This window comes from Ixodes scapularis, unplaced genomic scaffold (genome assembly GCF_016920785.2).
Source record: "Ixodes scapularis isolate PalLabHiFi unplaced genomic scaffold, ASM1692078v2 PGA_scaffold0__279_contigs__length_252992795, whole genome shotgun sequence".
Classification (NCBI taxonomy): domain Eukaryota; kingdom Metazoa; phylum Arthropoda; class Arachnida; order Ixodida; family Ixodidae; genus Ixodes; species Ixodes scapularis.
The window spans coordinates 203,086,829-203,158,917 of record NW_024609835.1 but is presented as its reverse complement, the minus strand read 5'-3'; positions in this window follow the sequence as shown (position 1 = coordinate 203,158,917).

Sequence of the window (72,089 nt, the reverse complement as noted above, 5' to 3'; positions counted from 1 at the left end):
GGCGACATCCGGATCCTACCTTGGCGCCACCCTCCCCGGCATCTGTGAAATTATCCGGGAAGTCGTCCAGGAGGAACTGAAGAAGCTCCTGCCCGCTGCCCTACGCCCGACCTCACTCTCCATCACCGAGGTTGTGCGGGACGAAGTCCAGAGAGCCATCTAACCAGAGACTCCCTTCGTCGTGGCAGCCCCCGAGGAGCCCACGTTGACTTACGCCGCAGTGGCCCGACGGCCACCACCTCCTCCACGCACTTATGCCGCACCGCCCCGACGTCAGTCTTCTGCGCCGCAATACGACCGACGCCAGGGCGACCAGGTCCAGTAGACCTGCCACGAGCCCCGCGTACCTCGGAAGAGCGACGTGTGGCGAACACCCGACCGACGCCCTCTGTGTTTCCCCTGCGGGGAAGCAGACCACACCTACCGTCGATGCCCACACCGACGACTTGGGCTGCGCGGGTTTCACCCTAACGACCCGCGGCCCAGTTATGGTGAACGACCTCGGGAGGTCGACGAGTACCTGCCATCCAAAACCATCCGACAAGAAAGCCGTCAGAAGATTTCTTGGGCTTACTACAGGCGTTTCGTTCGCGATTTTGCCAATATTTCTCCAGCGTTCACACATCTGACGAAGGACGACGTGAACTTCGAGTTGGGGGAGGAGAAAAACAAGCTTTCAACGAACTGAAGGAAAGACTCCAGTCGCCCCCTATCCTCGGACACTTAGATTCATCAGCGGAAACGGAAGTTAACACGGACGCCAGCAACGACGGACTCGGCGCGGCACTCGTCCAGGGGCAAGACGGAGCAGAGAGGGTGATCGCTTACGCCAAGTTCCACCCGTACCTGTACGGGATCGCTTACGCCAAGTTCCACCCGTACCTGTACGGGATCCCGTTCCGCGTTGTCACGGACCACCACGCTCTCTGTTGGCTCGCCAACCTCAAAAACCCGTCAGGTCGCCTCGCTCGCTGGAGCCTTCGACTGCAAGAATACGACGTAACCATTGTGCATTAGTGTGGCCGCAAGCACAACGACGCCAACTGTTTGTCTAGGGCACCAGTCGAATCTCCTACCGAAAGCACTGACGACGACGATGACACCCGTTTTCTCGGCACAGTTACAGATACCGACATGGGAGCACTTGAACGAGACGACCCGGAACTTCGCGCTGTGATCGACCACCTCGAAGATCAAGGAAGTTCAGTTCCGCGAGTCTTGGCTCGAGACTTGTCAAGCTTCATTCTGCGGCGAGGCGTGCTCTTCAAGAAGAACTTTGGAACGAGCAATCTTGCCTGGCTGCTGGTTGTTACGGCCAGCCTGCGAGAAGAAATCTTTCAAGCATGCCACGACGACCCGATGGCTGGACACCTCGGCTACAGCAGGACGCTCGCCCGGATTCGTGACAAGTACTACTGCCCGAGACTCCAGAAAGCAGTCCATCTGTACACATGATCGTGCCATGAGTGTCAACGATGTTAGAGGCCTTCGACGAAGCCAGCTGGACTCCTGCAGCCGATACGCGCCCCGACTACGCACTTCCAGCAGGTCGGAATGGACTTACTTGGGCCGTTCCCAAAATCGACGCAAGAAAATCGGTGGATTATCGTCGCTACCGATTATCTTACATGATACGCCGAGACGAAAGCCCTGCCATCGGAACAGCGCTGGAAGTCGCCAAGTTTTTCGTCGAGTCCATCCTCCTTCGACATGGCGCACCCGAAGAGTTGATCACAGATCGAGGATCATCTTTCATGGCACACCTGACTCAAGAGGTTCTTCGGCTTAGTCACACCAACCATCGACGAGCCTCCGCTTATCATCCTCAGACCAACGGACTAACAGAGCGGCTCAACAAGACGATCGCTGACATGATCTCCATGTACGTCTGCGTGGAGCACAAGGCGTGGGACGAGGTGTTGCCGTACGTTACGTTGGCATAAAACACAGCGGTTCAAGAAACAACGAGAGTGACGCCTTTCCAACTGGGACACGGCCGGGCGGTTACCACAATGCTCGACGCATGCTGCCTCACGTGCCAACGGATGATGGCAACGACGACGCTGAACTGACCTCCCAGCGCGAGGAAGAACCTCGTGAGCTGGCGAGAACCAAGAGTCAAGACCAACAGCGAGTCGGCGCACGCCGGTATAACCTTCGTCACCGGGACGTTCACTTTCAACCCGGAGACTGGGTATGGGTTTGGACACCAATGCCGCGCCGCGGTCTCAGCGAGAAGCTTCTGAAACGCTATTTGGGACCCTACAAGATCATCCGACGCCTCGGCGATCTGAACTACGAAGACATTCCCGACGGAGCGCGCCCACGTCGTCCGGCTGAAGCCGTATTACGAACGACAGAACTTTCCACTCTCGTCGACGGGTGAACTGTGAACTGTGAACTGTGAACACTAAACTGATAACTTTGAACTGTGAACTGCGAACTGCGGCTCACGATTCTGCTATCCGTTTGTTTTGATTTTGTTTTTGTTTGTTTCTTGTTTTTCGTTTTGTTCTGCATCGGGACGATTTACTTTTTTTAAAGGGGGGAATAATGCCGCGAGCGCAGCTGACCAAGCAGGCGGTGCGCTCGTGACCTCACGGTTATCGCGCTTCGCTTCTACGCGGAAGGCCGGGGTTCAATTCCTGGTCGCGACATGTCTTTTATTTACTGTTGAAATGTACTGTTCTCGGAAATTCGAGAACTCTGTTGAATGTTCGAGGTCAGAATGTTCTATGCGCGAACCTTCCACGGTCGATGCTTCGAGAAGCACACGCGTGTACAAAAAGGGCTCCGCGTGGCAAGCCGCAGTCGGTCTCGCCCAAGCGCTTGAACCTACTGCTACGCCGACTTCGACGCCCGCGACGCTTTGTTCTTATCTTCTGTTTCCTTTTATTTTCGGGCACAAGTTCGGCCCCATTAAACATTTAATTTCTTCAGTTATCACCGGCTCATCTATTGTTATTCGTGACAATATAAACAGGGATGATCTGCAGGGGACTCTCAGGAGAGAAAGATATACCAACTGCTGAACCCTCTTCTGGATTAAGCGGAAAGCACCGTGGCAGCGCAATCCGAGCTAGACCAATCAACCAGCTGCCTTATGGCTTGCCGTGCATGGGTTATTAGCAGTAGCGGAACCTTGGCGACTGGAGTCACGTGACCCTAAGCTGAAGTGCAATTGGTTCAGGAGATACATAGCGTTTATAGTTCTGTTAATTAGGATTGGCAAAAGATAAATTGGGCTTAAAATCGTGGCTAAAAATGGGCACGTGCTTCGAAGAAAACTCTCCAGCGAAAACGTATCCAAGAAACGGATACTCGGAACATCTTAAACAACCAATATTTATTATCTCTCTCTCTTTCTCACTCTCTCTCTCTCTCTATCTATGTAGATACATATGTATGTATGTATGTATATATGTATGTATGTATGTAATATATATAATTTTCAAATATTGCTTTGCTCTTGAAACGTTCACTCCAAGTGATCAATTCGTGTAATTCGAGAATACTAAAAAAGGGAACTCACAAAAAATGCTACTTTTGCTTGTTATTTTAATTTACTTTTAATAGCGTCGTTGGATGTTAGTATACTAATATTTAAAAAAGTACAGTTGAAGAATACAAGTTTTTGCTGAGGGAGAACCACCGGGGAAAACAAAATTTTCCAATGGGTCATATATATTTTACTTTCAATTTCCAAATTGAAGGAAGTAGAATCCCAGATAAGTATTGCTTCTACTGCGAAATCTATTATTAAAAAAATAATAGTAAACAAACTATCCAAGCGACTACCTCTTCCACTGAGTGACACTTTGTACGTTTAACTTCTTTGGCACCGGCATGTTTCATTTAAAACCAACTAGCACAAATCCCAAAGCGAGGTTTGCGACCTCTCCTTGCGCAGAATAAGTTTGCAGAATGGCCCTGTGTTCCCAGCAATATCAGAAAAAAAAAGTCTAAATCTGAGAAGCGGTAAAATAACGGAAAGAGCACTTACACGCTCTTCGGTCAATGCACCTCAATCTGGCGTTTCGGTTTTACGGTCTACGTCAATGGGCACCCCGAAAAACCTTTCCTTATTTTTGTCAGTCGATGTTGGCTTACTTTGATTCACGCCCTACTCCTTTCTTCAGGATACAAGCAAAAAAAGTTTATTTTTATTTTGCATGCGATATGGTAGCCCCAGCGCTGTTTCGATTTCCGGTTTGGGGAATAGAAACGAATGGCAATCATAAAGTCTGCGCGACGACCGCCGCTATTGCCTTCTGTCGACGGAAATCGTCTCGTCCGCAACACTTACGGCTCGAGTGCGAGAGGCGTATCCCCGGGCTCGGAAACAGGGCTTGGCCATATCGGGGTGGGCGATGTGCAGCCGCTCTGCCGATGAGCTTTCTTTTCTCTTTTATTCTCCATCTTTCTTTCTTCCCGGTTCACACCTGCAATAAACGCAGGGGAACCATGATCCCGGTACGTGTAGGAAAATGGGCGCCGTGATTTCTGCGAGCTAGAAAATACTTATTTATTATTCTTAGTATATATCTGATTGTGGTGCGCATTTTATTCACCTCAGATTATTTGAGGAATAAAAGAACACGTCAAAAAAAAAGCGGAAATATGAAACTGCATATATTCGCCGTGACGGTTGCGAAGCAGTTGAGCATAGAGGTCTACGCCAAGAAGTAAGTCGTGCAATCGGGTTTATGGGGGCCTTACGGTAGTGCTAAGGGAAAGCATGTTTCTTGTTCTTGTTTAAAAATAAGCTTTTTACATATTCTTATCTCAGCATATGTGACATTTGCCGCGAACATTGTTTATTTTGTCTGAGCCGATCATTCCAGGACCCTGCTTTACAGATATTTATGGAAAGTTGAATGTTTAGCCTCTGTTACATAATGCAGCGAGATGCACTAAGTTTTTATTTTCTAAAACTGATAAAATCGTCATTGATATGCATGGCCCATTTCACGTTATTATTTTGGTAAACTATTTCGTGAAAACAGCAAACGTAGGTGAAGGGGCAAATAAAGAAAACATATGCAAGTACAATTGCGTTTTAGGTGCTGAAAGCGGTACACATTAATTTAATTTATAATATATTAATAATAATAATAATAATAATAATAAATATTTATTTTCAAGTGCCCAAAAACAACCAACAGGTCTTTTCTTTGGTACACATACTAAATTAGGAATTAAACTAACAGAGACATGGCAAAAATACACAAACGTTACAAATTGGCAAGAAGCACTTTCATTTTCATCGCGAACACCCGAGAGTCGCTAAATATATCCACTTCAGCATTGTTGATGCGGTTAAAAAGCAGTTGGCAGCGTGATAAAGGCGAGAGATCACAGACAGTATCAATGTAAAAAGTACTATGATTTCTAGTGGGTCGGGAGGGAACATGTAAATTAACATCACTTAAAAGCAAGCCACAATTAGATACACCGTTTACTAACTTATGAAAAAAGACTAAGTCACGTTCTGCTCTTCTATCGGACAAGTTTTTCAACGAAACTTTTTAAGAAGAAATTCATAATTAAAATAGAAGCGACGATGAGAGTATCGATCATACACAATGCGTATTAACCTCTTCTGTACATTTTCAATGTTCAATGCCCGAGTTTTATTTAACGCATTCCAAGCTCCTGATGCAAATTCAAGTCTAGACCTGACTAGGGCACAAAATAACCAAACCAAGGAAGCCGGGTTATTAAAGTGCTTCGTAATACGAGATATAACACCAAGCATTCTTGTTGCACTGCCAACGACAAATGACACATGGGCAGTAAACGTTAGAAAATTATCAAGGTATACGCCAAGGTCTTTTATGACAGAAAGACGTTTGATAGGCATCCCCTCTAAAACATAATCGCAGTCTATTATGGTGTGACGCCTTGAGAAAGATACGACTTTTGTTTTCAATGGATTCAGAGATAAGTTATTCGCTGCACACCAAACAGCAATCTGTGAAACATCATGCTGTAGAGCGTTGCAGTCAATAGAAGAGTGAATATTCATAAAAAGCTTGATGTCAATGGCAAACAACACAATTTGAGCGTTATCAACATATGACGGCAAGTCGTTGATGAATATCAAAAACAACAACGGGCCAAGGATGGAGCCTTGAGGGACACCAGATGTGGAAAAGAAGTGGTCGGAATGACTGTTATCTACACGAACTGAGTTCCGTCGAGATGACAAATAACTACGGAACCAGTTACATAGCTCTGGGCAACAACCATATGACGATAATTTGTGTAACAGCAATTCATGGTTTACTTTATCGAAGGCTTTAGACTTGTCAAAAAAGATACAATCAACTTGTCCTCTGTTTGTAACAACAGGGGCAGAGTAATTTAAAAAAGAGCAAAGATTTGTTTCAACCGAACGTCCCTTCAGAAAACCATGCTGACACTCTACAAACGTATGCCGAAAATAAAAAAAAGAATCCGGGAATACATAACCCGTTCAAAAACTTTAGAAAATCCAGATAGCAAAGATATTGGGCGGTAGTTGCTTTTCACAGAGCTGTCACCTTTTTTCAAAACTGGTACAACAACCGCTTTTTTCCAAAGGGAGGGAAAAACACCAGAAGTAAGAGAGAGGTTGAAGATGTGCAACAAAATAGGTATAAATAATTCGCTACATCCCTTAATAATAAATGATGGAATAGAGTCAGCTCCTATAGATAGCTTCGGTTTTAATTTTTTATTGCTTCCGCAATTTCAACGGCATCTACTGTAATACCAGACAAGAAATCATGGCAGTTGGTTTTTATTTCTTGCGGCTGAGTGCTTTGCCGAAAGGTTGAATAACAACTGCTGAAGTAATCAGCAAAAATATTGGCAACTTCTGTAGGCGAAGATACATAGTTAGCGTTGTTATCTCTGCGCAGACAAAGACCTTGGTTAAAGTTGCGCGTGTGTTTCTTGGCATAGCGCCAAAAGGTTTTAGGGCACCGGTTTAGGCTACACTCCACTTGTTCAAGGTGCAAGCGTTTGTCCCTAGCGTACAGCTTTTTAACTAGAGCCCTGTAAATGCTAAACTCAGTATAAAATAGAGACAAACCAGTACGTTTGAAGAGTCTATGAAAATGGTCTTTTTTACAAAGGTAGATTTTCAACTCTTTGGAGAACCATTCAGGGTGAATTGAAGGCTTGGAAATGCGCCGTGGTACAAATGCATCATTTGCGTTTTTAACTATGGATGAAAACGTCTCGGTCACCAGCTCAACATCATTTATGACAAGAAGTTCACTCCATTCAAAGTGTTGGAAGTATTTGTACATGTTCAGGTAATCGCCTTTATGATAGCAGTACGTAGTGTAGGGATTTGAAACTGGCATCTTACGAGGAAGAAAGAGCCCAACTGTGAAAGGTGTGTGAAACAGAGCCATTTGTACCATTGGACTCAAAGAAGGGGTTACATAGTCAACAGACACGTTAGATAAAACAAGGTCAAGGGTATTTCCAGCGGTGTTCTCAGTTGTGTTCAGTTGATTCAACCCACAAAAGTTCATAAACTCCAACAAGCATGTGGCCTTTTTGCGTGTTATCAGGTTTCTCTTTACATGACACAGTGTCCAGTCTACTCCTGGAAGGTTGAAATCGCCATAAATCTGTACTCTATATTTGCTGAAATCTATATGAATCTTAAGTGCCTCCAGATTCTCAACGAAGACCATTTGATCAAAGAGTGGTGGGAAATAGTAGTTACCAACTAGATAGTTGAAACCGTCACGAGATTTTATTTCTAACCATACACACTCAGAATAGGATTCTAAGTCGATACGACGATGAGAACAAAGAGATGCCTCGGCAGCAATTAAAACACCACCACCAAGTTTTTGACCAGTGGTTTGATAATCTCGGTCCTTTGGATGCACTTTGTAATAAGGTGTAAAATAGTTTGAGGTAGGTATCCCATCGCACAGCCATGTTTCTGTAATGCAGACAATATCAAGGTTAGTTGTTATCAAGTTAGACATAAACTCGTCGGCCTTTGTACGAAGGCCCCTCACGTTTTGGTAGAAAACGCTAAGCGTTGACGCCATTATCGGGTGCTACTGTTTCCACGTTATAAACGCGCGTACTGTCAAGGGGGCCAAAAAACTGGTGGAAGATGGATGCTACCCTCCGGCCAAACTTCGGGTTTGTTTAGCGCTGCGAAAACTGCCTCGTCACAAGCCAAGTGACAGGAAGAGTATGAAGGAAATCTAGTTTTCATCTTTGAACAGACAGGTGTTCGTCCCTCCAGAAAAGGCTCTATCAGAGCTTCAATATCGTTCACAGACGTTTCTGGGTCTAGTCTAGACTCAAATAGCGCCATATGGCGTACGGGCGGTGGCGCAGCATTTACCTTATCAGGTTTAGCGGTGCCCGACGAAGGTTTCACACGTCGACGAGACTTGACAGGGACGAAACCGTCATCCACCGTAATCGCTGATTGTAGTCCATTCAAACCAAAGTTCCGCATTGAGAAATCACGTTCAACAGCACTCATAATATAGTTTAAAAAATATTTATATTTTTCCTCAGACAAATGTTTTGTAAGTTCTGCCTCAAAAAGTGCCGGACACCTGTAAATCAAAATTATCGCCACCATAGCTTTTTTTTTTTTTTTAAAGTTCATTCTAGCCATTCGAATTCGCCAAGAAAACAAAAGGAAGTATTACCCGCTACCTACAAAAATACAGTTTTCTAGGCTTTTACTGATATAAATTTTTAAGAAAAGGGCAAGAATAGTTCAAAGCATCTTTTTTTCTAAAATACCAGTGTTTTCATTTCAATTTTATTATTTATTACATGCATCACAAGATGGACGATATTTACAAATACATTCCTCATTCAAGGAATGCATTGCACTATTTGAACTCGATACAGCAGGTATGTACATGATTGCGACCATATACATTACATTACCAGAAAGCAGGTATGTTTCTTTGACTAAACTCGGAGTCATTGCGTAGTGGTATATATACATCTTTTTGTTCACCACAATCTCGTTTTCAGGTAAGTAAAGATAACAAGGGATATATTAGGTTTGACAACTTTTCGTATCTAGCCTCCCACATTTTACGGGAACTATAAAACAGACACACTGCAGTTCGTGAACACGCTTTACGATCAGGGTCCTCCTTCAGGTTATAAATTTTTTTTTTCAAAGGCTGTAACGCTAGGGTTTTAATCTTTTTTCGTCAGATCGCATTTAGAATTTGGTCCTTGTATATTTTATGCCAAGTTTTTATCGAAAACTGTCTTGCTTCCTTTGGTATCGCGCTCGTAAACGTACTTTTAGAGGCCTTTTGGGTAAACGGCTCACAGTGGAATAATAAAAAAAAATGGTTCTACAATCAGTCTATTTCGCGTACAACGGTCCCTAAACAGGATGTAAAGTTCCGGTGGGAGGAGGAGATGCTTTTTGAATTTTATAGGTTGTGAATTTTCGAGTGAAGTTAAAGGCTTTTTTTTTTCTTTTTAAAGTACTGTCGCGGAATATTTTCGTAAAAAACAATTGTACTCTCACGAGAGTAATTAATAAAAATATCATGCTCCACTGCCCAGTGGATTTAAAACTTTATTGCAAAAAAAATGTCATAGCAAGTAAAGAAGTGCTGGTTGTACTGAATGTTCAATATCATAATGCATTTACTCGCATCTGACAGACTATACCAAGTTTTCTATTGTCCTATAAACAGCCAAATACACATTATTTCGATTAAGAAAAATTGTGCAATAAAACATTAAGTTGCGAGTGTGTTTTAGTTTTTTTGCCGCAAGCCACCAGCATTCAAAACCTCTGGTAGAAACCCAATATATCTTGCCTGAATTCCTTATACATTCTCGTGATTGTGATCTACGGGGAAAGTATTTATATTATTCAGACAAGAAGCACATTTCGAGACGCGTCTACATTCTCATCGTTACTCTTAGTATCTTATATTTTGTTTATATAAAAAATAAGTTTTAGAAATTTACATTTTGTGAGCGCAAACGAGTTCCCGAGAACAGCGATTTAAAAAACAGTCTTTGTTAGTGAATGCATGAAGTGTATTTGTTTTAGTGCGAGTCATTTTACCGGCAACTTCCAGCTTTTAATTTTGTGCCCTAAATAATATATGTCGTACGCACCTACATCTTCTCATAAAATGTTGATATATGAATATACATTAAACATACGTTACTACATTTTTGCTGCACTTGACACGTGGCTTCTTAAACATACGCTTTGCATGACCTGTAGTTTACAACGTAAATGGCTGAGAGCACTTGGCAGCAAGTTTGAAAATGTAATAACTCCTTTGCTTTTAATAATTATTCTTGGGTGTTTATCTGATGCCATCTACAAAGTTCTGAAGTTTTGTTGAAAATGCAGTTATCAAGGGGCGCTCTAAACAAAGGCGAAGAATTTGTTCGAATATTAAATACACCTTAAAGGTTAACCTTATTTCTAAGAATGCCATACTAAGGTATATTCGACACATGAATATCATTAATAATTTTAAGGCGGCCATTAAGGTAAACAGTGATTATAGGAATCTCTCGTGGCAATTTTTAAGAAGGCACCTTCGTTAAACGACCTCATTTTTGCACAAAAACTAATATTCCCGAATTTTACAAATCGCCTACAAATCGCGAAAGGTAGGTCCTGACCACGATTCCGGTAAACGTGAAACACATTGGAATCTCTACTGAGCTCCTACCTTATCCCGAAATTGAGAATTCGCGCATTATTCCAAAACTTCGGCTTTGACCTAAATAGCGAAATATTGAGCACGATAAAAATGAGTCGTTAACAGTACAAAGTGCAACACACGCTCTTTTTCCCCGTACAAAATAGCAAACTAAAATTATTTCAGCAGTTACTGTTAAAAGTTACGAGAATTTTATTTTGTTCCTTTTGTAACGATAATGCCCAAACCCACCCTATGAAAAAATAAGCACTTCAGTGTGAAACGCAATAATTCTATAACCAACTACTCTATTCAATATAGACATATATTTACCAATAACTACTTAATTGTCAATATATATAAAAACTTTATGGGCTGATGTACTCTCCACACAGATTGCTTCAGCTAACTTCTTCAGACTTTAACAAACCTGGTGCGCGCTACCGATGTCCATCCAATGTAGTGCTGTCCGCTGTCCACGATCCTCTTGAGGAAGTGAAATATTTCTTATTGGTTTTATTATTAATGAACAGAAATAATTTGGCTAACCTTTTAAATATAAATGTTGAACAAAACTTCCAAAAGAAATGTCGTACAGCGTAATGAGAAACATTCCGTTTTGTCATTTCCTTCAAAAGCAACCTTCGGGTGTCTTTGAGCATGGCGAAAATCGCGCAAGCAATAAAAATTGTCCTACGTGACTCAAAGCATAACATCCAAGTACGCTAGCCGGTAGTCACGTAGCACTTTTCAAGTCCCGCATGAAATTCTTAGTTTTATTTAAGCTAAAAAGTATAAACAAAAAAGCTACTTTTATAGAAATAGCACAAAGCCATATTCCTGAACACTGTCTACAGCATTTTTAGAGGGCTTTAGTGCACAAATAAACATATAAATATTAGTCCGTTAATTTGCGTTATTTACCCAATTTGGCAAACTGCAAAATATTTTAGTTGCTCAATAGTGCTGTGAACTATACTCCATTGGGTCAACGCACGTTCCTTGGATCAACTTTCGTTCTTCTTTTGGCTTAAGTTGCCTGAGACACCCTGTATGATCAAGAATCAAGAATAATTTTTATTAGGTGTCCAGGAACGACCATGCGGTCTTGGTGCTGGCACACCGAAACTTACACACTACAAAAAAGTAGGAAAAAAACATAAAAAAACTCAAAACATTGAGTAAAAGATATGATAGATATAACGCATGCTGACACAAAGATACGATATACACAACAAGGAAAGAACGGAGCACAGGGTCCGAACGCACAGTAGGAAGACTACCACAACAACGAATATACCTTCTTAAAATAATATATAATAACATCACAATCACCGACAGGTTCAGAGGGACCCATACAAGAATCTGAGAGATCTGACAAATTCAGTCACACAAAAAATATCAAGATCCCTTCCAATGCCATTATATGCCCGACACATACGAAACATCGGGTCCAAGATATTTAACGTTCGAGGAGAGTAAAAGGACGTTGTCAAACGGGTCGCTGTCCGAGGAACTCGCAAAAATATCTGTGAGAGCAGTTCTGAACAGTCGGCCATACCATGAAGGACTTTGAAAAGGAAAACCAGATCTGACTTTTCTCGACGGTGATATAAGCTGTTCATTTGTAGGACGTCCAATACATTGTTACCCTTTGATAGAGATGTTTCATCTCGCAGATATCGATATCGATAAATAGATAAAAATTTGTTTTGCACTCGTTCCAGCCTTAGGAGGGTAGTTTTACAACTGCCATTCCATACAGGAGATGCATATTCGAGTTGAGACCTTGTCAAAGAGCGGTACAGGGTTACAAACGTTGTGGGGTTTTTAAATATTCTAGTCGTTCGACAAACGATACCGAGCGCGCGCAAGGCGCAGGTACTTATACGAGCCACATGGCTATCAAATCTCAAGGAGGAGTCAAAAAGCACTCCCAAGTCCCGCACTTCACTAGAAGGGCACAATACGTCTGAGCTAACACTGTAAGGGAAACACGTCGTTTGCGTTTTGCGACTATAGGACATGACCTTGGTTTTCGAGCTGTTTAGTAGGAGACCGTTCAGTGAACAAATGAGTTTATGTCCTCTTGTAGAAACTTGCAATCTGAGATAGTTCTAATCTCCTTAAATATTTTAATATCATCAGCATATTGCAAAAAAGACGAGTTTACAATCTGCTTACACACATCGTTCACAAAAAAAAGAAAAAAAAAGCGGGCCCAGAACTGATCCCTGAGGTACCCCAGACGTGGCCGTGTACGTAAAAGAATACGCGCCGTTCGCACGAGCAACACATGTTCTATTAGACAAATAATTCTGAAACCAGTTGTGTAGCTTTCCACAGACACCAATACCACAAAGTTTTGATAAACGAATGTCATGGTCAACCACATCAAACGCCTTACTCAGATCAAAGTAGACGACGTCGAGCTGGCCTATTTGGCACACAACTTTGGATGCAATGGACATAAATGAAATCAAATTTGTTGTTGTCGAGCGTCCTGCTACAATGCTAATAATAATAATAATAATAATAATAATAATAATAACACTGGTTTAATTTCCAGTGCCCACAAACAACCTAGAGTTCTACTGTGCGGTGCACAAACATGGGTGAAGTATTATACATTTAAGACAAAATAAAAATTATTAAAGAACTAACAACAAACACAAGCAAAACAAAATTTAAAAAAAAAAACTAGGGCTAGGCATGATTTGGCGTGCTTAAGGCAATTGCATCCAGTGTTTGGGAATGGGCACCCCCATTCCATTCCAATTCCATTCCGGGGAATTAGAGTTTGCGATAATTCAATTCCTTTCAACTCCTACGAAGGGGAAACCCCGGGCCCATTCCCACTCCTGGAACGGCTGAGTCGTTCCATTCCATTCCTCTAAGTTCTAAACGTAAAAATTGGCACTTGACAGCTGCATTGCGTTGCAGGGTTGAGCAGAAATAGTCAAAAATGTATTTGAAAATGCAAATACTGTGATAGGTGAATATAGTAGCTAAAATATTGATGCTCAAATATATCTGTAAAAATTATCGCGATACGTATGAGGAATATATTTTAAAAGGAGTCGAAAAGTCTTTGGAAAGTCAAATACAGGAATACATTTTAGGGAGGGCAGAGATATAAATACTGATAATGCAATACATTTTCAAATTTTTGTTTTTGAGCCGCCAACTGAGATGAGGCTTTATGTTTAAAGTGGGAGCTTTTTGTGTTTTTTTTTTTATTCGGAAATTACTTTCCCGCAGGCTTGGCGCTTCACCTTAAAGGTAGTGGTTCCGGACGAAGACGAGTCTTCAATAGGTTAAAAAAAACGTTCCATCAAGGATTGACCGCGGTCCCTTCCCTTGCGTCCTGTCTGTCTGACCAGTGATGCGAAAAGACGTCAACCTCTAAATAAATTCCATCAAAGCATCATCACTTTCCTGTCCAATAAGGGCGCCCTGTCAACACTGATCGCATGACGACACGGCCGAATGAACTAGTATTCTTGTATCTGTAGCAGTGTTGCGGAGTTGCCACTCCGGAGTTGGAATGATACCGGAATCATTCCGTATTTTCGCGACCCCGCAATGAAATGGGAATGGAATAGCGACAACATTGAGGGGTATGAAATGGGAATGGAATAGAGACATAATTAGAATGCAATTAATTGCAAAGGTGCAAGCGAGCTTTTGTCTGGAATGGAATGGGAAGAAAATGGGCCTTATATATATATATATTATACATATTATTTTTTTAGGGGGAAAGGGGGTTAAAGTTTAGCTAAACCGAGCAAGTCAGCGAGTCAGTTACTCAGAAATAAAATGAACAGCGGGAAACTGCTAGCCCGTGTGGAGCCCTAACAGACTGTACGCAAAACACGCAATACTAAAAACGAGTGTCAAGGCAAAGGGCAGAGGGGGGAGGGGGTGGGAAGGTGGCGGTGGCGCCTTTCGCGGACGCGCAGACGACGGGCTTCACTTCTGTTACACGAGAGTGAAACAAGAAACGAAGCACCAAGTAAAAGAGGCGAAGGGAGCGACAAAGGATGAAACCGCCTTGCACTGCTCCTCATCGTCCTTCTTGTCTTGTTTGCGACGGCATGGAGAGTGCATGTGCGTGCACAGTCTGAAAGCTGGGAATGGGGGCGGGTCATAACTCGCAGAGCTCTTATAACTAGTTGACTCGCGTGCCGCCGAAAGATAATCAGTTATTGTTTTCTTGTAGTTCCAGGAGCGTTGTTTAGCAGCAGGCCAACCCTGCTGCCTTCCACGTTCATTCGCGAGCACTCCCTCTCTTCTCCTCTTGCCCTTTGCTCCGACGCTTTTTTTTTTTCTATACAGCATTTTTACGTGTAAGTCCGCCTTTTACTTGGTCTTAGTTCCGATGCTTGTTTCCTGTGTTAAATGTTTTACATTCAAGTGGGTTAGAGTTAGAAGCAAGCTAGATGATGCCCGCTCACTTCCTTTCACTTCAGTCTCTGCATACCTTGCTTGTTCCATCTTGCGATGGGCCAGGCAATCCAGCACCGCCATCTTAGTAAAATCAGTGTTTTTTGAGGCATTTAGCATTTCTTTTTGCAATTGTCCATGCGTTTTACAATGTCAGCTTTAAGCTGCATATTCCGGCAAACACAATGTATAACTGTCAAGTGCAAATTTTTAAGTTTAGGAATTAAAGGAATGGAATGGAGCGATTCAACCCTTCCAGGTTGGGAATGGTCCCAGTGTCCCTATTCCTTGGAGTTGATTGAATTATTGAAAACTTTCATTCCCGGAATGGAATTGGAATGGAATGGGTGGTGCCCATTCCGCAACACTGATCTGTAGGTGTTGCCTTGAACATGAAACTACCCACCCTGTTGTATTAAAGGACAATACGCGCTTTCGTTGTAGGTGACCTCGTTGAAGACCATGCAGGCAGTGTCATTTGGAATTTTCGAGAATAGGGTGGACCGCCTGAAGAATCCTGGAGCACATGTCTTATTTTCGGTTACGGTTGAAAAATAGATACAAAGACATCCCTTCTGTGACGGAACTGCCTGCCGACCTTCCGCCTCCAACGCATGAATGGCAGTCCTCAAGCTTCGGTTAGCATTATCCAAACAGAGGCCTGTGGATTGCGACCTGAGATGGCCGGCACAGGTGTGAGCTCTCCGAGAAACAGCGCGCTCGAGACGAGTCGCAGGAATACGAAGTCTGGGTCGGCACAGCGAGGCCACGTCTGGCCTCCTTCCTGGGTATCGGATCACCAGAACAGCGGGTCAGGTTCACGTCGACTGATGACGTACCCTTGAGCCGTGCAACAGACGCATACGCATTTGGATTTGTGCTGAACTTCACTGGTGAAAGGCGCCACACCCGCCCCCTTTCCCTGCCCCCTTTCTTCTTTGCTTTAACGCTTGTTTCTTGTATTGCATTTTTTGCGTATTAGTCTCTGGGGCTCCACGCGGGTTTGCAGTTTCCCGGTCATTTTATTTCTGAAGAACTGTCTCGCTGACTAAGTCGGTATAGCTAAACACAAAAAAAAATATTAAAAAAAAAATGAATAAAAAAAATCTACAGAACCGGGCCCATTCCATTCCCATTCCATTCTGGGCTAAAGGCATCTTATTCCATTCCCATTCCATTCCCCTCAACGTTGCTCCCATTACATTCCCATTCCATTCCGGGGTAGCGAAAATGTGGAATGGTTCCGGAATCATTCCAACTCCGGAGTGACAACTTCTTAACACTGATTTAATCGATTTTCGTAATTGCTGAATTCTGATTTATAAGCCGATATTTTATGACGATCTTGAAACTAAGAAACGAGCGAAAACTAATTCCGTTTACAATAAAAGGAGAAATATTTATACTAAACGTTATATTGATTTCTGGCATATCTAATAAAAACAGCAGATAAGGCCATCTTAACTAGAATAAAGATACTCACAAATCAAAAATCATAGAGACCACTGGATTAACAATATAGTTGTATTTATCTTCCTCTCCTACCACGAACCCTACATGAGGGAAGCATACTTCTCTTCCTACTTTACGGAATATTTAACCCCGCGAAAGCATTTTTTTCTGCTCGTGCAACACGAGAGGTGCACTAATACAATCATCGCCCTTTTCCTCAATGGCAAGGGCCTCCAGGATTTCACGTGCCAGGTTTGTCCTACTCTTAGCGACGCTTTTCATGTCGTATAACCGCGCTGAACATTGACACGCGCAAGATTGGTTTGCAAACGTACTCCTGCTGACAGGTTTTTTACAGATGCAGCGTCCTCCCTCCTTCGATGGTTGATTCATGGCCTTGTTCGTCCAATGTAACTTCAGCCGCATGTCAGTGGAACGTCGTATCGCATGGAAACTGTTCGTATGTTCAAAGAATTGGAGTGTGCGTTGGGTCACGCGCGGCCCCGTAACTCAGCGATGTTTTCCTCGCGGCTTGCGGAAGTGCAATTCAAGCAAATTTGAAAGATCCAGGAATAAAAACATCTTCAGGTGCGTCGATGATTCTTTTTTTTTTCATTTTATGCAACAAAATGATGGATGACGAAATGGACGGGTGCCGAGATATAGTCATGCGATGCTTCGAACAGATTTGCTTGAGGCTCACGTTCACCTATAAACATCCCGGGATTATTTCATCAGAATCCTTGACCTGGTTTGGAATTCAAAGGTTACCACGCGTCCTAAAAATACCAAGACAGGTCATGCGAATGCTTTCTACCTTTTAAATCAGGGCACTCTCAGAATTTAAAAAAGAGGGCTGACCACCACTGTCCTTTTAAACGCCATAGAGAAGACTCCCAAGCAGCACAGATTTGGCTAATCATTGGCCGATGGCTTGAAATGGTCCTTTGGCCAGTGGCCAGAGAGTGGCCAGTTTTTGATTGGTGACTCGCATATCTCTAGCCGTTGGCCGTTGGCCACTGGCCACCAGCCATTGGCCAAGCATTGGCCATTAAATGGACATCTTTTGCCATTAGCCAAACGACCATCGCCGTCCATTGACCAATGTTTGGCCAAATTGTTTTGCTGCTTGAGCTTGTCCCCATCAGGTCGAGCGAATGTTTTAAAGCTTAGGTCTCGAGACTTCCGTGTGGTGTCGCAGGGTTAACCACGAGCAAAGTAACAACGAGAGGGTGTGTGACATAGATCAGAAGTCTCAATACGCACTGTGTGAAAAGCAATTGGTGTACCACATTCCGGTAACATGCGGCCTAATTTACATTGGACAAACCGGGCGATGCATCAACAAACGGTCGAGGTGATAAGCTGCATCTGTGAAAAACCTCTCAGCAGGAGGACATTTGCCAACCCATTGTCGTGCGTGTGAGAGTTCAGCACGGTTCTACGACGTGAACATTTTGGCAAGGAACAGGACAAAGCTGGCACGTAAAATCCCGGAGATCCTTGGAGGAAAAGGTCGATGACTTCGTTAGTGCACCTTCTTTCGCACAACACAAAAAGGAAAAAAAATTCTACCGGTGTTAAATAATCAGCAAATTAGAAAAAAAAGAAGAAGAAAAGAGAATATTTCCCTCATGTGGGATTCGTAGTAGAAGAGCAGGGAAAATAAAACTTAGTTTTTAGTCCACCGGTTTGTATGGTCATTTAATCTCTTTGTATGTTTATTCTATTTCGGTGGACGTTATCTGAAGTATGAACCAAGTAGCTCAGATGAAAACTGTATTAAATTGATTAGAGACACATATAGAAGCCCAGATATATAATTTCGTACAAAGAACGATACAACCACAGTAACTAACGCTTTCTAAAATATACATCTGAAGAGCAGGCAATTGTGCTGGTCATGAATAACATAATAGTCAACATTGAATGTTCGGTTTTATAGTTTTATGTATTTGTGGTTTATTCTTAGCTGCAGAAATATATTGAAAGCTATAGAAATAGACACATTCACTATAAAGTCTTAAAGGTATGGCAGCCTGCGGTTGCCGCGGTGACTAAATAAAATACACTGGAAGTTGCTTGAAGAATGTTATCACTATCAGCAGCCATTCAGCACACTAGAAATAGAATACGTTGTCTCACAAAGGTTTAATTGAGGCCCGTTATAGCATGACTTCTTTTACAATCTGATAGTTTGTAATGTACAAAATCAAGACTAACTCATTTTTACCTTCTGACCATAAAACATATATACAATGGCTTGCAGTAAGTCCTCATTAAGTAACAGTCCGGTTGTAAACCAGCTTTTTACTTCACTGCATTAAACAAATTAATTTTTTACAGATTATAACCAACACAGCAGAACTGCCATAACAATATGTTTCACAAATAAACTGAAATAGGTTGTTGCCGGAATAAAAAGCAATCTTGGTGTAATGGTTTTTATTCCTGCAACAATATGTGTGTTGGATAAAAAAAACTATATTCATGAGTTGAAATATGAAACAGAAAAGACTTTTACACATATGGCTAAAAAATATAATGTTTATTTTTCCAATTTCAACGCAGTGTTTGTATTTTAGTGTGTGGCACGTCGTCAAACACTTGTGATAGACTGCTCAGTTTTCAGTACAGTATTCTTATTCGAGAATGACAAAGGGAGGTGTTGATATTTACTCACATTTTGTACAAATAATGCCTGCGAAAGGCTAGTGAAATTTATATTTCAATAATTGTAGATAAAAACAGCAGACGTTTATTTCGAATAGCTGATGACACACGCTGTTACAATTTTATGAGTAAGACCGTAACAAGCTATATACACAGAAACTAGAGAGAGCACAAAACATGTCTGAATTTGCTCGACTTTTTAAAAGTATTTAAGGCAAGACTTTCGACCACGTCTATACTGGCAGAGGGACCGGGCAATGTGAGCCGGCCGGCGGTACTACACGCAGGGGGAGCGTAAGAGGCTCGTGCTGTCACCGGCGTCTCCGAGCAAGCGCGCCCGTGACCCAACGGTATTAAAAAGAAAAAAGAAACAGAAAAAGCATCCTGGCCGAACGGTTATATTGGGCTTGACTCCCACGCATAGGACGGATGCTCTATGCCTCGGAGCCGACGCACCTTTTTGCTATTTCTTCGAGTGTTTCGATTCGGTGAATTCGAGAGCCCTGTTGCTTGATCAAGGAAAGAATGTTCTGCGAGCCGAGCCTTCTCCACCGATTGATCCAGTCGCCCACACGTCTACATAAGGGGCTCCGTGTGGCAAGTTGGAGTCAGTCTCGCTCTTGAGCTCAATCATGCTACTCCGCCGACCTATGACACTACCTCTGTGTATTTTGTTTTCGGCACAAGCCTGCCATATTAAAGGTTAGGTTTCTCTTCATTTCGGGCCTCTTTATCTGTCATTTGTGACATTTTGGTGGACGTGCGGGGTATTGCATTTTATGGCCGTTAAGCCTGCAACTCCGACGAAACCCAGGCCAACTGACGTAATCAGCTCCCGAAGGCTACCCTTCGCAGAATACGCCAAAGCACGAACACGCCGGGGTTTTAAAGGGCAACCCCAGAATTTAATCCGACACAGAAGCTAAAGAAGAAGACCCGAACGATGAGCACTCCAGCCTTCGTTGCTCTACCCGTCGCTGAACGCACGGCCACGTCCTTCCAGGGTGAGCCTTATAAAGACGTCAAGGACTGGCAACAGCAGACGAGCGAGTGGCCCAGCACAAGAGCATCTGAGGGTTCTTTAATCTGGGCTCGAAAGAATGACCAGGCACTAGTTTGAGAATCGTGAGACTTCCTTGAGCTTGTGGACCGCCTGGAAGGATGCGTGGAGACGGACATTCAACATCCAACATCGACGGGAGGGGACCGAGGACCTTCTAGGAATGAGGACCCAGGGCGCAAACGATACAATCAACACATTCGTTGAGCATGTGCTGCACTTGATCGCTCGCGCCCACCCTCAAGCCACCGACGAGATGAAGCTGCGTTTCCTCATTGGAAGTATAACGGATAACATCTTCCGTGGTCGTGTCCGCAACCCCCTATTCACCGTCGAAGATTTGCTCACTGAGGCAACAAGCATAGAACGTGCGGTCCTCGCAAGAGCTAGTCACTACCGTCGGCACTCGAGCGTCGCTGCTTCTACAACATCGGGCTACGATATCGACCATAGCACCCCTGGCATCCGCGAAATAATTTGTGAAGCCGTCCGGATAGAGCTAATGAAGCTGCTGCCCGCTACCGCACGACCAGAGACACTCTCCGTCGCCGAGACTGTGCGCGAGGAAGCGCAACGGGCTGTCCAACCTGAAGTTCCCGTCAACACAAAGAAGCCGGTTGAACCTACGTTGAGCTACGTCGCCATGGCCCGACGATCCCCGCAAACTGATCGCAAAGCCACGGCGCCACTCCGAGGAGACACTCCGAAGCCGCAGTACCCTCGACGCAGGAAGGAGAAGTCCTCTACGTCCGCCCATAATGAAATTCCCCGATTAAGACCGACGTCTGGAGGACGGCCGACCGACGGCCGTTTTGCAGCCACTACAGGGTTGCCGACCATATCTACCGTAGTGTGCCCCTAACGGCAAGTAGGGCTGCGCTGTTTACGCCCGAACGACCCAAGTCCGCATTACGGTGACACACCGCTGGAGATCGAAGAGTACCTCTGACAACTTCAGTCTCCCGCGCCTTCACTTGTACGCGGGTACCGGACGCCGTTATCACTACGTCCAGCTTGGCCGATCCACCGTTCCCATTATGAGAGCCTTTCGCCCTTGCCGCACCGGGAAACCTAACCGCGGCAAGCCTTGGAGGTAGTGTTGCCGTTGTCTGACGACGTAAAGAGCCTCCAAAAGCACTGGACATCTCCCACTCTACCGGCGCCATGCATCGGGGCGACGATTCTTCAACGGCGCCCAGCAGCATCAACGTGAACATCTACGATTATGACGCGTCGGCACTCGTGGACATTAGAGCAGACTACTCCGTCTTTAGTGTGCGGCGTTTACGCTGTCGTCAAAAAGTCTCGACGCCATGGGATGGCCCGGAAATCCGAACCGCCGGGGCCTACCTAATAACCCCGACTGGAATGTGTACTACACGAGTTGAGACCCTTTATGAGACCTGCCACGTGAAGCTCGTTATTCTTCAAGACTGTGAGAGAAACTTTATACTCGGCTTTGAAATTCTATGCAAGTACGCCGCCGTAATCGCCATCGGAACAAACCGGTTGACGCTAAGAAAACTTGCCCCACCACCGGAGGAACCCAACGGGACGTCATCCGCGGTCCGAGTCCTCACAAACAACCTCAAGTTATGCCGGGGTCGAGCCTTTCCTTACCTGTCGGGACAGATGAACCTACTTGCGGCGAAGTTATGCGCGAGGGAAGAGTCCAGTTGCTCCCAGAATGAGGAATTGGTTTATAACTGGGAATAAAAGAAGTTTAAGTCGGTGTGTGCCATGGTCCTGGTTAGCATCCAGTTGCTCCTAGAGAGAGGAATCGGTGACGTACCACTAGTAAAATAATTTCAAGACGGCGTGCCATGGTCATGGTTACACATTTCCGGCAAGCGCCGCAACACCTCACGAAAGATACTGCTGCGGGTCATATCAACAAACTCCGAAACTGAGCCGTAGACGCTGAGCTTTTGGAGGAGCCGATTTTATCACAGCACAAGACAACGTGGCCCTCGTAACTTGACATCGAACCGAAGCTTCCTGCTACTCAACAACACCGCTGCTTGAGTTAATCGGCGAATTCAGCGAGTGATTCGCCACGTCCTTAAGGTTTCGTCAAACGGCGGAAGCGAAGCACCATATTGTCACCGACGACGACACCCCCACTGTTCATTAGCTGCCTCTTTGAAAAAGCTATAAAAAGATATATGTTGCTCAACAGCAAGTTCCGGAAAAGCTCGACGACGGGATCATCCAATCTTCAAGCCTTTCGTGGGCGTCTCCAGTTGGGTTTGTAAAGAAGTACGGGACACAAAGGTTCTGCATGGAATACTGTTGACTGCACGCCCTGATCAAAAATATGTTCATACGCTTCCCCGCAACGACGACACATTCGACAGGCTGAGCCATACCCAATACTTTTCGTCGATGGGCGGAAGTGTGGCTACTGACACATTAAAGTAGACAAACCAGACCGCAAGAAAACTGCCTTCGTCACGCCCGACGGATTGTACGAGTTCAAAGTGATGTCTTCTTAACTTCGTAAAGCACCAGCCACCTTCCAGTGTGTCATGTACACTACGCTAGCAGGTCTGAAATGACAGGGCTGCCTCGTCTACCTTGATGACATCCTCGTAATTTCACAGAATTTCGACGTACACCCGACTCGCCTTCGGGTCGTGCTTCACGCAATCAAACTGCGGGATTGACGCTCGAGTGCCACGCGAAAAAAAATCTTGGACTTTGTGCATATTATAGGCGATTTGTTAACGATTTTGCACAACTTTTCGCACCGCTGACACATCTCACGAAAGACGCCTTTAAGTTCGAATGGGCAAAACAAGATAACGGTTCCACGACCAGCTGAAGCGAAGGCTCCCGACGCCCCCGATACTCCAACATTTCGACCGATTCCCGGAGATCGACATTCACATGGACGCAAGTAATACGGGACTCGAAGCGGTGCTGGCCCACTGCAGCAGGGCACAAAGCAAGTAATCACCTACGCTATTCTGACACTTGTAAAGAACGAGAGCAATTACTCGACCACCGTGAAGGAATGCCTTGTCGCCGTCGGGGCGATAGCCAACTTCACTCCGTACCTCTATGCGAGCCTGATACAACATTAAAGACGTGTCTGGGCGCCTGGCTCGCTGGAGTTCCCGATTGCAAGAATTCGACATGATTGTCGTGTATAAGTCCGGCCGCAAGCACAGTGACGCCGACTGTCTCTCGAGAGACCCAGTCTAGTGAACAACCGCTAGCACTCGACGACGACGACGATGTTTTCATCAGTGCCGTCAATATCAGCAATATGGCAGCACCCGACCGGTGGGAACCTGAACTCCGTGGGCTTATCGAGTACTTGGAGGGCCGAGGAGGCGCAGTACCCCAGAATCTTTTCCAGAATTCTGCTAACATTTTGTTGGTATTTCCTTGCCTGTCATGCCGATGCTACAACTGGACACCTTGGATACAGCAAGACACTAGCCAGAATCAACGAGAAGGACTAGTGGCCCAAGGTCACTAAGACTCTTCGTTTCTACGTCCGATCGTGCCATGAGTGTCAGCGGAGCGAGAAAACGCAGACGAAACCGGCAAGAGATTTGCAGCCACTTCCGCTTCTGACCATTATTCAAGATCAGAATGGATTTTCTTGGACCATTCTCTCCGTCGACAACAAGTGGTTAATCGTGGCAACCCATTACCTCACGATGCTCCGACACAAAAGCCCCTTCGGCGGGAATTGTCGTGCAGGTCGCCAAGACTTTCGTCCAGTGCATACTCCTTCTGTACCGTGCCCCAAATGTCCTGATCACTGACCGGGGATAATCTGTCATGGCACAGCTGACCCAAAAAAAATCCTTCGGCTCAGTCATACCAGCTACCGTCGTACAACTGCGTATCAAACGCCAAACAACGGGTTGGCTGAGCGACTCAACAGGACAATCGCCGACATGATCTCCACGAACGTGAATTTAAAGCACAAGACATGGGATGAGGTGTTGCCCTACATCACGTTCGCTTACAACACGGCGGTTCAATTGACCATTTGAGTTACACCTTGCCAGCTGGTTCATGGTCACCACGTAACTGCCGTGCTCAACGCGATGCTGCCTCACGAGCCAGCTGACGATGGTAGGGACTACGCCCAGGTGGTTTTTGAACGGGCCGAAGAACTCGGCCAGCTCTCCCGACTCTGAATTCAAGACCAGGAAACGGCCGACGCTGGCGGCTGCAACTTTCTTCGCCAAGACGTCCACTTCAAACCGTGACACAGGGTGTGGATGTGGTCACCCATTCGTCGCCACGGGCTCAGTAAAAAACTTTTGAAACGATACTTCGGAACCTACAGGTAGTTCGTCAACTCGGTAAACTAATTTTCGCTGTAATTTCCGACGGAACAAGAACATCATCACGCCACCCACCACAACAGAAAGTCGTTCACGTCGTGGAGCTCAAACAGTACTACGTTCGATAAGACTGTAAACTGTGGTCCCGAGCTACGCTTGATAAGGCTATACTTTACCAGCCTCCGCATTTTTTCATTATTTTGTTATTTTGTCTTTTTTGTGTTTCACCGTACGTTGCAGTGAGACGATGCTATTTTTAAAGGGAGAGGGAAGTAATTCCACGTGCGTCCCCGAGCAAGCGCGCCGATGGCCGAACGGAATAAAAAAAGAATAATGAACAATCAAGAAAACAAAAGCGCGCCTGGCGTAACAATTATCAATTATCCTGCTTCACTCCCCCCCCCCCCCCCCCCCCCCGCCTCCCCGCAAAGTGGCTTAGATTCGATGCCTGGGAGCCGGCGATCTCTTTGTTTCTGTGGATGAAACGTTCCGGTGAATTCAAGAGCCCTGTTGCTTGTTCAAGGACCGAATGTTCTACGCGGCATACATTCTGTGCCGATTGGTCCAGAAACTCACGCGTGTACATAAGGGGCTCAGCTTCGCGAGCAGGAGTCAGTCTCGCTCTTGTGCTCGATGGTGCTACTGTGCCGAGCTTCCATGCCCGAGACGGCACCTCTTTGTATTTGTGTTTTCAACAGAAGTTCGTGAACTTAAACGTTTAGTTTCTTTTCTATCTTCGCCTCACCATCTGTCATTCCTGAGAGTACCAGCGGGAGCTAGAGCGGGGCACTTTTGCTACAAAGAAGGCTAAGCCCCAACGGCCACTTCGCCAGGTGGAACTCTCTCTGCCTCAAGAACCGGAGCAAGACACCAACGGGCTAGAATAAACATGATCTCCACATGATCTCCATAAACGTGGATTTAAAGCACAAGACGTGGGACGATGTATAGCCTTTTTTATAGGCAGTGGCGTTTCAGTTTTTTTGTATATATTTTGGACAAAATTTATTGGCGATCAATATATTTTTTTGTTCGTGTGCTAAAGGGATTTAACATCCTTTGACTACATAATCACGGTTGAACAACTCTTGCTATTTTGCTTTATTGGCTAACTACGTGTAGAACAGACTTTTTCTAATATGTGCGAAATTTTAGCTATATAATGTGCACCATTAAACTGTTATACCTTTTTACTTGCTTAAGCTTTTTATGTACCAGTATAAAGAATAAAGTTAACCAATTATAATTTTGAAGAAGAGAAACATTTTTTTTATTAATCACGCCATTGGTCTCTACCCTTCACAAGTCAAACATAATCCACTTACAGGAAATAACAAGATAATGATACGGTAGGTAACAGCCGCAACCTTTTTATGTATTCCTGTATACTGCACTTTCTGGAAATAACGAAAGGTCCGAGATATTTATCCTTGTTTAGTGATAGTGCGGATAGTCGGCCTAGGTATTAAACCGAATGACGGGAGAGATCATAAAATTATTTCGATTTTCTCCTTCGTCCTTTTGTGCCAAACTTCCATGCCCGATGAAAAAAATACAAAAAAAAACATTATTGTGTAAATCTTACACCCAACAGTGACCCAGCAGTTCAAGATAAATCGCGTGGCCCCGTTGTGAAAGGTCAGGACTAGAGTTAACTGCGGCGCACAAATACCTTAGTGTTTGTTTGAAGGATTTTTTAAGTAGGACTTGCGATGTAGAAAACGGTACCCTTAGCCAAAAAAAAAAAAAAAAACAGCCCAACATCAACATACTCCCTCTACTTCTAGTGTTCTATTAAGCAGGCACAGTAACTGTATTATAATAATACTAAACTAATAGTGCATAGCCCTCGAACGCCCCTTTGTAATTGAAGTATACCAATCAAGTAGAATTATAGTATTCACAACATTTGTACATAGAAAGTACATTTTATTCGCATAATCCGCTTCAATAATAATTTAAGTATGTAGTTAGTATAAATAAGGATTATATCCACAGCGCAGTCCAAGTATAGGGTGGCGAAAGTCACCAGGCTCGATCTAAAATAGACTGTAAAAATCGAGGCCTGCACGTAGCCATCTTAACTTTTCGTGAAAGGTGTATTTCACAGGTCGGTTTTTTCTTGTAAAATTACAATGCGTCGCTCTGTTTCTGTAAAAAACAAGGCCAAGAAACTTGCCAGGGTCTACGGCGGGCAGCAACGCAGACGACGGGGGTCCAGTAGCGAGGTGTGTTTGGCGTTCGTATTGATAGATGGCGCTACCTCCAAATCGCGACGGCTCGCGACCACCGTGGTTTATTAATATGAATATAATCTTTTTGAAATGTACCTTCGGTTAAAAACGAATGCGAACGATGAAAAGCAAAACTTAAAATGAAAAAAAAAAAAAATAAAAAACGCGTCTGCATAACGGCGGCGCTTTTGCTGCCAACGGATTTCGTCTGCGTGTCGTCTTTCGCTGGTCGGCTGCACCTTCAGTCGCTGCTCCCGACGCCATCTATCAATACGAACGCCAAACACAGCCCGCCACTAGATTTGGTCGTCTGGGTCACCGCCCGGCGTAGACCGTGGCAAGTTTCTTGGCCCCATTTTTTATTAAAAGAGAACTACGCTCTGTAATTTTACAAGAAAAAAACGACCTGTGAAATACACCTTTGACGAAAAGTTGAGATGACTACGTGCAGGCGTCGATTTTTACGGTCCATTTTAGATCGAATCTGGTGACTTGAACCACCCTATATATCATATCGAAACGTTTCCAGGTAGCTTCAAAGCGTAAGGAGTGTATACTGAACGTGTATTTTCTAATGTGAAAAAAAGGCTGACTCCACTTGAGGCAGACTTGAGGTGGGAAAACAGCTTTATTTGTAGCTGCGAGCAAACCTCGCGTGCAAAAACAAGTTTTTACGAGCTACGCGTTGTGTCGCTTTTATATTGTTTCGGCAGCCAGCTCATTGTGAAAGTGCTTGGCTTTTTGTATGTAGGAGTCTTACCCTGGGGCACCGGTGACACGTTTGAACCCGTGGGCGACGATCATAGTAGGACAATCATGTTAATATAATTCATGGTGGCACTATTTGGCGCTATACAAAACACGCGTCATTCTGCGTTTGGCGAACGGTCGACTGCGTCATCGTGATGTTCGACGGAACAGGGCACCTGAAAGACTAACAATATGAGGATACAAACGAACAACCAAAAGCAACACTCACTCAGCGATAACTAAGAGCTCTTGGGTTTTTTGTCGTTTTTTAGACTTCGTCTGCTTCTACTCCTCTGTATTACAAAAAAAAACTCGTCGTTGTCGGTCGTTCCTGGCCAACGTCCCCTCAGCGGCTTATGTCAGCTTCCCTTGGTTTTTTTTATTGGGACTCTCAGACGAGTACGCCGAATCATTGCCAGCCAACACACAGTATTGCGCCGATTTACGCGTAAAATCGGGAAGATCATGACGATACCATTGTAGCAGCCGTGCCAGCGGTACCACTGGAGCGAAAGAAAAGGAGCCGAGGGGCACGAGAGGAGAGCACGCGACACGAGCTTTGCGATTCAGCGACCGAGAGGACCGGCGGCTGGATCAGACGATGTTTTCTGCTGTTTCGGTTTTCTTGTAAATATTGTATATAAAAATATGTTGAGTGCCACCTGATTGGTACCCACATAACTGGTGACCGAAAGTGATATTGTGTCTGCGGCGGTGTTTTCTTTTCCTTTCACGTGGCGGACGTCGGAACTAAATTCCGCTATGAATGAAAGATGAAGCTGCTCACGTGGGGAATAAAAAAAAAAACAAAAAAAAAACACCGTCGCAGTCACATTATCACGTCCGGGCCACCAGTTATGTGGGTACCAGTCAGGTGGAACTCAACACATTTTTATATACAATATTTACAAAAAAAAAAAAAAACTAAACAGTAGGAAACATCGTCCTATCTTGCCGCCCGTCCGCTCGGTCGCCGAATCGCAAAGCTCGTGTCTCGTGCTCTCCTCTCGTGCCCCTCGGCTTCTTTTTTCACGTCCTCAAACGCAAGCATTGCCTCTGGGGACCATAGCAATTTCGACTTCTCGCATTTGGAGGTGGAAAGCAGTGCCCCTAACGGCTGTAGAAGGTTGGCGCAGTCTTGAACGTTTGGGACTAGATACCGGACTGAAATCCTAGCTGTGTTAAGAGCCCTATGATCGCCGAATGGTCGCGAATCACCGCTTTTCTTGGGCACCATGTGCAGAGCGGACGACCAGGGACTGGAAGACGGGCGTAGGATTCCGAGCTGGAGCATATGCTCAAATTGCTGTTGTCCGACCCGGAGCTTTTAAGGTCCTACTCAACGTGGTCCGCAATGAACAGGAATTTAAGCATATGCTCTAGCTCGGAACCGTACGTCCGTCTTCTAGTGCCTGGTCGTCCGCTCTGCACATGGTGCCCAAGAAAAGCGGTGATTGGCGACCATGCGGCGATTATAGGGCTCTTAACACAGCTACGATTCCTGACCGGTATCCAGTCCCAAACGTTCAAGACTGCGCCAAACTTCTACAGCCGTTAAAGGCACTGCTTTCTGCTTTTTTCTCTAAATATTGTATATAAAAATATGTTGAGTGCCACCTGACTGGAACCCACACCATATTCATACAAACGATATCTTTGTAGTACCTTATGGGTCGTGTCCACGCCATCCTAAAGTACCGTACCCGCCGCCGTCTTTCGTAGAGTATCGAGAGTGACGTTTGTAACTCGGCTGTGCTGGCAAGGTATTCGGATTTTTTAAAAAAACTCAAAATCTACGTTGAAAAAAAAAAAAGAGAAAAAAAGAAACACGAATTGTGCTTACTTTTAGCCCGAGAAAGACAGCAAAGCAGGGTGAGAGATTTGGCGTTTGTGTCCATCCCCATGAACCTCGCGTTTTGTTAAACCTCTCCACATTTTTGTTTTATGTTTTTGTGCGGTGGAGGACAATAACGCCTGGAAGAAAACTTTTCACCTGATTCGCTCTGACGCGCTGATGGGATCACTGCTTCCGTTGTCTCGCCGCTTGCCAAGTTATGGTGATGGCTGGGGGAGGTCCGGTTTCAAAACTGCGCTCTTCAGTCTGCTGCTTTCGCCCATTGCAGCCGCGGCCGGAGTTGTTTGTTTGGAACGGCCGGAATAGGACACTGTCAACTTTCGGTAATGTCCGTTTTTTTCGTTAAAGTCAAGGGAATTATTGCGCTCTGGTGTGCAGGCGCTTCGACAAAAAACTGCTCATCAGTGACCGTGAGCCTACGGTCTAATGTGGGCGACCTTTTTTTTTCTCGACTTCATGTTTGCTATGCTCTGTGCTGCCAAAGTTGGTATAGGCATCTATTAGTGGGCTAGCGGAAACCAGCTCGGAATACGTGGAGCGAAAGCTTGCTCTGCAGAACCCAGGGATCCTGGGTTCAATCCCCACCCCTGGCCGTTAGATCTGGGTGAGCGTCGTACAAACGTGCGGTCGTGTATACTACTGCAAGGTTTACGTTAAAGACCCCAGGCTAGCAGCCGTACTGCACTGACTAAATCGCTTATCTACAGTGGGTAACAACTTCGCCTTCATCTGGAAAACTAAACTCATGCCGCATAAACAACTCAATTTTTTTATTAATGTTTCTATGAAGTAGCCGCACGCGTACGTTTGCGGGCGGCGCAAGGCAACGCCCAATTTGTTGCGAACAGCGCATTCGTACTCTGATCCATCCCGTCGGCAGGTCGAGCCAGGGTCGAGCCAACGGGTCGAGCTTTGCGGCTCGGCGAAAAGGGCTTGTCGCATCTTTTTTTTCGATTTGTGGATTGACGCGGGATTTTGGGTGAGTCCTAGTCCGATTTTATGTGTTTCTCATTCTGATCGTGTGCTTGTGATGACAATTTCAGCAGGAGTCAGGTGCGTTCGAGTAATTGAGCAGATGTAGATTCGGCGAGAAGAGGAGGTCTCATCCGGTGGGCCACCGGCAGGAAGGCCTATTTCTGCCTAGCTAGAAAATGCTCGCTCGAGCAACGCTAGCAGGGTCAGATTGTCAAAGTCCAAGTCCAGGGGTGAACCTTCTCTGCTGGCGCCGTTTTCTCTGTCTTAGCAGGCGGGTTTCCACACGTAGACCAGCTTTGCCAATCAATCTGCGTTATTGCTTACAGGGATCCTACAGTGTGCGGGGACCCTAGGAAATTGACGCCCGACTACGAGGGACGTCGCTGTCCGGGCGAGCGGTGGTGTTTTGTCGAGCTTTGGAGGTCGTGAAAAGCCGTTCGGCAGCCTGAGAGTAGAAATGATGACTACCGACGCCAGCGAAGTTGCCGCCAGTTCACGGAGACTAATCTCTCCCGCCACCACATTGGTCTCGATCGGACTCGATAATGCTCCACCTGGTTGGCTCCGTCCACCCCGGTCGTACCATCCGCATGGCCGGCGAACTTCACCGAATGCGTCGACTTTCGGGCGTGAATCTCCCTTCACGTGAGGGAGATCCAGGCTGACATCAAGTTCGTGGATTGCTATCACCGGGACGGTTGATTTGTGCCACCTACCGCTGTTTGTTTCAAGCGCTATCGAGTTCGGTTGTGCGGTTCCAAGTGTTTGATTTGTGATTGTGTTGTGTGACACCTAAACTTGAAGTTACCTGTCACTTCATCGTAAGTACGGAGCCAAGTTTTATAGGCCTGTCATGATCATCTTCGCAAAGCGTGATCAAAACTGATGCGGTGTAATGTTTTTCATGGTTTGTATCCTCGTTGCAACTTTTGTTACAAATATTTTTCTTTCAATTGTTGTTTCTTTATTTTTTTCCGGCGTGCCTGCATTTACAGAAATGTGTCAACGTGTTATTTCGTGTGTGAGAACAAATTTGGGAATTCGCGAGGCTCTCGGGAGTGTAGAATTTTAAAACAGGCACAAGAGTCTCACGAAGTGAAATTTTAAAATCATAATTTCTTTTAAAACAAATTACGAGGACACAAAAATTTCTTATCGCTATTTATTTGTTGTACACGCGCTTCTAGACTGTCGCCGCTTGAGGTTATTATATGGGCGCCGGTGAAAGGTGCTTTTCCTGGGTTTGTTTTAGCATCACCACCTTGTTGACGCCCCGCGCTGACTACAACACCGTTGGTGATGGTTACGGCTGGTTGTCGGAGCTCTAGCCGCAACTGTGCGTCGTGTCTGAATGGTGGCTTACAAGACTGCACTTGTTCATTTTTTCACTCCACATTTTCGCGTAACTAGTTGACTAATCATCGTCACAACAACGTTCTAATGCTTTACTCTATATCTTTTATTAAATATCAAGACAGGTTTGTGATACCCAATTTTGACTCTTTGATTTGTAATATTTGAAATATCGGCTCTTAATTGTGAGACAGCTCTTGTAAATCCTATCCACCACTAATTGCTTGCAATGTTTTCTGTGTAAGCATTCGCCATTTTTTTGCCAGGATTTGTCCTCCCACACGGTTTCTCCTACTAGCAGCTATGCTGAAGTATTTCATTCGGGCTCTCAAATAAAACAATCCATGAAGGTTCTGCCATAACAAATGCCGCAGAGTTCATAACTGTTTTGCCGTTGATCCCAACTTTAATTTTTGCCTGTGCCGATGATGGAAAGCATGAGCACCTTACCTAGAGGTTTTTATATAAGCACGACATTGCATGATTCAAGCTAAATAATAGATGTTAGACGCGCTGTTATATACTCAGCTAAAACATTGTTTTCCAGGAGCATGTTTCTCTTGCGTGAGTGTGTTCTCAATTAGCCGATAATCCCCACGCGATAAAACGGACCCCGAAAGAACGATTTTATGGGATAATGTTTTAGGGGGCTTTATTGGAAGAGCTTTAGACAGAATGTGCATGTCTACCAATGATTTTCCATTTTACAGTAAAACAATGTTCGCCGCGTGAATTGACTGATTGATTGATTCACGGGGTTTTAGTGGCTCAAAAGCATACAAGGCTATAATGCGCCCGGTACGTACACGATTGCTGGAAGAGAGTTAAGTTGAATAAAGAGCTATGTAGAAGGTAAGAGGTTAAAACACCGGACATTATCTTTGTATGAATGTAAAATGCATGGACGTGAGTTCAAAACAAAGTATAACGACACTCGGTGTAGAAGACAGATTCTTTTGAGGAAGTAAAAAACACAAGAGTGTGGAATGAGGGGTTCATCGCCAAGTAAAATCATCAACTGTAGAGGCGTATGCCCTTTATAAAGCTGTGTGAACTGGTCACGGCGTTCACTGCCATTCACATTACATCCAACTAGAATATGATGTACAATCAAAGGACTATGATAGTGTTCACATTCGGCGTAATATTCACTACGCAATAGGTGCCCATGTGTGAGCTGGTATGGCCAATCCTTAGACGGCAGAGTACCACCTCGTAGTATCGTTTAAAGGTTCCGGGCAGTTTTCTATTCCTTCGAGAGATGTTCACCATATACACCTTATTGTTTATCCCAATATCCCACTAATGTTGCCAGCTCTGCATTATGCAGCGTTAAACCTCCTTGTGATAATTCATATAAGGAATTGCTTTGGGGCCCACTTTGTGTGAGGGAGCAGAGTGTGCAGAGATATTTGCCTCCTCAGCATATAGGATACCAACGTGACATGGTACCTAACAAAACATGAAATTACATATGTTTTTTTTTTTTTATTGCAAAGATTATTTTACCCTGCAGGTAGGAAACCATGGTGCTTCTAAGGATATTCAATGCGACAAGAGCTTTTAATGTGCTTAAATGCTCTGTGTATACTACAGAGCGACGAAGCCTCTTCCTAATGATATGTTTAGCAGCAAAAAGTAGGCCATCAAACTTTGCCGATAAAAATGTGGCAGAAGCGTTGAGTTTTTTTGTTTTTTTTTTGTCTTGTTTTTGTTTTTTTACATTGCGAACGGATGGTTTCATTATTGCGCAGCCTAAAAACTATTCAGTTTCATTTCCATTTGTATAAAGGCTCGCGTGGTGCGGAAAGTGGCTCTGTAGTTAAGAAAAAAGAAAAAAAAAAGAGGACTCTTGCCTCACTACTTTGTCCGGAGCGTTTTTCTTGCTGTGTTTTATTAGTGTGATGTCGCAATGATTGAGGAAGCAATGTTAACATATGCGCTACGTCACGCGGGTTGGCCTCAATACCAAATTAAGCAACAAAGCATGGCGAGGAATGGATCATACTTGAAGTGAATACATAAAACCTAAAGAAAAATTATTTTTTTCAAGAGAAAGCTTAATGGCCTCTGCATAAAGGCTGGAAACCGGAAAAGTGCGGAATGCACCGATATACAGCCGCCACTCATGATTTTCAATAGAATCTAACAACATCAATACTGATGCTCTAGGTGAGACATGGAGACGGCTATAATAATAATTATTAATAATATTATTTTTATTTTTATTTTTTTATTACTAGACGAAGAAAGGTGTAAAAGAGGGCAAAACGCTGCTACTGCAGTTTGACGAGGCACTAGTTCCCATACACACCTTGGCGGAAACACAGCGTAAAATAAAAATACACTAGACCTAAAAAATCAAATATACACCAGCACACCACTCGAATCATTATACATGTTTATGAAGAACACTACCTAAAAGGACATATGCCACTCACATAGAAACAATTTCAGAACAGATGCGTGACACTACACGGTATCATATAGAAGATGGGATTGTAGTAGTATGATCGCTAAAATTTGCTTTGACTTTCTGAATATACACACATCATTTTATTCAAGTTCATTTAATAAAGATGGCAACAAATACTTTAATAATGTAAAGCCATAATTAGTATGGGGTGTTGAAACATTCCACGTATCGCCATGGCGTGTAACGTATATATGATTTAACTTAGTTAAACATGACAGTGCAAAAAAAATGTATTGTTGTGTTTGGGGCAACATTATAAGTCACCAACCACCAAATTGTGCAGCTGTTCATAGGAATTACACGATTCTTGAAAAAGAGTTCCGTAGAAGGTTGCCAAAAAGAAACATTTGAAACAATTTGAAAAGCGCTTTTTTGGGTTAGTAGTAGACTTGTTAAGGTTTGTTGTTTAGCCCCAAACTAAATGACAGTATGCGTAGTGATTATAAAAAATATATAAAAATAATTTTACACTTGTTGGAAAGACATGACGGTTTCTACAAAGGAGACCAATACAGAAATTACAGAGAAGATGCAAGCGAGCTGGTGAACTTTCAACATAGAATAATTCTAAGCCTTTGAGTGTGTTTTGTTTGTGTGAGCCAGGGTTCTCTAGTTTTGTTTTCGTTTTGGAAGTATGTGTTTGTACGCATCTCTTTTAAGGTTCCTCAAAAATGTTTTTGTCGTAAAACTTTATTTTTTTTTAGGAAGAGATAGGGGATTAGGAACGGGGGGGAGGGGGGAGGTATAATGTACCGCCGCTGGAGGTCACACGCTTTTTCACGTTTCACCGACGTCCTCAAGGTTAGAATTATCGGCTTAATTTGGTCCAGAGATCTGCGGAGCGGTTGTTGCTTCCCGCCTGGTGTCGGCGTCAAGTTTGAAGTTTGGGGAAAGTGATTCCATCTGTGTCTGAATTGGCTTGTTGATCGTGTTTACGAACTGCGGAGAGGGGAGTCGAAGGGGTGGGTGAGAGAGTAGAGTGTTTGACAGTGAGACGTCATGCGCCGAGGGATGGTGGTTTATTATCCTTATAAGCGAGGCTGGGGGAATAAATGTTCAGCCGAGTTTGAGACCTGTGTCCGTGTTGTCCCCTTTTTTCTTCTCCTTTTGTCTCACGTCTCGGGTTTTACAATGTTGAGCCCAATATGTTTACTAGCTTTTGTATGGACATATTTAAAGGGACACTGACACCCCCCAAAAAAATTTTTTTTATTTTTTGCCAGGCGCTTTATTATGGTGTCGGAGGACTACCCAATTAATATTTTGCAACAGAGTAGAGTATTTTTTTAATAAAGCCAAAAGACGCAACTGCTCAAAACCGAAACCGAAACCCGACGGAGGTCGGAGAAGTGGAGAGAAGAGAGTGAGTGGCGGAAGTCACGTGGCTACACCCGACCGTGCGTTTTTTTTTTTCTCCTCTCCAGTAGCAGACGACACGACATGCGGCGTGCGATGCGGCGTGCGGGAACTGCTCGCCGTGCGATTATTTTGCAGTTATGTTTGTTCCGCTCGTTGTTCTGTACTCCAAGATGAGTTGTTTTGTACATTGAGGAGTTGGAGTTGAGTAGTGAGTGCCCGTGGTGAATTTCCATGATCGGCTCCGAAAAGAATACACCCAACATGTTGCGTGAAGAGCTGGCTCACATGTCCTGCATCCGAAAAAAAGTGGCATTGTGCGACAGAGTTTCCGAAAGATCAACGGGATCGGGACCAATGGCTGGCCGCAATTCCTGTAGAACATTTACGGGCACCTCGGAAAGCGGACGCTACCTGATTTATATGCTCCTTGCATTTTGTGGAAAGTGATTACATTGAGTTCGCAGGTGTCAAAACGGAAATCCCATACCATTTAATTCAGCGAAGTATCGTCCACAACATTTGTTTGTTATTTTTTTTTTGTTTTTCTTCAATGATGATTGTAAAAAAAAGAAAAAAAATATGTAAATATCGGAAAATGTTTGAAAAAAAAAAAAGATTCACGGGGGATCGAACCCGGTCCTACCGCGTGTGCAGCGGACGTCCTTCCAACTGAGCTACTGAAGCATCTCTTTTCTGGTGGATCTCTTTCCTTAGTAATAATTCAGCCGGTAAACTGTAAGTTGGAAAGTTTGCTGTCGATTTCTCTCTAGCAAAAGCACTCCCCGGTCGAAGTCGGGAAGCACCCCGCTTTGGGGACATTCGCACTTAGTAAAGAAATCGTACGCGTGCATATTCAACTCGAAGTAGACACGTCGTGCTTGACGTTTGCGCGAGCGTTGTCTTCAGCCGCGAGAAGGGAGCGACGGCTCGGCGACGTCTTCGTGCAAATCGGCTTGGTGGCCGGGCGTGTCGTACGGGATGAATACCAATTCTTTTGATCAGTCCCAAATTTCTCTTTTAACGGTAAACAGAATTCGCCGGTACCGCGAACGACAGTTCTGAAATAGAGGTCCCACGCCCGCCGTCCGCTGCCATTGCCGTCCCCGCGAGTCCCACGATACGCGAAACGACGAACGCACAGAATGCTTCCGGTTGTCTGTGGAACTTTTTTTTTCAATCAACGTATTTACAGCTTTTTAGAAGCCACAAAAAATAGGTTTCATATTTTTTTTCTATTTTTAATATTGAGTGTGTGCCTTCAGTGACCCACGACTTTGATTAAATTTGGTGGTCGCATCTATATCTTAGAAAACGGCCCGTGACCGCGGAAAAGAGAGTGAGCGAGACTCGAACCGGCCAGTTCTTGATCGGCGGTTTTCGGGCGGAAAGAAACCGAATTTCGAGCCGCAAATTCTGTTCTGGGTAGTTGAGCTCTCATATGTCACGTACAACTAAAAACCTCGGCGAGCATAAATACCCTGTCAGTGTCCCTTTAACGTGCTCATTCCCTGATAATTATTCAGTTTTAAGTACAGTGTTTTCACCGACTTTACCACCTCTAGTGGTGATGAGCCTAAAGTTATTTGAAACAAATAAGATATTTGTCTACTTCAAGGTCGAAAAGCAAACATTTAGTCTTTTCAGAATTTATTTTTAGTCTACTTACTTTGGTCCACAAGTCAATGTTTCAGGGAGCTCCTATTGACTTCCTTTCTTTATCATTTGCTGAGCCGCCTTTAATAAAAATATTCGTATCATCGGCATAAGACACAAGGTTTGCAAGCGCTACGCAATTTCTAATGTCATTTATGAATATTATAAACAGGAGTGGACCGAGCACACTACCCTGAGGTGCACCAGTTCTATTTTTCTTTGAATGGTTGAAACATAGTTATTATTATTAACGAACTGTGTACGGTACGGTAGGTATGACTTAAATAGGTTTAGAGCAGTTTTACATACACCGTAATTTTCTAGCTTCGCGAACAAAATTTTGTGATTACTTAAATCGAACATTTGGAGAAGTCAATATATACATCCATGATGAGTTTTTTTTTTTTTGTTTACTTTCAAAACTTTTTATAATTGGCTGCTTTTGTACTAACAATGCTGATTCAGTTAAGTGATGTTTTCGGAAACTGTGTCGACTATTAGAAATTATTGAAAAAGTTTCTAGGTAAATATAGTCTTTTACTAATAATTTTTTCAATACTTTTAGAAAGAAATGCGCAAAAGAAAAATGGGTCTGTAGTTTTTAAACGCATTCTTGTCCCCACCTCCAGACGGGAGCGAATCGCGGAACTATAAATGCATAAGAGGCAGGATTTATTAGAACCCCAATATTAATGATGCAATACCTTTAGATTGTTAAGTGATTTCGCGCAATTTAACTTCAATTGCTTGATGTGAGAAACAAAAGATAAGTTTGAATGCAGCAAAAAACCTAGGAACTTGTGTTTAATCTTCACAGCTATGGTTAGTCCTTAAATGTTTTTTTTTAAGTTTCTTGAAAAGCTCTTCGCCGGTGAGAAAAGCAGACACACGCTATTTTGTAGGCAAATCCTGAAACCGTTGGTATCAACCCAGTTCTTCAAAATATTGAGTGTCATTTCAACCTTCCTTTCGAAATAGGATCGGTTAGATAATGATACTGAAACGTGTAGGTCATCACCATAAATAAACTATTGAACTGAATGAGGTATTATTCGGGAAATTAAGTTTTCTTTTTTTTATTGCAAGCAGAGTGATACTAAGTACAACACGCCGGGGAACAACAATTTCCTCTTAAAAAGCTCGAGAGAATGTTGTTCCCAGCTTCACACGAAATAAGCGGCCCTCTAGATAGCGTGTAATGACGCCGAGCATGCGCCCTAAAATACCGTTGTCGATCAGACCCTGCAAAATTCATAATTGCCAGGCGGTAATATAGACCTTCGCCAGATCAATAAACGCAGAAAGACACTGATGTTTGCTCACAAATGCCGCTCTCATGGCTGTCTTAAAGCAAACGAGGCGGTACATTGTGGATCGTGCAGACTGTAAGCCGCACTGATACGTGTTTAGAGTTTTGTGAGTTTCAAGATAAGGCATAAGCCTTCTATTAATTCTTCGTTCCGGAGTGCTTGATAGACAGCTGGTTATGCAATAGGCATAGAACTAGAGGCAATTTAAGGGCTCTTTCCCCGGATTAGGCAATAGACCTTAAAGGCCACCTTCCGTGAAGTGTAAAATGGCTTTCTAAGCATATTTTATTGAAAATGCACAAAATTTGTTCAGCAGTGGAGGGTTGAAGATGTTGAAGCAAAGTGTAATTAATTCTTTATGGGCCGGGTGCAGTTTGCTTAGGATAATGAAGAACCATTTCAAGTTCATGTAATGTAAGCTAGGCCTTAAATGGGTCTTGATAGCCACTCGAACTATTCACATACTTTTTTTTCTACCTGTGCTCTTGGTTGAAGGAATGTGGCCGTGCAATTACTTGAGCGGGAAACAAACTTGAAATATTCTCCAAGATTGTTTGCCTGTTCTTCAAGTTGTTCAGGGCATATTCCATTTATTATGAAATGTGGAATGGAAAGAACAGAGTGAGAGCAGCTTATTTTATGAACTCGATCATATACTTCCTTTGGTGTTGCCTGTCTATTTATGGAAGACGAATACGTCTCCGAGGCGTATTCGTCATAGAGACGTCGTAGAGACGTCACTATGACGTCTCTATTCGTCATAGAGAAAATAGAGATGGATACGTCTCTATTTTAGAGAGCCTGTGAAAAAATCGTCAGGAAGCCTTCATATTCTTGAATGCAATAAGGTTGCATGGTGCAGGGTACGTACCGCCTAAATTTTCTTCATGCTTTATTTTGTTCTTTTTGGGCGTCTTTAAAGCACTCATTCCACCACTGCCCAGGCCGTTTGGGGAGGTCAGTGGTTGTCATGGGTATCGCGAGCATAGCAGCTTCTAATAAGTGCTCTGTCATATGATCTACTGCCTCTTCAACAAAAAATTGATGAACAGATGTAATAGCTAAAACAGGTGATTGCTTAAAAAGAGCCAAATTGGCTTTGTCACAATTTCACCGAGGTGTACGAGTTGGAAGTGTGACAGGGTGATTGTCAAAGTCTGAAATAATGCGGAAATGATCACTGCCACATAGGTTAAGAATGTCTTTTTATGCCAAAGAACAAAATAATGTGGGATACACAAGTGAAAGATCGATTGATATGAACTTACGTGTTTCAGAGGAAAAATCTGTAGGCTCTTTCGGGCTGAGCAAACGTCATCCGGATGACAGTAAAACACGCGCAACGAGTGCTCCTCGTGTATCATTTTGTTGACATCCTAGAGAGGGTTATAAGCATTAAAATCACCCAGAAGCACAAAAAGAAGAAGCTGGTCATAAAGGTCTTCAAGTTCCTCATGCTTAAGCTGGGAGCTTGGAAGTATATATATTAAACACATAGTTATCAGTCGGTTAGTGAGTGCACGTATAGCAACAACCTCTATTTCTGTGTTTAAGAATGCTTCCAAGAATGACACCGAGCGTTACAAAACAACAGCAGAACCTCCAGATGAATGGATTAAATGCTGATAATCCTTCTGAACCACCTCGAAGTGTTTGAGGTTGTTTGTGTCACTCTCATTTAGTTGAGCCTCCTGGAAGTAGAGGAGAATGGGACTGTGTTCCTCTTGTAAATCGGTAATGTGATCATAGTTTTCAAGAAGACCTCGAAAGTACAATTGTAAAAGAAGTAAAAGGATTATTATCAAAAGGAAATGCAAGTATAAGAAACACATTCAATTACTCTGATCCAGGAACGAGGTTCTCAGAAAAAACACTTTGAAGAAATATATTTTGTTCGTTTCTTTTAATTTCGCTCATCTCCCACTTCATGTCGACTTGATCGGAAGAAATAGCCGAAGGCTCAGTGGTCTCGTCCCTCACCTTTACGTCCTGCGACGAAGTTTTTCGTGTAGGTCTGGTCAGAGTCGAATCACATGGCAGAGCTTCGAACACGACCCCCCCGCCCCCCATCAAAGGGAGAGCAGTGGAGCTACTAGGCTGAGCGACGCCCAACTCTGTCGTCCTTGCCCCACAACTGATGAAGGGGCAGCACGATGCCGCTACCTGGATGAGGCACTTCCCCATGAGTTAGTGTCTCTTACTCCTTCTCCTTGACGGGAGACCTCGGAGTGGGGACAAACAGAGGGCTGCGTGCCTGTCCCGTTGTCGAGGGGCAGCTGGTGCACTCCCTCCACGAGTAAGAGAAGCTGCTGCCGCGGCTAGGGGTTGGGGACGGAAGAGAAACTGCCAGGACCTCAGGCGAGACCTCGGTGACCTTCGATGCTGGTCGCGGTACTTGTCCCCTCGGCACCACCTAAACAAACGTAGCTTTTGCTTCCCTAAAAAAACAAAAAAAAACAACAGTTGTTTCCCCTCCGGGTAAGTAATGTTGTTTTGTGCGTCAAGGGTTCAGATACTTTTTTTCATATTTCGGATATTTTGTAGCATAATCAGCATTTTTGTTCTAGCAGTTAACACATTTTACAGTATTCTCACAAATGTCAGCCGCATTTATTGTATTGCCTATATCTGCGCAAGTTTTATGGCCCCAAGAGTTCCGCGAGTCAGGCCTGAAGCATTGACATGTGAAACATTATTGTGGATTAGTAAGAAAGTGGCGGACTTTTCATAATGACTAAAAAGCGCGACAGCACAATGGACACAGAAAGGAGACACAGACACAGCGCTACTTACAACTGAACTTTATTTCCGCTGTAGCTCGGTATATATTACCGGCAACAACACAAACAAATTAGGAAGATATAAAATACGCATCGTAAAAATCTTTAAAAACAACATAAAAAGGCTAAACTTCCTGCATCACTCATCGGCACCCACCCAAAACTAGTCATGCTTGGTCACGAAACTGTAATTATTTTTCGGATAACGATAAAGAAGGTGCGCTGACACATTGCAGCCCTAATATAGCAATTTCTCGAGCCTCGAGTATTTCCCTTGTGGTTTTTTTTCTGTACAATCTGTGAAAATCGGAGTACAACCACCATCCCGGCAATGCACACCGAGGTGTCCTGATATGACGGCATCAACATTGTAACGGTGTTTCCTCAATCTTTCATTTAGGCAGCGACCACTCTTCCCCACATAATGACGCCCACACGATAATGGCACGGAGTAGACAACCTCTTCTTTACACTCAACAAAGTTAGTTTTGTGCTTTTTCGTGCAGCCGGGTCTGCTTATGATGCTCGAGGTGGAATTTAGCTTTTTACATAAACTAGCCAACTTGACATGTGCTGAAAAAACAACGTTAACCCCTACGTGCAAGCCCACTTTTTTCAGGTTATGGGACACTCTATGAAGGTATGGCATGACCATACCTACATAAAGTAGGTATGGTAATACCATACCATTCGCCATTCGCACTGCCACTGCCATTCGCGTCCATTCGCCACTGCCATTCCTGTCGGCGCACTCAAAGCTCGTGAAAATGGGGGTAATCAATCTCTGCTTCGGTAACGCTCTAATGAAGTCGCGCACTCACAAGATCAACGAAAGTTTCAAAAATCGAATGTCAAAACTCAAGTCTGCGGGGTATCCAGTCTCCCTTCTATCAGCCGCAGCAGAGAACGCTCTCAAGACGTTAAAGAATAAAAATAAGGTGGGAACGGAAGTACAGAGAAAGAAAAAAAGAGAAACCAGTGGTCATACCATAGCTAGATAAAGTGTCCCATAACCTGAAAAGAGTGGGCTTGCACGTACGGGTTAACGTTGTTTTTCAGCACCTGTCAAGTCGGCTAGTTTATGTAAAAAAGTAAATTCCACCTCGAACATCATAAGCAGACCCGGTTGCACGAAAAAGCAAAAAACTTGCTTTGTTGAGTGTACAGAAGAGGTTATCTACTCCGTGCCATTATCGTGCGGGCGTCATTTTGTGGGGCAGGCTGGTCGCTGCCTAAATGAAAGATTGAGGGAACACCGTTACAACGTTGATGCCGTCATATCAGGACACCTCGTTGTGCATTGCCGGGATGGTGGTTGTTCTCAGATTTTCACAGATTGTACAGAAACAAAACCACAAGGGAAATACTCGAGGCTAAACAAATTGCTAGATTAGGGCTGCAATGTGTCAGCGCACCCTCTTTATCATTATCCGAAAAAGAATTGCAGTTTCTTGAACAAGCATGACTAGTTTTGGGTGGGTGCCGATGAGTGATGCAGGAATTTTAGTCTTGTTATGTTGTTTTTAAAGATTTTTACGATGTGTATTTTATATCTTTCTAACTTGTTTGTGTTGTTGAAGGTAATATATACCAAGCTGCAGCGGAAATAAAGTTCAGTTGTAAGTAGCGCTGTGTCTGTGTCTCCTTTCTGTGCCCGTTGTCCTGTCGCGCTTTTTAATCATTATGAATCACCAAGTCGCTCAACTTTCTACCCTCGGAGTTTTCAGTGTAGGTAACGAGCTTGAGCAGTCTTATGAAGCGTGTGCTCCTCAAAGGTTCAAGGTCACATGCTTTTTTGGCTGTCCTGCCTGTCTCCGGTGATGGTAATCTGCTTAATGGCAATCAGTGCCTGTTTCTGAAATACAGCCAGAATTTCATCATCAGTGCACTCTATGAGGTCAGCCTCGGAGATAACACGTCGGACATTGTTCAGTGTCCGAGGTTGGCTGACCTTAATCTGGTGCTCGCTAGTCATGTGTGTTTAGACGTGTTGGGCTTTAAACTTCGGTTTTCACTTTTTCGAGAAGGTTACTAGGAGGCTTTTTTGCCTTGAAAGCTTTGCTATTGATGGCGTTAAGGTACCCAAGCAAAAGTGAGAGCTTTTCCAGTGGCCTTTCTTTTTCTAGGGCTTGAAGGACAAACAATTAAAAAAAAAATCTTTGGTGGTTTAGATGTTTTTTTTAAGTAAGGATGAATCGACCCCTTTAGGGCGCTTCATCCTTCAAGCCCTAGAAAACGAAATGCCACCGTGTTGGGTTTAGAAGAACAGGCGGCCTATAAAAGGCAAGAGTGTTCAGAGTCTGTGGCGCACCGCCCACAACCGAGCCCCACAAGGGGATGTGTAATGTGTCATAACCAGAGTGACTTCGCTGACACTTGAACTACCAGTGCTACCAAGAAGCTATAACTAAGTGCAGGTCTGGAAAGGGATCTGTCCCCACCCAGGGTTAGCCCTTGACGTCAAAGAGGGTGAAATAAGAAGAAAGAGGAGGAGAAGAAGAAAGTTAAAGAAAGGAGAGGTGGTGAAACCGGACTAACTGAATCATTCTGGCCGGGCCGAGCGAGGAAACCCGTCTACCGGAAGCAGGGGCCGAAGTGGTATTTTGCCTCGCCGGGGGCCCTCGAAGGCTCCCAACATACCGCAGGTATAGCTGAACCGCCAGGATCTTCTTTTCCGCGTACGCGGGTTAAGCCACGCACAACCAGTCTTGGTGGGTGTACTCACATGGCTCGGGGTTTGTGGTTACGCCACTCAAACAAGCACCTATTAAAGCAGGTGCCCCCTGCCTATGAATATGGTAACTCACGTGTTTGGGATCCGTGGTGACGGCACTCACCAAGCACTTAGCACCTAAGGTGTAGGCGCCTCCTGCAGGGTTCGAACTACGGAAGCCAATCAACAACCTGACATAAAAAACCGCACTTTTCAAAAAGACATTTTTCATATGTTTGAACATCCTTCAAGGATGCAGTCATTTAGTGCCGTACGCGTGAAGCACTTTGAAGTCGTCAGCTTAGTAGCAATAGTCTTCTGCTTAACATTTTCCCGTGCGCCACAAACGAAACTACAGGGCACACCTACACTCGTTGTGGAAATACAAGTATTCCTAACGCCCAACATGATTTGCTGTACTCTGCTAAGGAAAATCAAAGTTTACTGGCAACTTATATTCCCACATACTACTGCTTCGGGTTGGGAAACAATTCGCCTGTAAATGTCGCATTAACTATTTTTCACAACATAGCGGTTCCCAAAAGACTATTTTAGCGGATCAAACTTATGCAAAACTTATGTAAGCATTACGTGCAAGATGCATAATTATGACATCAGATTAGCAGTTGTACTTCTGTGAGAAAATGGTTTATCTGGAGCGGAGCCGAAATAGCCTTGAAGGCTGAAGAGACAAACATATCACACATTTTACTGATTTATACGTTGTAATGCCCCTATCGCTGCAACCCTTGATGAAAAAAAAACTTTTCCTGAGTTACAAGAAAGAATGTTACTGGTTTATTTAGCCAATGGATGATTAGATGAGGTAATATTCGTTTCATTTTGTGAGTGATTGTTGCTCTCTGTCGCTTTCAGAATGATATACTCATTTTGAATGCCCGACTGGTGAATGGGTTCCAATCTTCTAATACAAAATATAGCCGGATTAATCGCCTCAAGTAGGATAGACGTACTAAATGTGTACAACAAAAACCTACACAAATTTTAAGTAAAACTGCTTTATTTTCTAAGGGCTGAAGTTATTTTTAGGTTATATATAAACCAGAAATAAAGATAACATGTTTATTTTACTGAAGAGTTATTTTTTCAGCAATTGCAAGATAACGTAAGTCTCGAGGATATCTACATACCTACCCAATGCAAGTGAAAGTTTGTCTATAACACACTCTAGCTTCGACAAAGCACGCGACCCCAACTCCGGTCTCGACATTTTGTTTAATATTGACAATTTCTCTTTTTGCAGATATTACTCACGAGCCGCAACCCGGATGTTTTTCAAGCAATAGATTGTGAGCGAGTCTACGTCCAGATCTCCGAGAGTACCCGTGTCCAGTCCATATGTGACGGCTTGAAGCTAAGCTTTAACAATCGAGTTCATAATTTGTATTTTCCTAACACCAACCTGAGAGAGTCGCTTTTGTTTCCTATCTTTGTAAATAATTTAGCGTCATATGTTGAAAATGCCGAGTTGTTGTCTGCAGATGATATTAAGCTTTTTATGAATGTTCATACTCCTGTAGACTGCGAAACTTTACAGGACGTGTCACGCATAGTTCACTTGTGTAAAGGGAATAGCCTATCGCTGGACCCTCCCAAAACAGTGCCTTTTCTCTTTGGAGACGTCGTAATATATTACATAGCAATTATATATTAAAAGCAACCTTAACCAAACGCATCTCTGTTGTAACAGACCTTGGTGTGAGCATAAATATTGATCTTACGCTTATTTCTCATGTGCATTATATTGTGGGCAGTGCGACAAAGATGTTAGGACTGATATTTCGCACCACAAAGCAATTAAAAACCCTGCCTGTGTTATTTCTTTATTTAGCTCTCTTGCTAGGTCAGGGCTTGATTTCGGTTCTACAGCTTGAAATTCTTTATCATAAACGCAGTCAACAAATATTGATAATATGCAAAAACACTTAATGCGCACCATTTACGATCGCTACCTTCACCGCCGCTGAAGAACAGCACGTGACTTGATCTTTGTGCACTAGATAATAAATGTAAATTTAGATAGTGATTCGCTTTTATTCAATGTCACTATCCAAGTCCCCTCACTTTTGACTAGGAATCACTCTACTTTTTATCTCAATGCTACATGCAGATCTTTACCCTTGTCACGCATGCAATCACTGTTCAATCGCTTTGACAATGCAGGTATTGAAATATTCAGTAATGTGTCTGTTTACCGCAAGCAATTGCAACTGATCGCGACATATCTGTGGTGTGTTATATTTGTTTTTTTTTCTTCATTTTGGAGTTTACTCGCTCTTCGTGTACCAAAGTGAAGACTTTCGGCTTGGTTTTGAGCACTCGAAAATAAAGATTACTATAATCATTATTATCATTATTAATTATATGTCATGGAATTCGCCCCTCATTAAAATCTGTGTCAAACTTAGGAGAGTCTCCTGTTTGCACTATGAACATCAAAACATTCATGCCTTTCGGGTTGCGCGAGCGCATAGCTTATTCATTAGCCTACACACATTTGAACTATGTCCTAACTGTATTTGTCCAATTCTCGAGACGATGCCACAAAAAAGTGAACGGTATTTTAAAAGGAATTTTGAGAAATGTGTGCTATGGCATGTGTTGTTTTTTTTAATTTAGATTTGTTTCAAACTTCATCAATGCCGAACTTTCGATCTTTTTCCCAGAGACGGTAGTGCTCATTTAAAACTGGAAGGACGAATTTAAATGTCCTCAACCCGTCACGCGGCAATTGCGAAAAGTTCCACTCTACGCCGTTCCAACATGTTATTCACGGTATGGGAAAATATGCGTTCATTTAATGTCCCTCACTTTTTCAACGGGGTACCACCAAGTCTCTCGAACCTTAGTTTAATATAAAAAAAACTTAAAAAAGAACTACGCAATATATTTATCAACAAAGAAACCAAGTGATAATTTTTGTTCGTAATTTGTTTATGTATTCGTGCAGAAACTATATTCTCGTCTAACAATTATTGTTCTCATTTATTTGTATGTGAGTGGCGCACTCTAACGTCTTGCTATACGAGTAAGTACTTTAGCTTCTGTGCAATACACGTTCGTGTTCATTTTCTAATACTGTCTATTAATCTGCTGGACAAGAACTTGATCCTTTGAAATTTGATTTTTGATAAAGCGTGACTCCGAACTGGTTCTTTTTTATTGCTTTGTGTTTTGTGTCTTTTTTCCTATTACTTTCTTGAACTTTCCTGTGAATCACTAAGTTTTAGGTACAGTCTTACAAGCCCTTGTTGGCTTAGACGAACCTGCCTTCTGCTCTTTTGAACTAACCCAGCGAAAATAAATTTATCATTATTATTATTATTAGTATTACTATTATTATTATTATTATTATTATTATTATTATTATTATTGAAACGACGACGACGACGATCGGGAGTGCACATTCCATCGGTGAGCTTTGCTATTTTTTCTTGTAAATATTGCTATATGGGTTTATTCTGCCTACGCCCAGCCCTACGACAGCTCTAAAGGATCCCTCGTCCGTAATAGATAGCATCTTGCGTTGACCAACGTACCGCTGAGCCTGAGTGCGATTGCTGACCCGACCGACCTGACTAGGCCTAACACTGTCTCTCACCAAGTACAATGCTCCCGTCATGTCCCTAACCTGCGACGCTTGCTTAAAAGCCATTCTGCCCGACGGACGTCACATGACGTGTTCATCTTGTGGGAATAACCTGCACCTAGGAAAATCCTGCTCCCGTATCGCGGAGTCCACGTTTGCTGCCATGAACGCCGAGAAGAAGATAAAGTGGACATGCAAAATCTGCCGCACTAAGGGTGCTCGCTCCGGTGAGGAAGCAGTCGACGTGAACTCCGAAGGGAGGTCATTAGACGATCCCGGCCTGCTCGGAGCACAAATACAACTGATGAATCGGAAGCTAGACTCCCTCCCTTCCCTCAAGGTCAGCGTTGATTCACTCCTTGAGCTGCCCGCTAAAGTGAGCGAACTTCTGCTTCTCAAGCCAGCCATAGAACTGCTGAAAACCACCGTTGAAGAAGTGCAGATTTCGATCACGGCATTAGGCAAAAAGTACGAGGACCTTTTAAGCATGACAACTTCCCATGCAGAAGAAATGAAGGATCTGAGGATGGAGATGGGAACGCTGAAAGCTACGGTTTCTGAACAGGAGCAAGTTATTCAGCGCTTAAAAAGTGAAATCAACGAGAGTGAACAACACACTCGCCTTCAAAACATGAAGGTACATGGCCTGAAAGTTGCTCCTAACGAAAGTCTTGCCTCAGCCTTGACTGGGCTGGCACTCAAGCTTGAGTTGGCGGGGCATCAACCATCGGACGTCGTAACAGCATACAAGATACCAAACAAACGTGCCGAAACTCCAGTCATTTTGGTCAGGTTCGCTTCCGTTGACATCAAGGAACGCTGGATGCAATCACGCAGCAGGTTGAGGCAATCGTTTGGCTCCAGAACATCTGAACGAGTGTACTTTAACGACAACTTGACCGAGCCCAACAGAGAACTTTTTTGGATGGCTCGTTCTCGTGGCAAGGAATATGGTTTTAAATTTGTTTGGGTCAAAATGCGCGAATATTTGCTAGAAAGGAAGAAGGCGCTCCACTGATAAAGATCTTGCACCGTAACGACATAGACCTCATCGTGTAATGGCTACGTTTTCTTTTTCCAAGTATGCCAATTTTAATTTGTTTAATGACTCGTTAGCAACCTCTCCTGATTCATTTACTGTTTTGCATGTAAACATTCGTAGTATTCGAAAATACTGGGACGAACTTACGGTTATCCTTGAAGATGTGAGTGGCCGAATTGATGCGATAGTTTTAACAGAGATAAATGCTACTGCTGAATCTCTGTCACCGTATAAATTATCGGGCTTCCATGATTATTTTTGCACTCGACAAACCACTCGTGGAGGCGGCATTGGCGTTTTCATAAAAGATTCCTGGTCCACCTCCAAAGTCGATGTGTCGTTTATGTATTCTGAGAGCTTGATCCTTAAGATCTCGAATGCCATTCACACTGTTTGTCTTCTGGCATTGTACAGACCTCCCTCATTCAGCTGCACCAACTTTATAGCAGAGTTGAAAAGAAACTTGGAGCGATTATCTAATGAAACACAGTTATGCCTGGTAGGGGACATTAACATCGACACTCTATCCCCTTCTAAGTCAATCGTTTGTGATTATTTGTCAGTACTTTGTGAGACGGGGATAACTTCTACTATTCAAGGCCCCACGAGGGAAGAAGTGCTTAATAAGAATCTGGTTTCAGCCTGCCTCGACCATATTAACATTCGAACGTCAGATAGTACTGTCCATTCCGCTGTCATTTCGCAAAAGCTTGCAGACCATTATTTTGTGGCCTGTCAATTTGCTTTCCTTTCTAGAAAATCAACTGATGTTAACAGAATGTGTCGTCTGGAGAGACTTGATCTGAAAATGTTTGATCGGTTCATCAAAGATTACGACTGGGAAAGTTTTTTATTTTCTGTAGACCGTGGGAATTTATATAGAAAGTTTATCGATGTTGTTGTACACTTCCGGAACAACGCCAGAAAAACTGTCTACGTCAAAAAACGCAACCCTAAGCTCCCTTGGCTGAACTCTAACATTCTTAACGCCATTGATCTCAAAGAGAAATTTTGGAAGAAGAGTCGCCGCTACCCTAATAATGCTGCTCTCAAACTTGAAAGCAAGATTCATAGAAATTTTGTCACTGCACTTATTCGATCAGCGAAGCGAACATACTTCGCAAAAAAGATCTCGGATGCCAGATTCGACTCAAGAAAAACCTGGACTGTAATAAATGAGGCTCGAGGTCATTTGAAGAATAACATTTATGAGACAGTAAGGAAACATTTTGGAGCTGATATGTTAGCAACTGTGAACGCTTTCAATCGTTTTTTCTCAGACTCTGCCACGGTACCGTCTAGCAGCGATAGGATTCCCACACCGCGAATGCCGTTCAACAAAGAATCTGCCTTTCTTCCTCCTCTGACAGATTTCGAATTACGGTCGTATCTGTTCGGATTCAAGCGATTTAGATCTGTTGGTGTCGACGACATTACTGTACACGACTTATGCCGAAATTTCGAGTCTCTGAAAAATGTACTTCTCACTTTGATTAATGACTTTTTGGAAACGGGCTATATTCCTGATGAATTAAAAAGCGCTTTAGTAGTGCCTCTGTTTAAAGGTGGTGCGCCAAACCAAGTCTCCTCGTACCGACCAATATCAATATTGTCATCCATTTCCCAGATATTAGAGAAGCATATTTTTGTTGCAATGTCCAGTTTCCTTGAAAAACACGCAATATTCACACCAAATCAATACGGATTTATATCTGGTCGAGGTACTACTAACCTACTTGAACAATTTTCGGACATACTACACTCAACTTTTGACAAAAATATGTACGCATGTGTTCTTTTCATCGATGTTGCTAAGGCTTTTGACACTGTGAATCACAAGCTTCTGTTGGACAGTTGTATAGGATCGGCTTTCGTGGTCCCTTTTATGCCATTTTGGAGAATTACTTGTCTAATCGCTCTCAGATTGTGTCAATAGATAATTTCCACAGCTCTCAAGTTTCTTTAACATCTGGTGTCCCGCAGGGTTCAATTCTTTCTCCTTTACTTTTTAACATCTACGTGAATGATATGTCATCCGTTACGACGAACTGTGTGATACTACAATATGCAGATGACACAGTTTTATTGTCTCAACATATTTCATATCACCATGCGGTTAACATGCTGCAAGTAGATGCCAATAAGGTAATGGACTGGTTCCAGGCAAACAAACTTCGAGTAAATACTACCAAAACAAAGCTTATTTGTTTCCGCAACCCTTTAAAAAGCGTGAGTTTAACCGCCCCACTCTTTCTTCATAACTCATGCTGCTCATGTTCTACCTGTGAGCCTGTTCATTATGTTAACACGATTAAGTACCTGGGCATTCACTTCGATTGCGACCTATCTTGGAACACCCACATGTCATACCTATGTCAACGGGTGAGAACAGTCGCTTGTATGATGTACCAAATTAAGGCATATATGCCGCTAACTATAAGAAAATGTATAATGCATGCTCTTACCTACAGTGTCCTGAGGTATGGCATCACTATTTTTTTAATTGCCCCCTTCTATGACAGTCAAGAATTGACAGAATTCTACGAAATACTCTAAAGAGCATTGCATACAACACAGAATGTTCAAAAAATGTCAACCTTTTCTCGTTCTTGGAATTGCCTACGTTTCACTCCCTGTTCCTTCAGACTGTGATACGAAGACATTTTTGGGACAGTGAGTTTATTATACCATCCTTACCATCTCGTGACCTAAGAAATTATCTTCGTTTCCAAATTCCTCATGTAAGGACCCATTATGGTGAAAGTTTGCGTATATTCTATGTGCCTAATGTCTTCAATAGCATCCCTGAGTCGGTTTTGGCAATTACTTCCAACAAAACATTGACGAAAAGCTTGAGAAAGATGTATTCTGCCGTATCGATGCAATGATATAAAGCACGCGGAATTGGTATCAAATTTTGACCCCATACTTCTTGGCCAGCGCGCATCCAATACAACCCTAATTTCAGATATGCACCGGCACCTTGTACTATGTTGTCTTTTATGATGGCTATCAATACCAAAAATAGACGTCTGACACAGGCCTGCACCCATCAAGGACATAGACAATAGTCTCCATGTGCTCATGGTTGTTTTTCTTTCACTTTACTTTGGTACTTTGGTGTGTGTGTGCGATGCCACCTTAACAGCGACACAGTTACAATCTACGGTATGTGCAAGCTTTCGTGTCCATGAGTGTCAGTGATCCCTCGTCGTTCGATCACTTCGAGCTACAATCCTTCAGACAACGGGGTCAACGCATCGTGTGCATAGTGCTCAGCCTACAACATGTGATGGTTTGGATTCATGAAACTATGCCTTTTATCTCGTGCCTCTGTTTTGTCTTGTGCCACTGTCACTGTCTCGTGCAACTGTCTTTTTTCTTTTCTCTTCCTCGTGACAATGTGCACTTCCGAATTCTTTTACTGCAGGGCCTGGTCGCACAAGCCCATGCTGGCTTTGACCGGACCCGTAATTCCATTGTTGATTCTACATGTGTGAATAAATGTATTATTATTATTATTATTATTATTATTGCTACTGTAAAAGAAAAACTTGTTTCATAAAAAAATTAAGAAAAGCGGTCTTCCTGGGTGGGAAGCAGAATTCAAGACTTATAGAAAACACTGTAAGAAGCTTTTAAAGCGCGATTGTAAAACCCACCATGCTGAGGTAGAAACGGATTTGGTTAAAAATCCGAAGAAATTCTGGAGATACGCTAGATCGCGATCTGGTAAGAATATCAGGTCCTTTGGACATCGGGCGAGATGGGACGTGAGCGGCCGAGTTTGCAGAGTATTTTTGGGTCGGTTTACAAGGATAGTACGGGCTCCACATGCACCGCGTCGCTCAACCCGTCTGAGTTTAGCAAGATGGTGAAATTCATCCAGGTTGACGAAGAATGTGTTGAGCCTTGCATTAGAAAAATCAAAGGCACATTATCTTCTGGCCACGACGGAATACCCACTGAAATTGTGAAAGTTTTTCATTAACTTTTCACACCCATACTATCCACAATATTTAATAACTTTCTAAAGTCTGGAATATTCCCTTTAATGTAGAAAACCACCGTTTTGGTTCCGGTCTTGAAGTCGGGAAATAATGGTGATGTTCTTAACTACGGGTCTATTTCCCTTCTTTCTTCATTTTCTAAGCTTTTCGAAATGGTAGTTCATCAATTCCTGTCTTTTACGCTTCGCAACGTAAGAATTCCTAATCAACACGGCTTCATCTCGGGCAGATCAACAACCACTAATCTTGTAACTTTTATGTCGACCGCAGCTCGGGTGGTTTGTGACAGGGTTCAGCTCGATGTTACTTACTTTGACCTGAGTAAGGCTTTTGATGTTGCTAATCACATGATACTGATGTCAAAGCTTTCCGCCTACGGTGTGTGCGGCTCAATATTTGAGTGGCTAAAGAGCTATTTGTGCAACAGAAACGCATACGTGCGTGTCAGCACTTCATCATCTTTGTTGTATAAGACATGCTCTGGAGTTCCTCGGGGATCGGTCTTAGGTCCCCTTTTGTTTTCAATTTTTGTAAATGATGTTTCCCGTGTTATTTTAAATTCCATGTTTCTTCAATACGCGGATGATATAAAAATCTACAAGAAAATAGTGATGCCAGAGGATTGCACTAAGCTTCAGGTAGACGCATGTTCCTTTTTCCAGTGGTGCTTGGATAATGATCTTTGTTTAAACCAGTGGTTCTCAAACATCGATGTTTCGCAGACTCCTTGTGGATCGGCGGAGATGGTGGAGGACCCCGTTCGTGGTAAAGAAAGGGGGAAATTAAAGGTTAAATATATTAATGATTTAATAAACGGATATAACTAAGGGCTAGTGTGAAGTAGACTTTTCTTATTGAGATACATACGAGAAAACTCCCCAGAAAACTGAAACATTTCTTCTCGATCTGAAAAAAAGACAGCCTTTATTGCCGGGCTTGACTGATGATGCAGAGCTTCGCGAACCCCTAGAATGGCTTCACGGATCCAAAAATCTCCGTGGACCCTCATTTGGGAACCACTGGTTTAAACCATTCTAAAACTGAGGTCATGATTTTTTCTCGTAAGACGCATAATGGCTCTTGTTTCTATACATCCACGGCGAAATCCTGTCTCGTGTCGATAAAATGAAAGATCAAGGTGTCATCTTTGACTCAAGACTGAGGTTCGATTGCCAGGTTACCAAGGTGGTGAACCCGTCCCTCTGCACTTTGAGTGCCGCATGTCGTGTAACAAAAGAGTTTAAAAACCCGCCTGCGTTTCTCACATTGTACTGCTCTCTTGCAAGGTCACAGCTGGAGTACGCCTCGGTTGTGTGGAATAGAATTTCCCAAACCAATTCTGTGGGGATTGAGCGAGTTCAAAAGAAGTTTATTTCTATCATGAAGCATCGCTATCTTAAGGATGATGTACGTCGTAAGAATTATGAAGATGCGCTAAAACTTTTTTTTTTTCAAATTTCTTAGCCTGCACCGGCGTCGGGAGGAAGCAGATTTGTTGTTTTTGTTTATGGCCACGCGTGGCCTAATTGATGCACGATACCTCTTTTCTCACGTACGGCTTAGAGTTCCACAGGTACGTACATGTCTTTAATCATCTTCTTAAATCTCTCGAGCTTTTTATCAGCTAGTCCCAATCCTCAGGCTGGCTGAATGTTATAATCGTCATTCCGAAGTAATTGATATATTTGACTCGGGCTATTGGGCTTTCAATCAATTTATTGTTAACCTGTTCATGCTTGAGCAGGACGGAGAAGTGCTGAATGTTCGACTGTGTGAAATTTTTTTTTTAGAATATGTGTGCGTTGCAGGTGTCTCAATGCTTCACATTTACTTTGCCCGCTATAAATTTCCTTCGAACAGATGATTCTTACCAGTAGACTTCCTATCTTTGTTGCCCTTCTGCATTTGTTGAGTTTTATTTAAAATTGTGTTTTTGTATTTTTAATAATTTCTAGTTTCAAGTGTGCCAGCAACTAAACCGTGAGGTTGTTCCTGGACGCTGTTATAAACATTGATTGATAGGTTGATTTGGTTATTATTATTATTATTATTATTATTATTATTATTATTATTTTACCACCTTGAGAGCAAGAACAATTTGCTGCATTTTCCTACCCGAACTACATATTCAAAGCGCGAGAGGACAAACTGGAAACGAGTGTTGCCTAAGAGTTCCAATGGCGATGCACCAGGCACTATACCAACACTGTTATTTCCGTTAGAACGACAAGATCCATTCAGGACGACAAAGTAAACAGTTCTTATATTTCATGGCCGCACTTACAGTCCTAAACGTCGACTCTGACTTAGATGTGTTTTCTAAATATATTTTGGTACTAACGTGTTAGTATGGGCGTTTAAAGAATGAAACTTCGAAAGTGGATATGTTTGATTACCAATAAACGTCACCATGTAACGGAACTGGTGCATGCTTTATGAAGAGGTATAATGGATGCATAAGAGCAACGACAGGGCGCATCTGATTGATTGATTGATTGATCGGGGGTTTATGGCGCATCAGCAACGAAGACTATATTGCGCCAAGCTTAGACTATTGCAATTCGGGTTTAAGAAGAGGAAAGAGCTATAGTAGCGAAATATATGATAAAACCATGAACATGAATCTGTATAAGTGTAAATAATATGACAATGAATTTAGGATAGAAAGTAAAATCACAGTCGGTGTAGAAGGCCGATATCTGTGAGGAAATTAAAAACACAACTGTATGGAATAAGCGGTTCGTCACCTAGTAGTAGGGCGAGGTGTAGTGGAATGTGTTCTTTATAAAGCAGGGAGAAGCGTTTATACCGGCATTGGTCATACATAGGGCATTTAATGAGCATGTGCATAATACTTAGAGGTAGTTTATAGTGCACACATTCAGGGGCCTCCTCCCCGCTCAACAAATGTCCATGCGTGAGACGATTATGACCGCTTCGTAACCTACAGAGTATGACTTCATAAAAGCGCTCTCGATGTCGGGCACCCTCTCACTTGCCTAGAAAAGGTTTCATTGCGTGTAGTTTGTTGCTGGTTTCGCTGTTCCACTGCAGCTGCCACTTTGCTTTGATAGAACGTTTCAGAGAGTTGTTGTAATCTTTATAGGGTATATGGTGTGGGTCGATTTCTCGATGATTAGCAGAGCTAGCTGCACAATCAGCTGCTTTATTTCCAGGAATGCCAACATGGCTAGGAACCTAGCATAAGACTATGTCAAGATTTTTCTTAGCAGCCACGATAATCGTCTGCTTTAACTCAGAATCCAGTGGGTTTTTACACGGTTCATTGATGTGACTTTCTTCAGAGTGCTTAAAGAGTCGGTGTAGATTACAGCGTGAGAAAGTCGTTTTTTGAGTATGTAATCAACAGCCAGCAGCAAACCATTAAGCTCTGCTGTTGGTATAGAGGCTTTTAAATTTATTCTCTTCACCTGATTTACCGATGGTCCCACCATAGCACAGCCTACTACCGAGTCTTTTTTTGTCCCGTCTGTATAAAAACTGGCATACTCGTGATATTTTGTCTGAAGCTCAAAGAACATGACTTCCTGTGGAACATTCTTTTTGTTATACTTGGTCAGTGTAAGGTCGCAATGTATGTGGCAGTTGTTCCATGGAGCTATATCTGGTGGGTACTGGACTAGCTGAGGCTTTGCATCAATCCCAACAGATTGTGCTGCATTATTATTCCTTATAGAAAAAGGCGGGACTATGGAAGGTTTGTTTTCAAATGTACGTTGGAACTTGATAGTCTCAATATTATCTCGAACGGGGTGCACCGCGACAGAGCGCACCCTGACAAAGTACATAAAACCCAGGAAAACCTCCTAAACCCAAGGGGCAGTTCGTTTGCTTCCGCGTAAAGGCTAAGCACTGGGGAGGTGCAAAATGCACCTGTAGCCAATCGCAGTCCCTGATGATGAATAAGATCTAACATCTTTAGAACTGATGCCCGAGCAGAGTTATAGACAATACAACCATAATCAAGCTGAGAGCGAATGACTGAGAAATAGATACGCAACAGACACAGTCGGTCGGAGCCCAATGATACATGTGACAAGACCTTAAGGAAGTTCAGAGATTTAAGACGCTTGAGGTTTAAGCTCTTAATGTGTGAAACGGAAGTCAGCTTGGAATCGAACACAAGGCCCAAAAACTTTTGTTCATTTTTTACAACAATAGGGGAACCATACATGTTCAAAGACGGTTCCTGAAGAGCAACACGTCGACGAGAAAAGCTGACACAAGCTGTTTTTTCAGGAGAAAATTTAAAACCATTCGTTTCGGCCCATCTGACCAAATTATTGACCGCAAGTTGGACGCGACGTTCACAAATTGAGGAATTACAGGGTGAAACGGAGGTCTGGAGATCATCAACATATAAAGAATACTGCACCGAAGGAGGAATTGCACGGCCAGTGTAATTAAGTTAGACAATAAAAAGAGTGACACTTAGCACACCCGCCTGAGGGACACCATTCTCCTGTGAAAATTCCTTAGAGAGGGTTTTTCCCAGCCTCACGCGGAAAGTACGCTATACAGGTAACTCTGTATAGCACTCAACATGCGGCCACGAAAACCAAGTTCGAACAAATCCTGCAGTATTCCGTAACGCCAGGCCGCGTGGTATGCCTTCTCCATATCAAAGAAGATGGAGAGACACTGTTGCCTGTTGAAAAACGCCTCACGTACGAAGGTTTTAAACCGGACGAGATGATCAACAGGGGACCGTGCTGAACGAAAGCCACACTGGAATTTATCAAGGCAGTTGTTTCGTTCTAGAAAAACATCAGTCTCTTGTTAATCATCCTTTCTAGTGTCTTGGAAAGACAGCTAGTTAGAGCTATTGGTCTGAAGGTAGATGCACAATAGGGATCTTTTCCGGGCTTCAGCACTGGTACAACGATAGCAGTCTTTCAAGAGGATGGAAAGTGGCCCTCGAGCCAAACACTAATAAAAAGGTACAAAATTAGCTCCATAGTGGATGAATGAAGATGTTCAAGCATTTTATAATGAATACCATCTGGTCCAGGGGCAGTTTTTTGGGGATAAACAAGTGCCATTTGAAGTTCATATAATGCAAATAGAGTATTATAGGGTTCGTGCGTGCCACCTGCAGTGTTAACAGCTTTTTTTCTGTATTTATCTTGTGTCGCTGAAACGTCTGAGTATAATGTTGGGAACTGGAGACATACTCGAAATGCTCGCCAAAGATGTTGGCCTGTTCCTAAAGACTTGCAGGACACACTCCATTTCGACTCAGGAGTGGGACAGTGAATGCCCGGTAAGAGCCGTCAATTTTATGTACGCGATCCCAGACTTCCTTCGCAGGTATAGTGCTGTTAATTGAGGAAGCGTACCCTCTAAAATTTTTTTCTTCGCTTGCCTTCGAATTCACCTCGCCTGGGCCCTTTTTTTTTAATTCAAAAAGGTTGTGTGTTGTAGGGTAGCGCCTAAGAATACCCCAAGCTCGATTTTGTTCCTTTTGGGCCAAAGGGCAATCTTTGTTCCACCAGGGCTTAGGTCTCCTGGGTAGATGCGAGGACGTCATGGGGATGGAAAGAATGGCAGCCTGTAAAATGTGGTGAGTGATATGTTCAGTGGCTCTGTCGATATCGAGATCGTCAAATGATGTGCATGCCAAAAGAGACGATTCTTTGAAAGTTGACCAGTCGGCGTTTTCGAATTTCCAACGAGGAGAGCGCGTGGGGACTGTCATGGGAAGATGGTTGAATTCTAAAATTATGGGAAAGGGGTCACTTCCGTGAGGATTCGGGATGGCCTTCCATCAAAGCAATGGTGATATTAAAGGGTGACAAATGGATACGTCTATAGAAGTAAAAGTATGAGTGGTAGAACTAAAGTAGGTAGCTTCATTTGTGTTAAGAACGCACAAACCCGAGGAAAGAAGAAAGCGTTCAATGAGAGCCCCTCTGGGATCTCGTCTGCCGATCCCCCACAAAGGATTGTGTGCATTAAAATCTCCCAAAAGCAGAAAAGGTGGTGGGAGCTGACTAGCAAGGTCTTCAAGCTCCTCAATCTTTAGCTGATAACTGGGGGGTATATATAGGGAACAAACTGTAATTAAACGATCTAACAAAATGCGGGCTGCCACAGCCTCCAGCGATGTCTGCAGAGTCACTTCGCTACATGTGGTTGAGCGTTGCACTACAACTTCAACCTCTCCAGATGAATGAACGGCGTGTAAACCGTCCTTGCGAAACACCTCGAAGTACTTTAATATATTAGTGCTGCTCGCTTTTAGATGTGTTTCCTGTAAAGAAAATGCAATGGGACCGTGATCATCTAGTAGCTGGCTCACATCGTAATAGTTAGGAAGGAGGCCTCTACAGTTCCACTGAAGAAAAAGAGACATTGATATTCCAAAAGGAAGTCAGATCAATATATATATATATATATATATATCTATATATATATATATATATATATAAGGGGCATGGTTGGCGGGAGGCCGAAAGCGTGGGAAAGCGTATAACTGAGAAGAAAAAACCCTTAATGAAAACAGCAACAACGGACGATTTAATCTTCGACGTTTCGGCCGGAGTCCGGCCGGAGTCAGGAAGAACTTTTACAGATGAACGCGGGTGGTATTTATACAGTGCTACGCACGAGTCCAAATTTCGGCGGGGTGACGGTTGTAGCTTTCGTGAGAGAGAAGCATAGGGCAGTTCTTATCCGGGTGAGGAAGCTTGACGGTCGGGGCCAAGTTTCAAGGACGGCGGGGTGACGGTTGTAGCTTCTTGAGAGGGGGCGGCAGGGTAACTTTGCGTCCGGGCGGACAGGGGTGACCTGGACGATAGCGTACAATAGATGAAAGTTACTCGCGCAGACTAAAGTACTGTCTCAAAAAAAAAGGGCGGCACGGTCACTTGTGTTGTTTTCTGGGGCATGCATGAGTCAGACCTGGAAGGGAACAATGTTAAACCTTGAAATAAAAAAGAAATACAATGAATAATCAAGACCTGGAAATAAAAGAGAAAAGTTGATGGTCCAGTTCCGGCCACAAGCACAGTATCACTGTTAACAATAAAACCTAGAAGCTTAAAAAAAAAAAGTTTTTTTTAACGTTGTTGCTATTCGTCTGTTGGCATTTTAATCGACGCCAGAGTACCGGAGCTTTCATTTATTCCTGGTTTAATAGTGTCGAATCGGTAAATTAGGTAGGAATCACGCTGTTGACTTCGCGATTTGATTTAAATCCAGATTCTAGGAGCGTCACTGATAATTTATCAAACGAGTGTTGCGGGAGAGCGAGATGTTTGGATATGGGCAGTGTCGGAAGATTTAGGGCGTGAGATTTGTGGTTATTAAAGCGAGTCTAAATGCCGTTCTAGTCTGCCCTATGTATTGCATTTTGCATACCGTACACTCGAATAAATACACGACATTCGACGAGGCACATGTTAAGTTCCCTTTAATTTTGATCGAGAACTGCGAGTGCGTGCTGCTGGCCGTGCTTGTGTGCTGCATCTGTCTACAGATCAGACATCCTGGGCGCATGCAAGGCCTACATTCGTTCGGTGGTGGCGATGAATTTATCCGAGAGTTTACTAGCGCGTCTTGGAGGTTACGCGATCGTCTGTGGACTACCCCAGGGGCGGATGGAAACACGCGTTTAAGGCGCTCGCTTTGTTCGAGAATGTTCTAACGTCGTCTTAAGATGTTATTTACATTAGGATGGTTCATGCTATAAGTTGGACATAGATTTGTGCGTCTTGTGTCGGTTTGCGGGGGGCGCGGGCTGATAAGGTCTGCTCGGTTCAGTTGCTTGGCATTTCTGATTGCATCGTCGATTATACGGGGTGGATACTTTTGTTTCTCTAGCACTGACTTTAAACTTTGACTGGTTGCATCAAAATCTGTCTCTTTTGAACGAATTCGTTTGAAGCGATGAGCTTGGCTATAGGGAATGCTGTTCTTGTAATGGTGTGGGTGGTCGCTTTGATAATGCAGGTATTGCTGTCGATCTGTTGGGTTACGGTACAGGCTCGTGGCGATTTTACCTTCGTCTATTTTATCCTTGACGTCTAGGAAGTTTATTTCGGTTTGAGAGTATGAATGTGTAAAGCGGATGCTCGGATGAGCAGCGTTGTATCGACCTATGAAGTCCACCAGCTCCTCCTCAGTGTGCGGCCAGACAATAAATATATCATCTATAAACCTTTTGTATATTAGCGGCTTGACGGGACATTCAGAAAGAAACTGAGATTCGAATTTTCCCATGAATACGTTGGCATAGTTCGGGGCCATTTTGGTGCCTATCGCGGTTCCGCTAACCTGCCTAAAGTATTTATTGTTAAATTCGAACGTGTTGAGTTCTAAGACAAGCCTCGCTAGAGTAGCGACGACGTGTCCATCTGGGTTATCCGGTTGTTTGTGGAGTTCATACATGTCAATTAAATAAATTATTCCATCATCGTGTGGGATATTCGTATACAGCGATGACACATCGAGTGTAACCAGATATGATCCTTTTGGTATGGATAAATTTGATATTTCCCTTAAGAAGTAAGTTGTGTCTTTAATGTATGAATCGAGACTTGTAGGTATATGTTTAATTAAACTGTCTACATATCCTGATATGGGTTCGGTTACTGTACCTATTCCGGATATGATTGGGCGCCCTGTGTTACCAGATTTGTGAATTTTTGGGAGCATGTAGAAGCGGCCCGGGGAAGGCTGTACCGGTTTCATTAATTTATGTTCGTTAGCGGTTATTTTGCCATCGTCTAGGAGATTCTTAAAAACCGAGGTCACAATCTGAGTGTGGTGCGCCGTAGGGTCATCCGCATGAGGTTCATAAAACCTTGAGTCATATAGTTGGCGATTTCCTTCTCGGATGTATTCCGAAGTGCTAAGAATCACAATTGCTCCTCCTTTATCGGCTGGTTTTATTGTTATGTCTGTCCTATTGCTCAGGGTTTTCAAGCTAGCCCTTTCGGATTTAGTGAGGTTATCCCGTCTTTCCGCCTCCCTGCGATCTTCCCGCATTATGTCTTTTTGCGCAGCGGCAATGTATAAATCAAGACAATCATCACGGTTAGCCTTTGCCTTCCAGTCGCTAGTTCCACGCTGCTGAGAGGTTTTGGAGCTATAAGTATTGTCCAAGAAGTATTCCCGCAATCTTAAATTTCGAGCAAAGTTGTCGAGGTCGCGTAGTAATTGAAATTCGTCAACAAAACATGTGGCGGGACAGAAGTTTAAACCTCTCGAAAGGAGTTTTTCCTCTTCTGTTGATATAGTCACGGCAGATAGGTTAACAATTGTAGTGCCACAAGGGGCACTAGTGCTTGACCTATCGTCTGTTATGCCATTGGCCGGTTGAGTATGTTCGCCATAGTTAAATGACGTCATCAGCTGAGGTAAAACAGGGTTAGGAACCTTATCGCGCTGTAGCTTTCGTAGCTTGATTATTGCGAGGTCATGGCGTTTCTTTTTATCGAATTCAGATAGGGCGCTAATTTCGGATGTCGATAAGGGGCCATTTCAACGGAGAAGTGTAGCGGTCGCGGTCGTTAACTGTTTTACTTGTTTGTCACTATGATGAATCGCTATTTGGACCAGTTTAAGGGAAGCCCCAAGGAGAACCTGTTGCCATTCCGATCGGTCATGTTGGTCGAGGTTTGTGCAGGCAGGAGGAAGGGAAAGCGATATGCCCTTCGGGGTAATGCCTGCGTTAAGGTATACTAGCAAGATTGATTTATGGAGTTCGTGCCGAATGCGTTTATCTGAGAGCTTTCGTACATTATGAAAAGTGGTACTGTAGTTTGGAGTGGAGGAACTGGACTCACCGAACTCTCGTCAATCTTCTTTCGGGCGCGGGGAGCTCTCCACGGTGGGCTTTCGCAGGTTGTAGCGCATTATTCATTGTATTTCTTTTTTATTTCTAGGTTTAACATTGTTCCCTCCCAGGTCTGACTCATGCATGCCGCAGAAAACAACACAAATAAACGTGCCGCCGTTTTTTTTTCTTTTTTTTTTTTGAGACAGCACTTTAGTTTGCGCGTGTAACTTTCATCTATTGTACGCTATCGTCAGGGTCACCCCTGTCCGGACGCAAAGTGACCCTGCCGCCCCCTCTCAAAAAGCTACAACCGTCACCCCGCCGTCCTTGAAACTTGGCCCCGGCCGTCAAGCTTCTTCACCCGGATAAGAACTGCAATACGCTTCTCTCTCACGAAAGAAACAACCGTCACCCCGCCGAAATTTGGACTCGAGCGTAGCACTGTATAAATACCACCCGCGTTCATCTGTAAAAGTTCTTCCTGACGAAGGCCGGACTCCGGCCGAAACGTCGAAGATTAAATCGTCTGTTGTTGCTGTTTTCACTAAGGGTTTTTTTCTTCGCAGATATATATATATATATATATATATATATATATATATATATATATATATATATATATATGTATATATATATACCAAAGAAAGCTAGAACATAAATTTACGGGGCTTTTGTTGCCTCAACACGTGGGATTGTTTTTTTCTGAGGAGTGTCCTTTCGTCATCGTACAACCTCAGAGGAGACCAGAGGAAGAGACTCTGTTTCAGGGAGAGACTGCTCGTCTTCAGAGAGCGGCAGGCTCTCGTACATTTCTTCATCCGGCGAGAGCGTTGGGCCCTTGAGCGGAGGAGGAGGTTGCTCTGTCCGCCTGGGCTTCAGGTGGCTGCAGGAAGCACGAGGAGAGAGCCCTCAACTCCTGCCAGAAGGGCCAGCTAGGGCCGCTGATGGCACCACTTGTACCTTGGAGAGAGTGGTACCCCCCTTGGAGGGCACAGTACCCTTAGAACATGCAGGTGACTGGGTGTGTGTCACATTCAGAGGTTCGGAAGGGGACCCCTGTGGAGACGAGAGGTCTTCCAGGGAAGTCTGTCTCCACAAATGCCGTAGACAGTGGGGGTCCCCTCAACACTGCCTGGGCATAAGAACCCCTTGCCTGAAAGGCAAGCTGTTCTTTGGCTGCTTCGTAGCTAAGGTTATGCTTTACTTTAAAAGTCAGGACATCTTTTTCCTCTTTCCATTTTGGACAGGAGCGAGAAAAAGTAGGGTGAGCTCCGCTACAGTTCACACATTTGACTTCATTTTCGCAGATGTCTACTACATGGTCAGTACCACCGCATTTTCCACACGTTTCTCGGCCGCGGCAGTTTCGGGAACCATGCCCGAAACGTTGGCACCGGAAACACCGCTGAGGATTTGGGATGAAGGGCGGACTCTACAGTTCAAGTACCCTGGCTTCACGGTGGATGGAGGAGCATGGAGCTCAAATGTGAGTATCAGATGGCGGGTTGGTTTTTCTTGTCCGTCACGTTTTAAGGTGATTCGTCGAACAGCTACTACAGCACTCATGCGCAGACCTTCGGTGATCTTGTTTTCACTGCATTCGAGAAGGTCATTTTCTGAGATGACACCGCGAACAGTATTCAGGATACGGTTGGAGGTGACAGTAACCGGGTAGTCTCCCAGGCTTGTCATCTTCAAGAGTGCTGTGCTTTGTGGCTTATTTTCTACCTCAACAAGGAGGTCTCCAGCAAGCTTCTTTGCCTTATAACATTTTTCAACCACTTGTTCTAGATGCTTTGCATTAACAAAAGGAGAAACTTTTGACAACTGCACAGTGTCACTTGTAGAGTGAACTACAAGGAACCGAGGGCATTTTTCTGGTTCATTAGCTTTTTCGAAAATAGGGGGAGCGGGGCGAACCCTTTTTGGGGGTCGCTCTGCTCGCGGTTGAGAAGAGAGGGGCGCCCTAAAAAGGCAAAGGGTTTTCGGAATCTGTGGCGCGCCGCCCACCACGGAGCCCAACGAGGGAATAGGTAACACTCCATAAAAAATATTGCTTTGCTGGAAGCATTACTCTATTAGCGCTACCCAGAAACTATAACCAAGTGTGCATCTGGACGAGAGTATCTGTCACCACCCAATGTTAGCACTTGCCACCAAAGGAGTTGAAAAGGAAAGAAGAGAAATTAGAAGAATGAAAAGAAGGAGAAGACAAAGGTTAAAGAAGGGAGGGGACAGTAGAAGTGGCGACTAGGCTGAATCATCCTGGCCGGGCCTTACCTGGGGCCCTAATCTGGACACTTGGCGGAAAAGTCGGCGAGAAATCTGTTGGCTATGATTGGCCGGCGCCAAGGTCAAGTGCGGCGTTGGCCAATCACGGCCGCCAGATTTCTCGCCAACTTTCTCGCCAAATGTCCAGATTAGGGCTCCAGGACTCCCGTCTGGCGGAAGCGGGGGCCGAAGTGGTGTATTGCCTCGCCCGGGGGGCCCCGAAGGGTCCAAACCTACCCCGGGCTGGGCTCAACCACCAGGATGCCTTTTTCCCTGGACACAGGAAAGCCACGCACAGCCAGACGTGGGCGTGCGACCCCGCATGGCTCGGGGTCCGTGGAGACGTTACTCTCCAAACACCTGCTTTCACAGGTGCCCCCTGCGGGGAGGGCACATGTGGATACTATGTTTCCAGAGATGGTTCGTACGTTTGTAATGCTGGAAAGGTGTACATTTCTCTTCTTTGTCTACTAAAGATTTTTTTTGTTTAGTTTACATTGCGTTCTGCTGTAACGTATTTCGGAAGCTTAACAAAATTTTTGTTTGTTTTGATGCTGGAATGTATTAGGCATCACATAACAAATAAGCAAGCTACTCTAACGCGAGAGAAAAAACAAAGGTAACAGGTGGTTGAGAAACTGCGCGGTAATTGAACTTTTTAAAATTCCATATAAAAAAATGCTTGAAGAAAAAACAGTTTTGCCAGGCGCTTGAAATAGCGGATTGGATATTATTATATTAAAATAAAAAAGAAACGGTACCCCATGAGTGTTAAAAGTTGGAGTGTCCAAGCTTTCAAAAGTTTCTTTACGGGCAAAGAAGTTTCTTGAATGTTTTGTGATCTTTGACTTGAACATTTATTGAATATTTTCCACCCACTATAATAATTTTGTCACACATTGAGGCCATACGACGATCAATAATAAACTAAAAATAAAATTTTGATCAGCGAAATCCTGACGGAAACAAAAGGAAGAACGAACGTCGAGAAAGCAACATGGAGCGTCGACCGCGGCAGGAGCGAGCGACGGTGCGTCGCCGTGACAACTGGCTATCGTCAGAGTGAAGAACTCGGCAAAACCGCGCTCTACTCCTTATCGACTACACCCGCGCTCTCGAATGTTTGATCTAGATTGTTCGGGAGTGAGCAATGACGAGGACGAGACGGATAAGGGAGTGATTTTGGCCCACTTACCTTTTACACTTGGGGCAAGAGTAAACTCGAATATTCTAGGAAAACGGGGAAGCGTTCTTTCTTGGTAATGCACGTCGCAGTATACGTAGATATAATTTAATTAACGCCATATAATCACAAAGAAATCATCCATGAGTGTTGTAGTAAAATGACGATGACTTCAGCAATGACTTCACCAAGCCGCTTCAACTCTGTAGGAGGAAACTTTTAATAGAAAAAGCTCGAAGACTGGCACTTATTTCCTGTCGTTTTCGAAGGACAAGAAATGATCTTAAAGCTAAAAAGTATTTAGTTCTCCACTTACTTATTATCATGAAAATATCTCCTAAAACACGGTGGTCGATTGTTACGTAAATTTGTTCGATTGACATTTTTTGTATGCGACAGTTTCATTGACTTTGTCTTTTGACGTACTTTTTCTGCAAGTTTGTCCACGTATTTCCCGCCGTTTACTGCATATTGTGGCGTTTTCAATGCGGTAGAGTTCTTTTACGAGAACCCCCCGAAGACTTCCGGTCATCGCATCAAAATGTTCAAGCACATCTGTGAAAGTGATCAGTGAAAATGTGTAGAAGAAAGAACAACATTTCCGGACGTCCCCAATGGCAATCCAACTGAGGAGCTCACGAGTTTGAGCACGACGCTAAAGCACTGTGTCAATTAGAAGACTAGTAAAACAACAGTTTTATCCCAAAGTCAAAATGATTCACACATTTGCATGTGCCTCTGGTTGCCTGGGTTACGACGGCTCGCGGCCAGACAAGAAAGAAGAACAGACTGACTCAATGGCACCATCTCTGACCTCCTCCGTAAACACTCCCAAACTTTCTATATGCTTCTTGCACCTGACGTCACTTGCGGTTAGCCCCGGAATTAAAACCAACATTGTTGCCTGCCATTACTACTTTGGCGAAGGAGGTTATATAAGACTAATATAACCTACTTTGCTTTCGCGCCATGTTGTGGGCATTTGGCGCGTTAGTAGTATTGTCATAGAGTAGCTCACTGCCTGACTTTTGCCCCGCTCGTGTTTGATGATAAACTAATTGGTGACGAGTAGCTGAGGAAACTCAGGTCAGAATAAGAGTGAGTTGTGTTTTACATCAATGGAAAGACCTCCAATGCGCGCGTCTAATGCTATTGCTCGGTAATTGAACGCCTCGCAAGGGTGCCGTCGGACGCCAAAAATTACGTCGTCTTCAAACCGTTTGCGTCTGTGACAAGATGATTATTGCCGCTAGCTCTACGTAAAATCATTTACGAATATTGTACAAAATTGGTCAGCCCTCTAGCCGATCCTCCAATTTGTTAATGGCTATACAGGAGAAGACTGGAGCTGTCGCAAAAATAATTATGTCCCTGCTTTAGTTGGCCACGTTAATCGCCAAGAGTTTCCTTACCTGACACGACATGCACTGCACAAAGCCTTAGTTACTAGAAAGATTTTTTGTCGAGATTGTTCAAGCGTATCCGTCAGAGCCATTCATGACACCGGCGGGCCGATTGCTCTAGCGTCGCTTTGTTCTGACTCGAAAGAAATGCCGTGAAAAGGTCGAGCACTTTCACCAGAAACCACACTTGCTCATTGTGAAATTTGAGAATTTATGACTTATTTGAGGTCTTGAAAAGTCTCCGAAACGCTGGGATGTCGAAAGAAAAAACACACGGCGGACTTGCCACTTGGTATATTCGAGAAAAACACAAATATCTGTAGTTATTTTTTTTTCATTTATATTACAGCTTGCAAGAAACAAGGAGAGATAGAGTGTCTACAAAATGAGAGCGTGTATTGTCTACTGCCTATATCTGTAATGTTTTGTTGCACCATATATCACCAATTTATGAAATAACTGGCCTGCATTTTATACCTGTCGTCCAAAAAAAATAGCTAGTCATTTTTATGTTGGCGTGGGCCTCTTCTTTTTTTATATAAATTTAATCTCAGATTGCGCTTGGTTTATCATGTGCCTTTTTGGTACACGATGAACAAACTAGCCCACACCACGAATTTGAAGTGAAGGATTGTGCTTGCAATACATTAAAAAAGAGGCATATTTTCGACCGTAGTCTTTAAATGAAATGTTAAAACTTAGGCGCGAATTATTTATATCGTATTGCTAAGTACAACACAAAATCGCTGCTCTTTGCATCTTTTTTAATTGACTGTTTTTGAGCGTGCTGAAGGAAAATATATCTCCTGTGTGAATAGATAAATTCCAGAGGGAGTTAAGTCATCTTATGTAGTAACATGTGACGATCATCACTTATTTGCATCCATCTAACAGATGAATTTACTACACAGCTAAAAACGGCCGTGGTTCTCCCTCTCAAAAGCCATTTTAAATATATAAAAAAAACTGCCCTTCAAAGCGTGTTGGCCAAGATACAAGTTGGATATGCATACGTTTTTGCTACAGGCTTGCATCTAATCTCGCAACCAGAACTGAATGATGCTCTTGAATGCCTAACTGGGACGCAGCTCCCAAGATTTGATTTACTACTAATAGTTTGTTTTTCACTCTGGAGCATTAAGAGACTTGGATATCTACTGAGTTTCTGTAAGACGTACTTCCTCAAGTAGAAGCAGAAAAAAATATTCACGCATTGCGTTAAACCTTATGAACCCTTGTTAATTACTAAGTTATCAAAGAAACAGTACAGAGTGAAATCGCTCAAAGATGCTTGTCTCATAATTTATCCTGACTACAAAACTGATGTAAAAATCTTAATTATTTGTCTTAGTCAGCCCTCCGCCTTCAATAACAACATTTCGTTTATAAAAAAATCTATGAATGCTATCACCGACACTCGAAAACGTATTATTTAAATGAATCAGTGTTCTTCAAAATCTTGCCTGCTCTCAGTGGAGCATGACTGGTGCATGAACCTGCATCATACATTACCTTACTAAGCAATGCGCTCTCAAACTGCGATCAGTTTTAGTTTTATGTGAACGTAGTTTGTTCTTCTTGAGCACGACGCACAATGAGTCTCCCAAGAAGCTTATAAAGACATTTCATGTTCATGGATTTGTTAATTTTTAGGGGCGAGCTCCTTAGGGGCTAGCCATGTCCGTATGTCCGTCCGCCGTCTGGCGTCGGGTGCTCGTGCTCATGAGCACGTGAGCACGTGAGCTCGTGCTCCCGTGCTCGTGTAGGGCAAAAAAAAAAACGCATATCCACGTGGTGAATTATGTTGATTTGGGCGAAGCTCTGGTGGTGCTTGTCTGCGTAGATGGTGAGCCGCAGCATGTCGAGCCTTTCGTTCGTCTTCGTCCATGTCAGAAAGAGAATGTGTGATATGGAACGTGATTATATACGCAACTGAGCATTTGACCGCAGCGTGACATGAATGAAAACGAACGAAAGGCTCGGCATGCTGCGGCTCAGCGTCTACGCAGACAAGCACAACCAGAGCTTCGCCCCAATCAACATCATTCACCACGTGGAGATGCGTTTTTTTAAAGTATTGAATGAGAAATTGAAACAGCGAATTTAAATTTTATGTTAATCCGATCTTTCAGTGTCCTTGTCTCCAGTCTTCAGTTATGCAAAAAAAAAAAAAAAATGTAATCTAAATCGTAATTGTAAAGTATCGCAATACAATGCATTGCATAAATTTTTGGTAAATATGCATTTATATTTGTATTTCAATTCACAATACACATTTTAAACTTTATTTTGCCTTTATTTATTTAAATACACATTCGCGTGCATTCCCTGGTAGCACATCAGAGAAACACCTAACTTGCCTGGCAATTCTAGGAAATTTATTCATTTATTTATTTATTTCAAATACCCTCAAGGTAACTACATTGAAGAGGGGAGTGAGCCAGAAATATTTACAATGTGCACATATTGGTAAGGTCATTCTTAAACAGGTCAATATCAGTGATGTTGGCAGTCGACGCGGGAAGGTGATTCCAATCCATAGACGTTTGAGGAATGAAAGAATATTTAAATAACGACGTTTTGAAATTTGGAATGCCGACCTTATGACTATGATTAATGCAAGCGGAGATGTATGGTGGTGGGTTATTTAGTTTTTGACGGAGGGCAGCATTTTGGTATAATATTTTATGAAAAAGACAGGAACGAAATATTTTACGGTGATGAATAGGGGATGCTAAACCTAACGTGTATTTCATGGGAGTGACGCTCGCTGTGCGGTGATAGTTTGACAGAATGAAACGGGCTGAGCGGTTTTGAATGAATTCAAGTATGGTAATTAGTGACAAGTCAGCAGGGTCCCATACAGCTGCATCATATTCCAATTTTGAACGAATTAGAGTTTTGTACATGGTTAGTTTTAAAGAAAATGGAGCGAGAAAGAAATTTCTTTTCAAGTACTCTAACATACTGTTAGCACTGTCAACTACGTATTCGACATGTATCTTCCAAGAAAGGTTAGACGCTATGTGAACTCCAACATATTTATAAACGGACACTGCAGCGAGAGGTTTCCTGTTAAGATGGTAGGTTTGACACACATTTTGAGAACGTGATATTCTCATTGGTTTGCATTTCAGTGTTTAGTTCCATTAGCCAGTGGTTATACCATATCGTCATCAGTTCAAGGCAAGATTGTAAAAGGAGAGAATCAGATATGTCAGTAATTTTTCGATAGATTTCGCAATCGTCAGCAAAGAGCCACGTCATTAATGTAAATAAGAAAGAGCAGCGGGCCAAGCACGGAGCCGTGTGGGACACCCGAGTTAACTGGAACAGAGCTAGAATTGGTATTATTAGCAGTAACAAATTATAGACGGTTAGTCAAAAATGCATGAATCCACTTTAGTATGCACGAATCTTAGTTAAGTGGTTGTAATTCACGAAGTAGAAGTTTATGGAAAACTTTGTCATAGGCTTTGGAGAAATCTAAAAAAAACACAATCAACTTCGTAATGATCATCGAGATAGTGATGAAGATTGTAGGTGAATGATGTTAGTTGCGTTTCGCATGAGAAGTGTTTCCTGAAGCCACGCTGCGAGTTTGTGAAAAATTCATTAGATTCAAGAGTGTTCATCAACTGCGAGTAGCTTATATGTTCGAGAATTTTACATGGCACACTGGTTAAAGAAATTAGTCGATAATTAAATGGGCTATGCGTTTCATCAAATGTATGTATAGAAACCACCCTCCCAACTACCCAATCGCTTGGGACTGTACCCTGGTTAAGAGATTGCATGTAAATATTTAAGAGAATTCTGGAACAATACATGTCTCAACGTTTTAAGAACTTGGTGTTAATACCATCGATTCCGGCACCGGATGAAAGTTTCATAACATTAATAACGCCAGTCACACCAGTTGCGTCTATAGTTACAGGGTCCATTGGCAAAAAGGTATGGACGGGCAATGCTGGCAATTGATTAACATTGGTGGCCATGAAGGACATACTAAAAGCATCGTCTAATACAGTAGCACTTTCGAAAACTGGTATATCTACGCCATCAAAAGAACGCAGAACAATGCTAGACTGAATGTTAGGGTTGGCGATACTCCCGATTTGATTAGGATTATTCGCTATCACGGTAGGCAGGGTGTAATTAAAAACAAAAATGTGACTTAGTTTCGCTAATGGCTGCTGTGTACTTATTATTGGCATTATGGTACGCTGTCCAGCGTGCCACAGAGGACAATCGCTTGGCAGCGCAAAAAAGTCTTTTCTTTCTGTTTCGTAGCCGCCTGAGGTTAGCGTTAAACTAAGGTGCGTTAGTATTGCATCGAATTTTCCCAGATGATATGTATGTTTTAGGCAATATTGCAACACCGTTTTTGAACAAAATCCAATAAGACTCGACGGAGCGCTCCCTATAACCAGGCAAACAATCGTCAAGGAACATAGACAGGGACAAGTTAATTTAAGAAAAGTTAGCTGCGCTGTAATCACGAATATGTTTCACGTCAGCGTTCGGAGCTACCAGTGGAATATTTAGTGCAAAGTGGATACCTGAATGGTCGCTTAAACCTGGTAGGTAGGTGATAGGTGATATAACACTCGGGTGTGTAGTTAGCACCAGATCTAGTATATTTGATGATAGGGTTGTGACCCTGATCGGTTCTGTAACCAGT